The 60,948-nt window shown below is 40.2% G+C and overlaps 1 protein-coding gene and 1 long non-coding RNA gene across 3 annotated transcripts; one reads left to right on the top strand and one right to left on the bottom strand.

The window, feature by feature from the left end:
• Nucleotides 1-5,353: 5,353 nt before the first annotated feature.
• trmt1l (tRNA methyltransferase 1 like) lies at nt 5,354-29,816 on the bottom strand. Of its 2 annotated transcripts, none has more exons than XM_004913784.4 (17): nt 29,503-29,816; nt 28,047-28,157; nt 27,631-27,723; nt 25,301-25,363; nt 24,178-24,291; nt 23,072-23,136; nt 22,059-22,188; nt 20,423-20,534; nt 19,829-19,908; nt 18,793-19,036; nt 18,489-18,701; nt 17,769-17,959; nt 14,800-14,878; nt 14,383-14,543; nt 11,152-11,223; nt 9,813-9,939; nt 5,354-7,043 (listed from the first exon to the last, which is right to left on the bottom strand). In XM_004913784.4, exons 2-17 carry the CDS (start codon nt 28,138-28,140, stop codon nt 6,809-6,811), a joined length of 2,073 nt encoding a protein of 690 aa, XP_004913841.1. In that variant the 5' UTR covers nt 28,141-28,157; nt 29,503-29,816; the 3' UTR covers nt 5,354-6,808. The 2 variants fall into 2 exon arrangements, with proteins under 2 accessions (XP_004913841.1, XP_031756912.1); XM_031901052.1 differs by lacking the exon at nt 29,503-29,816 and adding an exon at nt 29,018-29,087.
• An 801-nt stretch (nt 29,817-30,617) lies between these two features.
• LOC105946973 lies at nt 30,618-31,345 on the top strand. Its single transcript, XR_004222412.1, has 2 exons — nt 30,618-30,814; nt 31,278-31,345. It is a non-coding gene; the product is annotated as an uncharacterized LOC105946973 (long non-coding RNA).
• Nucleotides 31,346-60,948: the final 29,603 nt, after the last annotated feature.

Raw genomic sequence — 60,948 nt, 5'->3', positions numbered from 1 at the left:
TAGGTGCTTACTTTTCAAATTCCTGCCTTGGAGGCAAGTTTTGGTTGCATAAAATCAATTTGGTAGCCCACATATAGCCAATTATAGCTATTTTTAGTATCCCCTGAATATTTTTTCATGCTTTTGTTGCTCCCTAACACTGTTTTCTATTTGAATGTGTCTATAAAATGTTGGGGTCCCCCAGACTAGCTTTCAGCTGTGGCTGAACGTTACAGGGAGTAATTTCACATTCTGTCCCCCAACTGGGGAGCTACAAAATGTCTGCATGGCAACACTTGCAATTGCCCTTGTGTACTTTGGATCCTTTCAGCACCTGTTTGTTTGTTTTTTTATTTTTTAATCTTTTATTGAAAATTGCAGAATTGTACAGTGTAGTTTCAGATGTTGTTTTTTCACTCCAGATGAAGGTTCCTGTATGATACCGAAACGTTGAGTAATAAACCTTTCTATTTTTGCATTTACTTTTTTTCACAGTTCTTTTCAATCCCCAGGACTGCTGTCCTTGTTCCAGTGTTTATGAAGTTATATATTAAAAGGTACATGTAACCGGCTGTGTCTTTTTTTTTTTTTTTAATGCAGTGTATAGGTAGAATACTATGCTGTAACTAGACTGTAAGGGTATAAGGGGGAGGCTATGAAGTGATTCTGCATTAGTTTACATCTTCAAGCTCTATCCACTGTCTCCAAATTTTTTCAAATTTCTGTGGGCATCCTTTTCTCATATAGTTTAGTTTGTATAGTGGAGTAGCATTATGTATCAAGTTCCCCCAGACCGCAAGTGTGGAGCTGGGGTTCAGGAACTTTATTAAGATGTGGGAGTTTGGGGTTTCCCCACACTGGGGTGTATTTGGAGCAAAAAGTTCGAGTATTGGGAAAGAGATTACATACCAACTGCCAGGCCTGCACTGTAGCCCTCACTGGGGGGGATGATTTATCAGTGTATTTGGTTCCTCTGTATAGGAGATTTTTAAGCTTTTATAGAGAACCAACAGTTTGAGCCTCTAGTACTGTGAGCATCAAGCACCTCAGTTTTTGTAGCTATAAACACAAAAGTAGCCCTCATAGAAGTATGATGTAAATTTCTTGTCTTACTACTTCTCAGGCAATAAAAATTTTCAATAGTGTTAAATGCATTCCAGGGTCTTATCACCTGGCACTGATGGAACTTTGCAGATGATTTATATTCTTGTCTATGGTGCTTTGGTGCTGCATTTTCTGGCTAAAACATGTTGCCAATGCCCTAAGAGGTTTATCAGCCTTATACAAACATGAGGAAGGCTGCTGGGGCAAGACACAGAACAGTGGGTCAAACCCAGGGAACTAGGCAAGCAAAGGCAGTAAAGTCTTCAAAAACAAAGGCAAGACACGTACAGTAGCTCTTTTACCACACCCCAACATTAAAATCATTAGCATTGTCGTTAAAGGGGACCTGCCACCCTAAGAAATCTTTCCAAATTATTTTCTGTTGTGTTTGTCAAGCAAAAGAAAAATTCACTTACACTATACTATATAAATAATATAAACTTTGTTTCCTTCAATCTTGGAATTACACAATCACAACAAGCAGGTGCCATTTTGCAGACACGATTAATTAAGGCAAGCACTGTATCACCCCAAAGTGATGTGCTAGAATGGGGGACCTGATGCTCATGCCCAGGCTACACATTTAGTTGGAGAGGAGGCAGGGGGAAGTGAGTGCTGAATGGAAAGTAAAAGTAATTGTCTGCCCCGTCTCTATACCTAAGGCATAGAAGTGGAGCAGGTATATGATTGACAGGTGGGATTTTTAAATGCCTTTGTAATGGGTATGGATGTGTTAATAAAAAAATGAATTTGAGTTTCATGTTTAATTTGAAAGGGACTTTTATTTTACAGCTTTTATGTGTGGGTGACAGGTCCCCTTTAAGTGGCTATCATCACATACCGGACACCTTTAATGCAGTGTGAGTGATTAGTGGCACATTCCCATATGCTGTGAAATGCAGACACTCCCTGACACTGGGCAGCTCATTAACTCCACTGTTTTATACTCCAAGCACATTACTTGGTAAATATTAGTGCTTGTTTCTGCTGATGGAGACAATGCCACATGTAACATTGCCAGCACACTATGCCAGCCAGAGCCCCCAGAGCTTCCAAGGTCCTCCTGTGTGACCTTAAATACATAGTAACATAGTAAGTTGGGTTGAAAAAAGACATACGTCCATCAAGTTCAACCATAATGCCTATATATAACCTGCCTAACTACTAGTTGATCCAGAGGAAGGCAAAAAACCCCCATCTGAAGCCTCTCTAATTTGCCGCAGAGGGGAAAAAATTCCTTCCTGACTCCAAGATGGCAATCGGACCAGTCCCTGGATCAACTAGTACTAAGAGCTATCTCCCATAACCCTGTATTCCCTCACTTTGCTAAGAATCCATCCAGCCCCTTCTTAAAGTTATATAATGTATCAGCCAGCACTACTGATTTGGGGAGGGAATTCCAGAACTTCACAGCTCTCACTGTAAAAAATCCTTTCCGAATGTTTAAATGGAACCTCCCTTCTTCTAAACGGAGTGGGTGCCCTCGTGTCCGTTGGAAGGACCTACTGGTAAATAAAACATTAGAAAGGTTATTATATGATCCCTTTATATATTTATACATAGTTATCATGTCACCTCTTAAGCGCCTCTTCTCCAGTGTAAACAGCCCCAACTTGGCCAGTCTTTCTTCATAACTGAAACTTTCCATACCCTTTACCAGCTTAGTTGCCCTTCTCTGGACCCTCTCTAACTCAGTAATGTCCCGTTTGAGCACTGGAGACCAAAACTGAACAGCATATTCTAGATGGGGCCTTACCAGTGCTCTGTAAAGGGGAAGAATAACCCCCTCCTCCCGTGAATCTATACCCCTTTTAATACAGCTCAAAACCTTGTTTGCCCTTGCAGCTGCTGCCTGGCATTGCTTGCTACAGCCAAGTTTATTATCTACAAGGACTCCAAGGTCCTTCTCCATTATGGATTTGCCTAGTGCAGTCCCATTAAGGGTATACGGGGCTTGCATGTTTTTACATCCCAGGTGCATGACCTTACATTTATCCACATTAAATCTCATCTGCCACTTAGCTGCCCAGATTGCCAGTTGGTCAAGATCCTGCTGCAGGGATGTCACATCCTGGATAGAATTGACTGGTCTGCAGAGTTTTGTGTCATCTGCAAACACTGATACATTACTCATAATACCCTCCCCTAAGTCATTTATGAACAAATTAAACAAAAGTGGACCCAGTACAGAACCCTGAGGGACCCCACTGAGGACCTTATTCCAAGTAGAGAATGTACCATTAACAACCACCCTCTGTACCCGATCCTGTAGCCAGTTTTCTATCCATGTGCAAACGGCTTCACTAAGACCAATAGACCTTAGCTTAGAAAGCAGTCGTTTGTGGGGAACGGTATCAAATGCTTTGGCAAAATCCAAATAGATGATATCTACTGCATCCCCACTGTCCAGCTTCTTACTTACCTCATCATAAAAAGCAATTAAATTGGTCTGACATGACCTGTCCTTCATAAAGCCATGCTGATTACTGCTCATAATGCCATTCTCCACTACATAATTTTGAATGTGATCCCTTAACAAGCCTTCAAATAACTTGCCCACCACGGATGTCAAACTTACAGTCCTATAATTGCCAGGCTGAGATCTTACTCCCTTTTTAAATATGGGAATACATCCTGGACAATGTGCTCACCCAGGGTACAGGGTACCAAATGCACCTTCACAGTTACCTTTATACTGGGCAACGCACTATGCACATTCTCTGGACAAGTACAGAAAAAATGGGGCCATGCCAATGGAACCTAGAAGGTAAGTTGCTCCTCTCACGGGAGAGTATTCCAGTATAAAAAGCCCAGGGCCCATTCACTGGGTCCAGCGCTGCACAGCACTTTGAACTGAAGGTTGCCAGTTGTCAACTAGCAGCAGGGCAGCCAGAATCTAGGCAATCCAATAAACTCCGCAAGTGATCAATTTAGTCAATGGAAACAGATTCAGAATGCTGCAGCAATCCCTTTGGATGTTTGCTAATAAGTAGAATTGGGGGTGCCTAACAATTGACACACTGTGCCCCCCCCCCCAGTTATAGGTTCTGGGAGGGTGCCCGCGTGTCTGGTACCAGGACAGGGAATACAGCAGAATTTATAGGCAAACACACCAGATGATTGCAAAACACACAGATTAGGCAAGCAGGGATATAATACTTGGAAGGGGTAGGGTACAGTCCCACACAGGCTGTAGTTCTCACCCAGAAATAAGCCAATCCACCCAGCGGCAGAGGAGAACCACAAATAGCTGCTTTTACTCTTACGCTTTACAATTAGCCGATAGGTGTCCCACACAGGGTACACTCCTCTTTGGATATAGTCTCAGTCAGCATCAATAGCAGGCCAGGGTTCCCTCCGTAAAGGCCTGGAGGTGAGGAAATGTTTCCACAGTTGGAACCAAAGCTCTAGTCCAGTGCAGGAAAGAATCTAATCTTTTGTCCCCCAGGGCAGTGTAGAAGAACGCTGGAGGTGGGAATGAACAGAGTCCATGCTGATTGGCTCAGTTATCCGAAACCTGTTCCCCTCTCAGGCGCACAGAGGAGCTAGGGTGTGAGCCTTTTGTTCAGCTCACGTGCACAGCTCCAGGAACACGTTGCCTGTCCTGGGCAATACTGCTAACATACCACCTGTGATTATGCCTTCCCTTCTCCTTTAATAAAGCCATATATCCCCTTGTTCAATGCAATGAATAGGGCGTGGGCTGAATTTACTGTTGGCCTACTTTATAAATTAACAAATATCTATGGTTTTTGTTATTTCTTGAGCTAAACGGGGAAAACTGATGCTCCTTCAAAGTTGGTCCTTGCAAGGCAGATAAGATTCCTAGTGAACAGATAATCTTCCTGGACTCCTGATACTGTTCTGCTATTATTGTGGCTAACAGGTTAAGTTTTGACTTATGTAACTTACACAATTTATGTAACTTTCGCTATGCGCCCAGACTCCCCTATGGATCAAGGTTTCACTGGGCCCAGGACAACAGTCCCATCCCCCATGGCACCCCTATACTTATAGATATATAACATATTTATAAATGACCTACAGAAACCTATAAAGAAACACTACCTCTTATTTAAATAACCAATTCCTTATATTCTGAACAAAAAAAACCCCAAAAGGATTATTACCAAGTAATAAGCTGAACTTTCTACCATTTCCATATTTCAAAAAACCCAACGAGATTAATTACTAATCAAAAGAACCAGAAGTGCAGCTCCCACTCCTGTTAGTTGATAAACATGAATAAATTACACTCTGCAGAAAAACGTAAACTCTTATATTTATTTATATTTACATCTTTTTAAAGTGTTTTTTTTTTTTTTTAATAAAAGGAAATGTTGCTTGTTTTATACAGAGAGTGAAATGGGGGTGCAGCATTATCATCGCAGTGTGATATGTTCCTTAGAATCTTCCTGCTGTTTTTCTTCCGCCTGTTTTTTTTTTTAGGAAGTTCACTCATATATCAAACATGAATATATAAGCTGTGCAGAGAGTACATGGACAGATGCTGCTTCCAGTAGCAATAACATTTACAAATAACTGAACCTTTTTACATTAAAGGGGCAGTATCCCCCCTTATTCAACGTGAGTGCAATAAACATGCTCCTTGTTAAATGTTTTAATCAGGCAAGATCTATGGTTTTAGTTATTTCTTGCAAGGTAGGACATTAAATTACCAGTGTACAACCGCTCCCCCTTTAACCTCTTACTTATGTTAGCAGGGGGGTGATCTGTGTTTGCCACATTTAGCTTAAGAAATAACAAAAACCATAGATTTTTTCATGATTAAAACAGGCAGAAAGTATGCCCAACCCAAGTCCTATTCATTGCACTCATGTTGAAAAAGGGTGCATTCTACACAAGCTTTGGCATGGTAATTGTGTTGCACTGCTCTTGGCCATACCAATGTTCCAAGTACCATTTTCTGAAGATATGGCCAGGGTCGGACTGGGCCGCTGGGACACCGGGAAAATAACCTGTGGGCCCCAGCGGCCCAGACCCGACCCTGTTGCTGCTGCCCCTGGCCAGCGATGTCCTCCCCTGATGCGTTTCACATACGCGCATTCAGGGGAGGACGTCTCCGTTACAGTAAAAAAAAAAAAAACTACTTAAAAAAAATCAGTGCTGAGTTGGGTGACTTACACTATGCCTGTTGATAAGAGCATTTGTATCCAGCTTTTTTTTGGAGGTTGTCTGTCTCCCTGCTTGCCTACCTCATAAATAAAAGCTTCCGTAATTAGAAGGGAAAGTGAGGCAGGCAGAAGACGCGTAAGGTTTAGAGGCCGGTAAAGAGGTGACGTCACAAATCTCCGTTCTCCTTTGAATGCAGACATTCCTATACGGGCTAAGCACCCTTTGGAGTTCACAGAAAGGAATATCTGTGGGCTGCTGGTTTACGTCCCCCTATGTATGGCCTCTTTTAGCCTCTTGAAACAATAAATTCACCCTTCACCTATGGGGGGGTGAATTAGGGGTGCGTGGTGGGGGCCATTGCAGGGGATGCGTCAATGGAGGTACATTGGGGGGTGCATGGCCCCCGGGGCGGTAGCCTTCACCCCCAATATCCTGGATATGGCTACTGGCTAAAAAGTCTTAAAATAACACAATCTACAAAACTACTGCAGACAAGCTTTCATTAATCAGTTTCCCAGTAGGGGCCACTTGGGCACAGAGGCTTTACTTACAGCCTGTTAGCATACACTGGTACATTCCAGACAAATAACTAGTAGTTATTTTGTCTCTCAGTCATAGCTTTCTCTGTCAGCAGATCCTGCCCTCTGTTCTCGGCCGTCGCCACAACGTCACTTGCCTGAGAAGTATTTGCGATTGTGCTGTTCTTTTGAAGAATGGATTTAAATGTTGCCAGGGAAGCGTTGGTGCGAATCCCTGTGGGATCAAAATGGGTCCGACTTACTTTGAAACCCGCCTCTGCTAAATACTGCAAAAATTTGTTCAATCTGAAAAACAATCATAAAACCAATGAGAATGATTATTTCCTGCTTGCCCAAAGAGTGTTAGAAACCACACTAATTGGCTCAGTGCACCCCCCCCCCTTTTTTTTTTTTTTTTTTTTTTACATAAGAGAATGGCAGGCTGACAGTAATGAATGGGATCCCATGTATCTTAAAAAATACCCTGCTCTATCCTAGGTTTTTCTTTCATGGAGTAGTTTTCCATATTCCAGAGAATCCTCTTGCTTCCCCCGCCCCACCACTGGCACCCCCTCACCGACCTCATCCACCCCCTGCTGTTGCCACCATCACCCCACACTGGGCGGCAGGAGATTCAAACAGCTGTCAAAGCCTCCCACCCAGTCCCCAGTGCAGATGCGGCCAGCTGTTGGTATGCTGCCCCCAAATCTCTGCCACCCTAGGTTGGGCCTTTGTGGCCTGTCCACAAATCCAGGCCTGATTTTAATCCATGCAAAACTGTCAAAAAGCTGTATAATGTAGTCCTATAAATTAGAAATTACCCGTGTTTTATAATTTATTTTTTTTTTACAATAAAGTTTATTGTTTTTCATTTTAAATATAATATCTGAAATCCATCAAATGAACATAGACAACGACAGTATCGATGGCAAGTTGAATTGGTATTCAAATCCGGAATGAAATATTATGCTGGTAATATAACATATTATTTCTGTAATCACAAAGCACTGATTCTTACTGTCTACTGTAGTGTAACAACTTTAGAATAAAATAACTTCCCAATCCCATTTTCTTAGTGTTTTGTCTCTAGGGTTCCCTTCTATTTACGGCTAGGGAGTGTCTCATGACAGCCTCTTTGTAGGTATGTTAGTCTATATAATGGGATGTTGGCGTTCACTGCGTTTTTCCATTGTATAGTAGGTGGGGGTGAGTTTGATTTCCAGACCATTGCTATTAGGCACTTAGCTGCAATGAATAGAAATACAAGGAGTGCTTGTTCTGCTTTTGTAGGGGCTGTGTCTGAGACCTGGTTTAACTTTAAATTCCAAGTCAGTTGCCCATCTTTGTAATGTGGTTGTGACCTGGGGTCTTGGTTTCATGCTATCTAGGGGTTCTTGCATAACTGCATTGAAATCTCCAATGATAAGAGTTGGGGCCAGGGGTAGCGTGGCTATTTTGTCTGCTATGTGGAACAGCAGGGATTCAGTAAGGGGGAGGTATATACACATTAATAATATTATACAGTTTACCATTAAATGAACAGTGGAGTGCCAGAAACCTTCCTTCTGGGTTAGCGATCACTGGTTTAAATACAAAGGAGCGTGGTTTTTAAACAAGAATGTAGAGAAAGTAGAGCGGTAGGATGTAGATATCCATGCCTTAGTTCGTTTGATATATTTGAAAACTAGTCCCTGTTTTATGGGGCAGATAAACCCTCTTACATTCCAGGAGAGCACTGTGAGTTCGGTGTCACGACGATCTTGGTGGTGAGATGTGATTGTGGATCTGTCCATCTTGGTGTGGTGAGGGCTTTGTGTGGTGGGTAGTTGCTTTGTAGCATAGGGAAATGCTCTTTTGTTGCTGAGATAATAAGGAGGGGGGTATTAAGGGTGGCCATGCAAGGGGTGACCCAGTGGGTTGAGAACCTGAGCTGTAACGGGATTTCGTCCCTCCCTACCTGTCCAACCCCAACTTGGGCAGGTGTGGTTCCCCTAACTTTGTAAGCTTAACAGGGGAGGATAGAACCATCTGGTCTGTCGTATCAGTTCCTTGGTTCTAAACCTGGTATTGTGCGAGGTTGTGACATGGTGGGGTGGGTAATTTGCAGGTGGGCTCTGGTGATTTTGTGGTGTATCCGGCAGTCGAGCCTTACTGATGTTGGTACGTAATAGTCCTCTTCCTTTATGTCATTTGTTCTTTGACGTCTTGGCAATCTGGGGGGAAGTGGATGGTTTAGGCTGGTCACTGGATGGTGTCCTCAAGAGTGTTGAAAAAGTGGGTTTTACCTTCTCTGATGACTCTTAGGCAAGCTGGGAATGCCATGGAGTATGAGAGTTGAAGTTTTGCTTTCACTGCATTGAACTTTTGCCTTTGATTGCAAATTTCAATTAAGAAGTCAAGGAAGACTGAGACACAGCGATTTTCATAACGTATTTGGTCAACTTTGCTGCTGGAGACGCGCCACCACCATCTGGCGTAGCCGCGTGCCCTGGATCCGGCATTTTAGAATGTGGTGTGGTGCGCCTTTATTTTTCCCCATCTGTCTGAGGTAAGGAGCTAGGGGAAAGCACTGCCTCTGTGCTTGCCTTTTGGTGCGGTCATAGGCGCTGTTTGCCAGTGATTTAAGGTTTTATCCAGGGTTTTAAACTGGAGCTCCTGGAAGTTGCGTCTTAACCGGATTGCATCAGGCCACGGGCCCTCCCCAAAGATTTATTTAATGATATAATAAAGAGATCCTGCTGGTAGACTCTGGACTCTACTGTATGTACCATTAACCAACAAGGAATTTACATGCAATATGTACACAGAGAGCTGCCAAGACAGAGTAAGGGTAAGGCACAACATACGATAAAGGAAGATAAGATGGATCAGTTTCTGGCAAGTAGCTTCCTGTCACTGTTAGTGTGAAGATGGATCAAGCATTTTCCATACTCTGGAAACCAGCAACAGGCAATTTCTAAAAATACTACAAAAGTTCTGCCAGATTTTTGAATTATGATAATGCTGTAAACACCAAAACATTTTAATTCTGTTATTCATTTAACAAATAAAGTCAATTGAGAAGCTTGAACTTACTTTGGAATGTTCAGCCCTCGGATGCTGTGTCTGTGGATGCTGTAATAAAATGGAGGGTGCTCTACAAGGGCCTCATTTCTGAGACGTTTAGAAATGTTTTTACTCATGTCACAGCGTTTCCTTTTTCCTGAAATTAAATTATTATTAATTATTATTTTATTCTAAACTGAAAAAAAATGACAAATTAAGATGAAAAAGAAATTCGAGTACAGCCTACCAGAGAGATTATTTATAATCAGGACACGAGCCACCTATTAAATGGATCAGATTGATCTGTGCCTAAGCACTGGAATTAATAAGCAGGTGCTGGGGGTAAATCAGGGTGTGCATGTATATGTTACACAATAGTTTAACAGTCTATCCGCCTGAAAATGTTACATCACAGCTCATGGAAGGGACTCCTTATTTCAGCTGTTGATCCCGAAAAAATGAAACCGCACTATATGGCCCTCCCGGAATTGTGACATATCCCTCTCTTCGGCCCCCTGGCTGATCAAATTGCCTTTTGTTGGTATTATAAAAAGGCACTAGCTTCACTACTGCAATGCCTTCACTATTGCAATCATTGTACAGGCATGGGATCCAAGATACGGAAAACTTTTATCCAGGATGTTCTGAATTACAGTATGGCTGCATTCTATAGGCTCCACTTTAAACAAAATTTAAAAACATATTTTCTTTTTCTCTGTACAGGTATGGGATCCCTTATCCGGAAACCAGTTATCCAGAAAGTTCAGAATTACGGAAAGGCCATCGCCCATAGACTCCATTATAAGCAAATAATTCTAATTTTTATAAATGATTACCTTTTTCTTTGTAAAAATATAACAGTACCTTGTATTTGATCTCAACTAGGATATAATAATCCTTATTGGAGGCAAAACAAGCCTATTGGGTTTATTCAAGATTTAAATGATGTTTAGAAGATTTAAGTTATGGAGATCCCAATTACAGAAAGATCCCTTATCTGGAAAACCCCAGGTCCCGAGCATTCTGGATTAAAAGTTCCCATACCTGTAATAATAAACAGTACCTTATACTTGCTGGTAAAAAAGCTGCATGAATCCATATTGGAGGTAAAACAATCCTATTGGGTTTAATGTTAAAAATATTTTTTTAGAAAATTAGTTGTGAGTTATGGAGATCCATATTACGGAAAGATCTCTCATCTAGAAATCGCCAGGTCCTAAGCATTCTGGATAAAAGTTCCCATTCCTGTACTTTCACTTTTTCCAGTATCCTCTTCTATCTCCTCTCAGTTATGTTTAAAAATTATTCACTGTTGTATTTACAGCTTTTTGCATAAATAAATATTTTAATATGCACAGGATATTCCTACCTGGGTCTGTAGAACAGTCCGATGGGTCAGAAAACTTGATTACCACCCCACTTTCTTCTGTAGACAAAAAAGCTGAAGGGCACAAAGAGAGAATTTTATGATACTCAGCGTAAAATCCCTTTTTCTTCAGACGTCTGGGGGACACTGGGACCATGGGTATAGTATCCACCACTAGGAGGCAGGACACTAGAGAAGAAGATGATTCCTCCCCTGGTACAATACTCCTCTACCCTAGCCTGATCTAGCCAGTTTGGTCTAGCAAAGAAAAGTAACACAAAAACAAAAACAGAACTATGTACATAATGTAGGACCCTGAACTAAGCCTGATGGCCTGCTCCGCTTCCAGGAAAGGAGGCCCTGTGTCCCACAGATGTCTGAAGAGAAAGGGATTTTACGGGGAGTATCACAAAATCCTCTTTTCTCTTGCAGAGTTCTGTGGGGCACAGGGACCATGGGGACATACCAAAGCTGTCCCCATACCACCACCCAATGGGCCATCCGGAACCAGGCTTCTGCAGAACGAGTTTGCAGGGCTGCTACTTGGTCATCCTTACATTCCCTCATGAAATTCTACCATTCACCTTTGCAGCATCTGATTTTGGCAGGAAGGTACTGCAGGCCGTGTTGTTATAACAGGCCTCGCTTCCTCCCTCCTAATCAGTATGGGGACAGCTTTGGTATGTCCCCATGGTCCCTGTGCCCCACAGAACTCTGCAAGAGAAAAGAGGATTTTGTGATACTCACCGTAAAATCCCCGCAGTTTTAGTTTTGGAAAAGTGGGCAGAGCCACCAACAGCCAATCAGATTTCACCCATTAAATTTTATTGGTTTGATGCCAGGGTTTCCAAACTTTGTACAGTTTGTCACTGGGTGACTAACAGCCAATTAGATCAGCGTTTTTCAACCCCTGTTCCGCGGCACACTAGTGTGCCGCGGGATGTTGCCTGTGTGCCGCCTAGCCCTAGACTCCCCCGGTCCCCTCTGGGACACCTTCACTTCCTGGCTCCCCGATGCCCGGAAATCGTCACTGCCTGTGACGTCATCCGGCATCGGGGAGCCAGGAGAGGCAGCATCCAGTGTTAACGCTGCCACATCGCCATCTAGTGGTAAGATTTGGAAAAGCCTTTTTTTTTTTTTTAACATTAAATGGTTGTTAATGCTAACTGAACTGAGACAAAATCGTGGTTTCAAGCTAAGATTTGCTGATCTACCTTTGGACAGTTTTTGGTTGGATACCGCCAAGGAGTGCCCCCTTCTGGCAAATAAAGCTATTTTGACATTGCTCCCATTTTCCACTACATATCTGTGTGAGATTAGCTTTTCAAGCATGATTGCTATAAAAACCAAATACAGAGAGAGACCGAGATCTGTTGACGAAGAGCTACGTGTGTGTCTTTCTTCGATTCCAGCCAGAATATCAGCTTTGTGTTCAGCCAAACAGGCCCAGGTTGCGCACTGAATTTTATAATTTTTCACTATTTTGTTTACTTAATATTTCATAATAAAGTAATTATAAAATACTTTCTTTGTGTTTATTTGATTCCTATTCAAGATAATTACTTTATATATAGTCAATATAGGCACAGAGTTAAATTTTTTAACATTTTCTAATGGTGGTGTGCCTCGTGATTTTTTTCATGAAACAAGTGTGCCTTTGCCCAAAAAGGGTTGAAAAACACTGAATTAGATTTCACCTAGAAACTTCATAAGTTTAAATTTAAACTGCTGGCATTCATTAAATATTAATACTAAGGTCCCCAAACTTTGCAAAGCTAGCCAGCAGGTAACTGCGGTTCAGTGTTAGAAAAAGTGGGTGGAGCCACCAACAGCCAATCAGATTGGTTTTCAATGGGGAAATTCAACCTGCTGCCATTCTCAAAGTATTAACACCAGGGTCACTAGGGGACTGCATTTTAAGGTTTTAAAAAGTAGGTGGAGCCATCAACAGCCAATCAGACTTGACCTATTGATTTTTTTTGGTTTGAATTTAAAATTCTGCCTTTCTCACAATATTTATGTCAGGGTTCCCAAACGTTACACAATCAGTCACTGGCTGACTACATATTCAGGGTTAGAACAAGTGGGCGGAGCCAATCCATCTCCACCCATTAAATTTCATTGGTTTATATTTAAACTGATGCAGTTATTTAAGTATTAATTCCAGGGTTGTTAAACTTTCCAGAGTTAGTCACTGGGTATTTGCCATTCAAAGTTAGAAAAAAGACGGCGGAGCCACCAACAGCCAATCACATTTCTCCTATTTACTTATAATGGTGAAGTGTAAAATGCTGTCAGTCTCACAATTTTTATGCCAGGGTGCCCACTTTTTGGGCACAGTGCTTTGCACAGTGGTTTTTACTATATAACTGTGGTCCAAGGTGGGCAGAGCCAACAAAAGATCAGATTTCATTCAGTGACTTCACGTTTTTCAACCCAACATGAAGTTTGTTCTCAAACTTCCCTTTCTAGTTTTGACTGTTTTGTTCTCCTGTAATATTCAATACAAAATGTTAGAAAAGTAAAAATGTTGTTTAACAAATGACACTGAAGACTGACTTGTTGACGTTGTCAGAGATTAGCCTTGTTAATGACAGATTCATTAACTTTGAAGTTGGCTTCCAGAACAGCAGTTACAGCCAAGAACGATTTTTGCCACCTTAGCCGACATTACAATACTACGTGTCCCCTTATAGCGCAACCCTCAGAGCTCTAAGCTGTGCGGGTGGCCTTAATCAGCCAGCGGATACCTAAGTCTAAAAGAGATCCACTCCTTTGGCAAGGTCGCCAAATGAGGGGATCATCTCCTAATATTGTAAGCTCTTTTGGGCAGGGCCCTCTTCACATCTTGTATCGGTTATTGATTGCTTTATATGTTACTCTGTATGTCCATGTATGTAACCCACTTATTGTACAGCGCTGCGGAATATGTTAGCGCTTTATAAATAAATGTTAATGTAATGTAATATGTCCACCTAAGGTGGGCGATATTGGGCTAAACGGTGGGCATAGGCACAGTCAACCGAGGACCACATCAATAAGCCAAAGCGGTCTAAAGGACTTGAATCAGCAGCTTAAATCTGCCAGTGTATGGCCACCTTTACAAATCTATTGTGGCACGGCAAATTCACAAGGGCCAACACAAAAAGCTAGGATGCTCAGTACAATGTTTGTAGATTCAAAAGGGAAAGCAATTGGGGAAAAATCATTCCGGGTACATTCTGGATGACTTACCATTATCAGTTTGACTGGGCTGAGTGGAAAACTGTTTTTGGAGTGTACATTCAGCTTCACAGAGAAGAGTTTTTAGTAAGGGATGGATATCATCCATTTCATGTTCCACAGCTTCAATCATCATTCTCCTAAGGAATCCCATGTTAAAAAGTGAGCCAGACCTAGTTAAAAAAAAAAAGTAACACAATAAACATGAAAAAAATACAAAATACCCTATAATAAACTAAATGATATTCTAAACAGGAACCTGAGCAAGTGATTGACCACTAAAATGGACAAAAGCCTCAATAACAATAATAAAGTAATTTTATTACATCAGGGAATGGATTAAAAGAAAGAATTTAAGAGACGTGAAAAGGCTTCCTGTGTCTTTGAAGACTTTATTTAGAAACATACCAAAATCCATTAATTACATACCACATGGGGCCCAGGACAACTGCAGAATTTCCTTGCATGCTTTCCTGGCAATCACAGGGAAGATTTTTATAAGGATTTTCTAGAAGCAGAAAAAAAATATATATTTGTAATATGTTATATAGTTGAAGTCTATGGGAAACGTATGTATGTGTGTCCCCACTTTAATAAACATGGATATTGGAGCATGGACCAGATATCTATTGTATGTATTATACCTTTTGGTACTTGGCTCCCAGCTTTTTCACTGCTAGAGGATTTGGGAGGTTTTAAAACTTTTACTGCCAGTTTCATTTACAGGATTTTTAGTTTACCTAGGAAAACTCATTTTTATGTCTTTCTACTCTGAACTACCAAGTTGCAATGCTTTCCTAAAATTATTGGTTTTTATAGAAAGTCTTACATTTTTTAAAAATAACGTAAAAGCTTCCAGTTTACTACTAAACCGCAAAGCTTTCCCAAATTTAGTGGTTTTGATGAAATTTCTAAATCACCTCAAAGCTTCCAATTTACTGAATCTTAACTCCCACATAATATTAGTTACCAAGATAAAATTCCCTAAATATGAATGCCAGGGGTCCAACTGAACAGTTTGTTGCCCAATGTGCATAGGTTTACCTAAGTATGTGGCATGTAGGGGCTCCAAGTGGAAATACCCCCCACATGCTCATGTTATGTGGGGATAAAGTCACAAAAGAAAAATAAATTCACTCCAGAAAGCCATATATAGTACACATTCTCCCAAATCCAAAATGGGTAAATATGTTTTTCTACTCCAAACTACAAAACCACAAAGCTTTTCAAAAACTGGAAAAAAAACTCAAAAAAATAAAAAGTCCAAAAATCCCCTCAAAGCTTTCACTTTGCAGGATCTTATCTCCTAAATATCATTAGGCAATAGATCATTATAAATATGAATGGCAGGGGTCCACTGAACAGTTTGATGCCTAATGTGTGTTTACTTACTAAGTGTGTGGCATGTAGGGCCTCCAAATAAAAATACCCTATATGATCTATCATTGCGGTCATTTCGGCTACTGCAAAATCAAGGCCACAAAAAATGTAAGTTTACCCAAGAAAGCTATAGAGTTTTGGAAAAAAGTTCTGCCAAATCCAAAATGGGTACACATGCCTTTGTACTCCAAATTACCACAAACAAACAAAAAAGCTTTTCTGAAGTTAGTGGTATAGATAACATTTCTAAACTGCCCCAAACCTTCCATATTGCAGCTTCTAATCTCCCACATATCATTAGGTACCAAGATAAAACATCCCAATATGAATGTCACTGAACAGTTTGATGCCCAATGTGCATATGTGTAATGAAGTTCATGGCATGTAGAGATCCCAAAATATGTGCATACTTGTGACTGTATTATGTGGAGTAAAACCTTAAATATATACTAACCCCTGAAAATCTTACATTTTGGAAATCCACAAATCCAAAATTGGTAAAAAAAATTCTATTCCAAGCTACCAAACTGCAAAACTTCCCTAAATGTAGCATTTTTAATCATATTTCTAAAAATCGCTAACAATTAATTAAATTTACTGCATTTGTCTCAGTCTTAAATCACATGTTCTTTTATGCAAAAGTAGGTAAATCTGAATGCCAGAGGTCTGCTGAACGGTTTGGTGTCCAATATGCATGGATTTACCAAAGTGTATGGCCTTTATAGACTCCGAAATGAAATGTAGTGTATATAAATTGTCTCAGCTGCCAAATCAGCTTCTGCAAAAAAGGACCCCTGCCTGTGTATTATGGGGTATATTTATTATAGTGTGTAAGCCAACATCAACGGTGATGTTTCCCATAGCAACCAATCTGGAATTAGATTTGAACAGTCACCTAAAGTTAGATAACAAAATCAAATATCTAATTGGTTGCTATGGGCAACAACACGGGTGATGTAAGCTTACACACTAGAATAAATATGCCCATATGTGTCTTAAGACCCCCTAACAGCATAAAGACCCCTGAAAACCATATATTTTTGAAAAAAGCATATTATGACAAATCCAACATGGGTAAAGATGTCTTTCTATACCAAAATGCAAAGCTATGCCAAAATACATGCAAGAAACAATAATACATGACTAAAATGCAATAAATCCAGAAAAATCAAAAATCAATAAAATAACAAAATAACTGATCCAACAGTGTGATTAGTAGTCGTAATACCTGGTCCGATAGTTAGCTACCCTATAAACAGTTTAAACAGTTTCAGGGGGAAAACATAAGGTAAAATGATAAAATAAAAAGTGAAAAAAAAAAAAAAATGCGTATGCATGTGTGTGCACTTCTAAAAGTGTGTGTAAGCATGTGTGCAGGAATCTGTGTATTACCTTTTAGTTGAGCAGAAAGCCAACTGAAGGACCAAAACATTCCAAGTCTTAATGCCGAATGGGTTGTCATTGTGTCTAACTCTTTGCACTGGTGTCAAAGCAGAGAATACCTCTAACTGCCAAAGAAACTATGTGCTGCATTCTTGGTAGTTAGAGCCGTTGCCTGCAAGCACAGATATATGCTTTACAGACAAACGGTTAAAGCCGGGTTCCAAGAAGAAAGCTGTGCTTCTTTAAAGCCGGATCCACACTCCAATATCTGTGTTTCCTTGAATTATTAGCCTTCCTATTCTGCCCAATTACTGCCTAATATTGTTATTATACTTCTTTGATTTAAATATTTTCATATCTTGTATTAATCTTACATTTTGACTTGACCTGCTGGTCAGCTGCTAGGGCAATCAAACGCTAGCAACCTGAACAAAAATGTAATAATTTTAATAAGCACTAGAAATAAAAATGAAGATTAATTGCGAGTCTTACAATGCTGCTGTGTTTATTGTACTAAAAAGTTAATTTTATGGTCAACTAAAGATGTTATAGTGCTAAGATACAACATTTCATAAGCACCATGACACTAATATACACTCTATCTGTATCTAAAAATCTACATACATACAACATACCTTGCACCATATTCCCTTCCTTCTGGAAGATCCGTTCCTCGCACCACTGACAGTGGATAAGTGAATGTATCTTATGTATGCTTTCATCAGCCTGGGTAGGACCTCTCAAAACCCTGACCACAACCAAGACAAAGTGTTCCACAGCTACGGAAAGCAATACGTCAATTCCTTTATTATAGCGAGCGGCCGCTCTGGCAAATATAAAAGTCAGAAATGTTATTTGAACTCTGCTGCTAAGATAAGCAGTGGAGCTAGCAAGCAGACATTTTTTGGTAACCTGTTTCAAACACTTATTATTGTGGGCACTGTGGTCAATATTTTACTTGCTAAACATGCTAAATACTACATCTGTCTCTGAGGAGACCCACAAGTTGAAGAATATTTAAGAGGCAGGGCCACTATAGGTCTGGTCTGCGCCACTCAGTATAAGGGGCAGATCCTGGGATGCACCACTACAAGCAAGGGACAGATTTTAGGCATTATGGAAGGCACTTCAAGGGGTAGTAACACTGTTAAAATTCCTTGTGAATATGCCAATATGTTGTTTGCCCTTTCTGCATAAGGGACTGGTGCTCTGCTGAATCCAGTGAGGTTTACAAACTGACACAGTGATGCATATCTTGTTTAAAATAAATGTTATGTATGCAATAGCAGGACATACAGTACGAGCTGACGCACATTTAATGACACGCACATTACAGTTTATAAACACCACTTTACCTGGCCAGTGTAGCTAAAATAATGCGAGCCGCTAACTCTCTATAGTACTCAGTCCTTACAATGTGGCATCCATAATGGCGCTTTGTCACATTTGGTGACTTAGCAAACAGTGACCCGGTGTCCGTTGACGTCACGGAGACAATTCCCAGATTCCTAACATTCCGGAAAGCTGCATCCAGGTAGTTTACTGATGTCCCAAAAGGATCCAGGTGTCTAAATAAAAAATATATTCATGTGACACTTTTCATGCAGGATTTTTTTAATGGGACTGAGATGGATACAGGAAGCAAGACTGGATACTCACATGAAATCAAAAGCTCTTAAATGCATTAGAACATTGGCATCTAATTGTGTGACCTCTACGGCATCATCACTAGCTTCTCCCACTTCATTTTCCTCATCTTCATCATCCTTTTTGTTTGTCAATACTTTCAAGTTGTTGAGGAGACAGTTTTCCCGGATCATTGCTACTGAGCCCTCACTTATGTCATTAATAGTTACCTTCACAGACTTTCCAAGATGTTTTGCCCATTGCAATCCCATAATGCCTATGGGAAGAAATACAAAGCAATATTCCTACACATAATCATTCAAAAACTGCAACCAATTGCAAATTCTCAGACTATCACTGGCTACATCATACAATGTAAAACATTATACATATAAGAGTGTGATCAGAATAAAAAGAATCTGTATATTTTCCTTCAATATGTTCTTATATCAAGTATAGGTATCACTTGTATAGGTATTATATATATTTTTTTTTAATGACAGATTTCATTTTAAATATTACTAATAATATTAATATTATTTAAAAAGGTTAAATGGGATGGTCACATGAAAATAAACATAGTATGAAACAGGCACTGTTATAGCTTTTCTAGTTACCATTACAAGCATTTACCTCTTACCTTTTAAAAAAAGGTATATAACTGTAAAATATCCTTGTTGCGCCAGTGAAATCGAGCCTGGGAATGTGACCTGATGCGTGCAATGATTTGAAGCAATTCTGACCGGCTCAGTAGCACAATGACTGTTGCACCTCATAATGAGTCCATTTAATAGTGGCTTAAGCCTTTATAAAGTGCATCTTTCTGACCAGAGCTGTGGCCCTACAGGCAGATGTATTATTATCCACAATAATACAACCAGACCAGAAGGTAACATACTATGAAATAATATATTACCAGTAAAACTATGGGCCAAGGAACATGCACTGACCCCCCCACAAACACACACACTCCTTTCTTGTAATTTTAGGAAAACATGCTTGGAACCCACAAATAACTGAGAATTATTATAACATAATCAGCCATTGCTGTCTTGCCTATTAATTGTACCTGTTGATCCAAAGGCATCCAAACACTCGAGTGCATTTCTCTCTTTAGCCAGTACCGCCAAGGCACAAAATATCAGCTGCCTATGAGGCAAAATGTATAATTACAGTCTTCCAAAATGCATAATTATAGTACACCAGTCTTACCGGAATTTCCATATTGTATATGAGAACAAATGTGCTATACAAATTTATGCCAGATAGACATTACCAATGTGCCCTGAAGTTATTAAGTTAAGAAGTTATTAACTTAAATTGTAAGTTTAGAATTGTTATTCCAACTGAACATTAACATGATGCATGCTGATTACCTACACATAGCAGGTCCTTTCTGGCACAGTAGTGATATGTTAAGAGGAAGTAATAAAGAGGAAATAATAAATGTTTTTTTCATTTCCAGTACAGAAAAAATCCAGCAGCTAATGAGAATGCTTGCTATAAAAGGAGGCAACAATATTCTGTCCTAAATGGCAGCTTGACAGATGCCTACAGGATTTTTTACACTTTAGTATGTTTAGATTATTTTTTCCTTGAAAGTATCTAGCAAAACCAACTGTGCACTAGCCTGCATCTAGCCTATAGAATGATAATCACCTACCTGTTAACTTTCATTTTTGGATTAAAAAAAGTGTCCGTTTTCTGTGGCGTTTTGAAATTGGGAGCAACTTGCACATGTGTGTTCAACTCCTTTAAAGTCTTTTGAAACTGACCTGCAAGAACCAGGAAGGGGGGAATTAACTTTCACTTGTGGCAAAACCCTATTTGATTGGGTTATCATTTCTTATTCTTTGACGGTTTGACTGTTTTCCTGATTTAATTCAGCTAAGGTATATGCTTGCACCCTGGTTTCTTAATTTACAAGAATATTCATCATTATTTACCCCAATGTTTCTGCAACCCAAGTGAAAAAGATTTCTGTATTCCCTTAATTTGTTTTTGTTCACTAAGCTTGACATAACATCACCATGTATAAGTCAGAATACTTGTAGAACAAACTCAATAAAGCTCAAGAATTGCCTTCCAGCCTCTCCAAGATCACTGGTCTAAGCACTAGCTATGCATACCTACCTCAGAAGATATGTTCTTGTATTCTGGATAGGGTCAAGAATATCAATCTATTTAAGGAGTCTGATTCTGGAAGTTAAATTGGCTCCTGACGGAATTAATCTTTGTGTTGTAATACGATAGGGGATTTATATTGGAAGTCCCAGTGATACAGAGATTGGTGCAAATGATAAAGAATGTCTGTAAAGCACTGTCAATATGCTGGCAATATTTAGGGCTCTGGCACACGGGGAGATTAGTCGGCCGCGGCACACGGGGAGATTAGTCGCCCACGGCGCGATTTCACGCAAACCGCCGAAAAAGACGCGCGAGTCTTTTTCGGTGATTTCCCGAAATCGCCCCGCCGCGTCTGCCATCCCACCGGCGACTTACATGTTCGCCGGTGGGATGGCAACTCGGGGAGATTAGTCGCCCGCGAACAGGGAGATTTTCCGCGGGCGACTAATCTCCCCGTGTGCCAGAGCCCTTAAAGTATACGTTTTGCCAAGAAACACACCAGATAAAAGTCAAGTGATCTTATCATGGTATCTGTACCATGTCATAACATTCCTGAAACTTGCAGAGGGGAATAATGACATCAGAAGTTTTAGATCACCCACTGTAGGGATACTGTAAAAATGCCCCATACCCCCTATGTTACTGTCTTCACCTGGTCTCGACTGGGAATACGAGAACTGATGTACACATTATCTGTCTATGCACATACTCCTGTCTCCAGACTGGGAGTTATTCAGAACTGGCCACTAGCAAGGTCCTTCTGTCATACAGAACACGGTGCAGACAGAAGTTCTTGGTGACTAAATTTCCCTACCGAGGAAAGGAAATTGAAGAAGCTCATGTAAAAGAGACCAAATACATGTTTGGCTTAGGTGACACCTCAGATGTCACTGCTTGTTACACACATGCATTTCTTGTGATGGGCCTCTCTACAGGTTGGAAATCCATACTTTCTTATGTATGAAGTCGGTGCTAAAAATACCCATTACCTTAGAATGACTGATTACATTTTTAGGAAAACCCCAAACTGGTCAACAATACTGCAAATCTATAATTTTGTTCTGTTCTTCTGTTTCCATCACCACAGGGCCCTACACCTGTACAATGTATCCACTTACACCCCCACTAAATAAGATGAGCAGAACCTAAAGCAATGGTATCTAGAAGACTACCTGAAGAAAATTTTCCATCTGTCTCCCCTTTGGTGGCATGCCTCTTAACATGACTTAGCATCTCTGTTCTTCTGCAAATGGTTGCTGAACAGATGAAGCAGTGATAGTGACATGTTGTCTTAGCAGGCACCTGGAAGAAACAGCCAAGCACACACCATAAAAAGGCATTTACTATATTTATGGAGAGAATACTTTTCAGCACTGGTCTAACAAAAAAAAAAAAAATTGGTTCAAACCACAGAGGCACCCAAACACACACTCCAAACACTTATCATGTCATTGATGAATAGCTTTCTAAAGGTTTAGACAGTAAACCCAAAATGTAAGGCAGAGATGCAGATCGCAGAAGACCCCCAATTTAACAGCTCCAGTATCAATAACAGAATCAAAGAGTTGCTGCACACTCCAGTAAAAATATAAACATTTTATTAATGAACAAAAAAATATATATATACCAACAACAAAGCCCAATGCATTTTGACCCAGAAGGGGGCTACCTTTACTGGAGTGTGCGGCCACTCATTGAATCTAAAAATTGACAATGATAGAAACCGCTTGATAGGTGGTTTCTATTTATGCCAGTGACAGGAGATCTGCTGAGAAGGAAGGGAAAAAAAAAATGAATGCTTTCTATCAATAGAATTTTTTACAATAGTTTCAAAATAAAATGTGCAAACTTAGACTAAAACCTGGGGTGCTACATATGACACACCTACACATCTACTATGAATGTTTAATAGTTATTTACACTAACTCCATTATAACATATGTATATATACACATAACAAAGGGTTTTCATGATCTATTTGCATGTTGCATTGTACATGACAAATTTACTCAAGGATTTACACTGGCAGTTTAGGGAACCACAGTAATGAAATCACTGCACTTTCTGAGGGAGGAGAGAACCTGGGCACTACATGTTTGTACTGCATTAGGACACTCATTGACAGAAAGACTGGCATTGCAGTAAAGAGCATAACAATAACAATATGACAGGAATGCTTACTTACTCCCGTCTCATTCTGAGATGGCTTCTGTTGCATGCACGGTAAACAGCAAATGCACATTCTGTATTCTAAAAACGTATATTAAAAATAAATTGAAACAAGTATTTAAATGTCATCTGTACTGATATATTCTGATGGTTTTACTTAAATACTCCATATATTTTACTTAATATGCTCATCATCTGCTTCGTTAACATACTGTAAATCCTAAAGCACACATGCTATTATTAAAATAGCCTGTTGAAACATTAAGATGAGCTGTCTTGAGGCCACTGCACACCGGGAATGCGCTAGCAGAGCATGCTCTATGGGTAGGGTTTTGTTAATGGCACAATGGGCTGATTTTCAACCTGCATATAAACACACACTGAGAATTAGCCTCCAGGTCTGAACTGGGGTTCAAAATAGGCCCCGGCATTTTAAGTACAGAGGTCCAAACAGCCCCCACTAACCCATTAAATAGTCACTGTCTATGGCATCTTACAGCAGCCCCTCTGGCATTTTCCACAGATTGCCAGTCTAGGCCTGGGACCCTCTGTTGGCATCATCTTTCTCCTGTGACTGCAGCTGAAGCCACTGTGTCAGCCTGGGAGCAGGTAGAGTGGATTGAAGCACCCCAAAATGCACAAGTGTGCATTTCAGTGCCAAAATCTGCTGTAGGCTAACGTTGTGGCTCTGGGTGCACTCCCAAAAGAAGGCTGATGGCAGTGGAGGGTCTGATTCTCAGCCTGCATTTATCCTCAGGCCAAAAATCAGGCCCTTGTTGCATTACCCTTAGTATAAGGACACATTCACACTAGTGCTTGGCCTGCTAAAGCACAAAAAACATGGCATGTGTATCATGCAATTTTCAAAATGTAGGCTTTAAAATAAAGGGATTTTCCTAGTGTAAATCAGATCTATATAGCACACAGTAAGTGCCAACCAGAACATAGGTGATGTTTTGTGCAACAGATCTAACCAAAACTGCTATATTCTGCACAGCTTCCTAACACAATGCTAAATCACATGGTGTACTTGGACCAATATCTCCTAATGAATGCTGTAGATGATTGGGACAGACAGACTTGCTGTAAAACATAAGGTGACAAAGTAATGTAATCTCAGACCTTCAAATTCAACAGACACTTTCCAGTGCAAATTCTGCAGGTGTTTCAGGAGCTTGTTGATTAGGCAGGGTTTGAAAGTCTCCTCTGGACATAGAGGACAAGGCTTTTTTTCCCCTGATCAGAATAAAACAAAAGTTGCAGTTAATGGCAGTACAGTTTTTCAGATACAGCTGCTATATACTGCTTTGCCTGAAACTAACTGATCTGTTTTCAAGACCCCACAGGATCCTAACAGGATGTATTTATAAAGGCTTGAGCATGGCACTTCCTTTGGCAGGGGGACAGCACACTTCTTGCAATGAAGTAAATGTGTTTTATTAAATAATGGCCTTTAAATATCTTTGCACCCAAGAGACACTAAAGAAAGCCAAATATACACAAAAATACTTTATCTGGATACTTATAGGTACACTGCCACCTGTATGCCACATTAGCCAAATTAGCTTTAAAATAAGTTATTTGAACAACATCATGATGCATTTATTCATTAGATATTTATAGTAAAATAAGCATGTATACCCATCACCCTGTGGAGAAACTGGGGGGTGTGTTCTTAGGGTGAAAACACATGGAGCTACTAGTAGCAGCTACTTGTCGCGACTACTAAAATAGACAATGCTGATCAATTACTGATAACACTACGTGTCTTTTAGCAGAGGCAATTCTCAGTTTTGTCTATGGCAGTGTATTTTCTGGCATTTAGTAGCCGCTACTAGTAGCTCTGTTTGTCTTCATTCATAAGTTGAAATTTGCAAACTCATTAATGAGCAAATATAGCGCATGGGGCTGGCATTTGTCACAGAATAAAAGACAGGTAATTCCTACAGTTCCAAATAGCGACATTTGTCAAATATAGCTTGGGTTTATGGGTTGGATTTAAACATTCAGACACTTTTTCAATAGAATCTAGAATAGGTCTCTGTGTAAGACACAACTATTCTGCTTTTTAGTTCTACCCCTCTTTTGGTGCAAAGTACATTTTTTTTGGAAGTATGAATATTTATTTTTTTCTTTTATATGGCAACCTCTTTTTAATAAGTCGGTGTGGGCCTGTGTTTACATGCATCTAATCACCGAAAATTAATATATATTGCTTTCAGATTCCTCAACACAATATACTCACCTTCACTTTTCTCAGCCAATGACTCTAGGTCTTTTAATGAGTTCTGAATAGAGATGTGTTTTTCTAAAAGAAAGAAACAAACAGCATCTTATAAGGCATAATAAAAAAACAATCAACAATTTCAAGACAAAAGGTTTCAAAATGAACACTCCATATTGTCAGCCAAAAAAAATTATTTATGATCATACCATATTAAATAGAATTATGCTCAAAAATAGTATTTAATGCATAACAATAATGACTATTCAGAAATTTAGAAGAAATTTAGTAGAAATGTTGATTTAATAGTTATTACCAATGCTCAGTATCAATAAAGAATTTCCTAGAAAATACTCATATTGTGATGATTTGTAAATAATATGCATACAACAAGCATGCAATCTAGTTTATGGAAGCCCAGTGTTAAAGCAATAACTAAGTACTGTTAAAGCTCCCATCTGACACTTTTAGGAGCAGTAGATATGAAATCCTCAAGCTGCAATGCTAATTACTAAACTGTACAAGATAAATTGCAGTCTGCAGCTTATAAGTCATGGAACAGTTTTATTAAGGTTATGGGTACACACAGCATTTCCTCTGTGTCTCTCAGCCTGCCTTGCGAGAGGGGGATCCGCTCACTCACGCAACTCCATGTACCTCTACAAATAACACCTTCTCCCTGAGTGCAGGTACACAGAGCAGATGTCGGCTCGACATCTGCGCGGAACCAATTTTTGACACCCTGACCAGCAACCCACAAATTTACTCTCTTTGACCCGCTACCTGAGCCCCAATTGCCTTATCCGCAACCCGCTGACAAGTATTAAACAGGAAATGCTGTTGGGGAAGCTGTACTTTTCAGTGCAGGTAAATGGAGCTGCATAAGAGAGCAGATCCTCTTCTCTCAGCCTGCAGGAAAAATGCAAGCTGAGAGAAGCGGAGGAAATGTTCCATGTGGCTGGGGCCTTATGTGGGAGTAATGCCAATGGTAACAGAGACCAATACTACACACACACAATGCATTTTTATCAAGGAATGATAAATTCATCTATTGTATATGCAAGTTAAAAAATTATTTACCACGAGACTAGAAATACCTGTTGATTCCCTTAAAAAGGGGACACAGAATCCTTATGCTGCATGATAAATTTAGCAGTTAATATTGATGCATACTATATGGCTCAATTAATAGTTAATACGCTATTTAGATGGGTGATGATTTTCATGTTGTATTCAGATGATTTAAATGGTAATTCTTATCCAAAGTAGACTTCTTAAAGACCTCTGCACCATGGGACTATAAAAATAACTCAGATCAGTGGTACAAAAGGCAGCTTACTTTTCCTAAGAAACAAAAAGCTGATGAAGAAGGAAAAACACTAAAATGAGCATAAACTCAACACATTCACCAGATAACCACAGTTATAATAACAGGCCTTGGTAATTCATTTATAATGAATTAAGAAGTACTTTTGTCTAATGATTCTTTACCCTATGCCTTTTATAGAATCTACTAGGGGAAAGGCCTCTTCCTCCATTTTATTAGCAATCAATTGTGCTTTTTCTGTATTTATCTGCAAGATAGCTAATATTAGTGTAAAAAGGATTTTTTAATGTTAAGAAGTTGTCGTAAACAGAAATAAGATACTCCAATAAACAATATATTAGTACAACTAAGAAAAAATAAATAAATCATATGGCGTTATTCAAAAGTATACCAATGCTTAGTGTGAATGTTGCGGTTGCCTTTCTTGCATAATCATGCAGACAAGGGCTTAATAGCACCCAAAGAAAAAAAAAAAAAAAAAGAGTAAAAGCAGGTCTCTTATACAATTAGCTTATTCTGTTTGCATTCCATATATTAAAAGCATTTAACAGAGCAACATTTCAGAGCAGAGGCATTTTATATAAAGGTTTCAACATTAGCAGTCATAATAAAGTGAACAGTCTGTGGTAAAAGCTTCTGCATTGTAGTTCCTTGTCATAAATGTAATTATGCTGACATAGCAGCAATATTATGCTTTAAATATTCTTTTCAATAATCCAGTGTTACTAGTGTTGGGTTCAGGAGCACATGCCCCATACCTACAGTTTATTTTAATTGAAGTAGATTAACAATCATTGGCTGGCACATTAAACTGACCACATCTGTAAAAGACTGCAGCAAAAAAGTGATTAAGTGGCCAGTGGTGGCACAAAACATGTAATATATTTTCTTTTGATATATTTGTTTTACATGGTTTTTTCCCCAAAATAAACCTTTTTTTAATGCTTTTATACTGCTGTGGTAAAATTAATGTGCCAGCTAAAGATTGTTTATCTCCTTCAAAAAGAATTCATAAACTCCCTACCTTTATTCTCAGAAGGTACAGAAATTGTATCGACACTCATGACATTTGCTTCTGTTTCAAGCAATTCTGCTTCTTTGATTGTTGAAGAATTAACTGGAACACACAAAACATAATGAAGTCAAGTTTTGTATTCAAGGTTACTGATAAGTAAAAACATTTTTTACTCCTCCTGAACTTGTCTGTTGCATTTTTTTAACCACTTTATCCAGGGGCCTATGAAACTACTATCTTCCCCAAGGAACAAACAAGTCCCAATAAATCTTGTATAGGTTTCGTAGGAGCAAGCCCACAAGGGTTACGGAGTTTATAAGCGACATTTCTTGACAACAAATCAAACAATATCACTGCATCTGACCAATACAGTAACTCAAATGTAGGGATTAGAACTAAAAATATCTAAATTTCTTTCAACTAACCGCTTTGTTCAGAAGTTAAATGCACATTGAAATCTCCTTCTGAATCATCTTTCTCCAATTTATATTCATCGTCATCTTTCTTTATTTCCTCCATTGTAGCTGTAAAGTCATCTGAGGAGAAATATATATAGATTATATATAAAGAGCTACAATAAAAAGAGCTAAAAATAAAGTGATACTCTCCCCAACACAATTAATGCCCCGTTTTCCCTTTCCGTTTATGTGACAATCATATGAAGTTATTTATAGGCAGTTTGCTCAATCCTGCACATTCTGCTTGTCCAAGTCCATTTCTATCTCCTACCAAACTCAATAAAGTTGTTTGTGAACCAAGGTAGGTGCAATTTACCATTGTTCTGGCTTTACAGGGAAGAATACTCCCTATCATACACTTTTTCTTCTATATAGGTAGGCAGACTTGGCTAAACTAGATGATATGCATACTTTATAAGAATAAAAAGGGAAAGACAAAGTCTATTTCACATAAACACATGCCATCAGGATCACCCTTCAGGTTGGGTCAAGAATGTTTCCTAGTACCTTCAATTCAATCCTTGATGACATCTCCTAAACAATCTGATAATGAGGCAATACAGTCTGGGCTCCGCACCCTACATTGGGCTACTGACAATGCCCTACCAAAGAGTTACCCTGGGCAAAACGTAAAGCTGAACAGTATTCACCCTTAAAGAAATTACTAAACACTATTCCTTTTGTAGCTTTCTCTCCTCTAATCTATTCTAAATGCCACTGCATCTACTGATTAATCCGACTGCTCCAGTATAGCCATCTGCCAACTCTGCATTGTCTGTTCCAAATTTGATGAAAAGCAAAGCTAAATAAAAATGTAATGTGTAGATGATCAGAAGCTCAAGCCCCGTCAGCCTCACAAGGCGGCTCCAGTTACAGAGTTTGTTCGCCTTTTGCCAATATCACACAGAGACCCGATACATGACCCTCAATGCTCTCACCCTTAGTTCTTTTAACCACTTGGTCTTCTGCTAGAGATTCAATAATCAAATTCATTTCTACCCTTCTAAACACATTATCACAGTTTGTACTGTCTCTACATGAGCTTAGGGTAAATACTTCAGCAAGTGGGGGGGGGGGGGCAGTGACCTCTTTAGTGCAACAGGGAAGTGACAGGGTATAGGGATGGACTCTTCATGATTCATTCATAGGCGTATATAATTAAAACAACATAATTAAAGCAAGAATATAACAAAGCAGTCTTTAAAATACACATGCAGACTGAAGCTGCTGCATTTCTGCCCAACCAATCGGCAGCTCCACCGCCCGGGTATGTGCCCATCGCTAGTAACATGGCAGCCTAACACACTGCCAATTAAACGGCAATTAAAGTGACCTCAGGCTGCGATTCCAAACAGCTCATACATTATGCAGTTATGCATTTTTGAAAAAAGCCGATATCGCTACTAGCCCCTCAGAACCTTACCTGCGCGCCCCCGACTTCTCTCCCCCTCACAGGATATCCGGTTGTAACGCGGAAGTGCAGGAGGAATCGTTGCACCGGTTAAGTTCTCCCTCTCCTTCTTTGATTGTTTTATTTTTTTCCCCCTTTCTCAATGGCTGGGGGAGAGACACGCTGAGGTATGAGAAAGGGAGGGAGATTTGGGAGAGACACGCTGGGGGAAGGGCAAGAGCAAGAAACTGATAGAACAACAAGAATATGCTGCTTGAGAGAGACTGTAGGGTGGCTGTGTGGGGAAGGCTGGTTGAGAATAAAGGCTGTGATGGAGAACAGTGTGGGGAAGCCTGACTGAGGGGGGCATTGCAGGGGAAAGGCTGTGTGGGGGGAAGTTTGACTGAGAGGGGCATTGCAGGGGAAAAGCTGTGTGGGGAGGGGGGGAAGCCTGACTGAGGGGGCATTGCAGGGGAAAAGCTGTGTGGGGAGGGGGGGAAGCCTGACTGAGGGGGCATTGGAGGGGAAAGGCTGTGTGTGGGGGGGGGGGGGAAATGCTGTGTGGGGAGGGGGGGGGAAGCCTGACTGAGGGGGCATTGCAGGGGAAAAGCTGTGTGGGGAGGGGGGAAGCCTGACTGAGGGGGCATTGGAGGGGAAAGGCTGTGTGTGGGGGGGGGGGGAAATGCTGTGTGGGGAGGGGGGGGAAGCCTGACTGAGGGGGCATTGCAGGGGAAAGGCTGTGTGGGGGGGGGAAGCCTGACTGAGGGGGCATTGCAGGGGAAAGGCTGTGGGGGGGGGGGGGGGGGGGGGAGCCTGACTGAGGGGGCATTGGAGGGGAAAGGCTGTGTGGGGGGGGAAGCCTGACTGAGGGGGCATTGGAGGGGAAAGGCTGTGTGGGGGGGGGGGAAGCCTGACTGAGGGGGCATTGGAGGGGAAAGGCTGTGTGGGGGGGGGGGGAGCCTGACTGAAGGGGCATTGCAGGGGAAAGGCTGTGTGGGGGGGGGGGCCTGACTGAGGGGAGAATTGCAGGGGAAAGGCTGTGTGGGGAGGGAGCCTGACTGAGGGGGGAATTGCAGGGGAAAGGCTGTGGTGGGGGTAAGCCTGACTGAGGGGGGCATTGCAGGGGAAAGGCTGTGTGAAGGTGAAAAAGTGTGTGTGTGTGGGAAAGGCTGTGTAATATAAAAACTCTAAATCATTATTTGGTATATATACTGTCAGTAAGTGAGTATTGTGCAATGTTTATGTTATTCATATCTTTATATACTCCATTTTTTTTTTAGATTATGGCACCAAAGAAGCTAATTATGTTGAGTGAAAATCACCCGGAATCACAAAGACAAACATGGTCAGTATACTTATACAGTATACTTATCTAAATCTATATATATGCTGATAGTGAAAAATTATTTTCAGCACTGATTCAGGCCACTAGTTCTAACTTGTTCTACAGAAAGCTTCACATATAGTAATGCTCACTATTACCGACACTAGTTTTGCATTCATTCTGGCATTCCTACCTAATATACAGTTCATAAAGTAGATATATTGAACCATTATTATTACACTAGACTACATACACTACACCATATAGTGCTGTTGTATGCAACAGCTCTTTACAGATATTATACTTCATTCCCACCAGTATCTTCTCCAGCACAGTTAGCACATTCACACACCTTGTCAAAACCCACCTTGTGTGCACTTGGTAGTTTAGTGAATAGCAGATCATTTGAAACAGATTCCTCCTTTTTTCACATCTGTATTGGTTCAGGCTAACCTGTGTTTAATTTTTTTTCTACATGGTGTAGATGCAGGAATTGCATGCCAATGAAGACAGAAGAGGAATCCTACTGTTGCATGGAGCTATCAAATGTCATAAAGAAATATCTTCAAGATTGCTGCATGTGCCATAGCAGAAAATGTATGTGAAAATGTCAAACAAAAATGCATCTTGAATATTTACTGGCCTTTTGGAACATGCAAGGCCCCACAGATGAAATTAGCAGCAACAACAGGTAAGCTCAGATAGCTAATATTTAAAAATGGACTGTCGATGGTAATTAGACGAAGGTTACATTTTGGTATAATTTGAGGATTATCACATGGGAAGTCTAAATTCTGGTGTGGTTTCCTTTTGTAAATAAAAGCATTTGGGAAGGGTGTATGTACAAATAATGCCACAGTCATGTTTTTTTCTCACTTTGGGTCTGACAATGCCCATAATTGTTCTAATCAGAACCAAACAAAAAAAAAACACAAAAACCCTCTTTCTGCCTTATAAATACAGTCCTGACTATGTTCCATAGCTCTGTATAAAAAAAATGGCACATGCCACTGTATTTTGTTTTTACTAACGATGATTAGTGCAAAACAAAATCATTTTTAATGCTAATATTTTTCTTTCTTCCACTGAAAACAAAGACAGGCTGCATATCATATCATTATGGCTACTTAAGCTGCCACAATAGGAATCCTAGTCCGACCTGTGTAGACCAAAAAGTTTGCAGCACTTTCCCAGACCCTTAAGGACGTTACAGGGGATTTCTGTGGCCATTTGATTTTAATGCTTTTGATATGGCTTTGGTTTGATCATTGTTTTGTTGGTTTATTTTTTATTGCTGATTGTGTTTGTAAATCTTTTAAAATATTTACTTTTTTTTAAATAAACAAAAAACCACACAAACATCACTTGTCTTTGTTTTTCTTTTATAATGCTGTCACACCACAACAACGGTCTCCTAAGCATAGGTGAACATATTTACATTGAAATATTATTACAGTATCTGTCAAGTATCAATTACACCACCAATTAGGAGCTAACCACAGGTCACGGGTCTACTATTACTACTAGTGCATACAGTGGAGTGGCCAGGGGTCTATTGTTACTACTTGTGCATGTAGAGTGGGGAGGCCCACAGGTCAGGGGTCTACTATTACTACTAGTGCATAGAGTGGGAGGGGGGCCCACAGGTCAGGGGTCTACTATTACTACTAGTGCATTGAGTGGGGGGAGGTCAGGGTTCTATTGTTGTGTCTATTATTACTATTTGTTCACAGAGGTGGGGGGGGCATAGGTCTGGGGTCTACTATAACTATAGTGGGGGGTACATGTGCTTGTGCTTTTGTTTCAGTAATGAAATTTCAAGTTGACTTCAAATTTACTCTGATTTCACAACAGGGTGTGCATTATTTGTTATAATACTCTGTTTTATGAAAGTCCTATGGCACACTTTACATCCCTAAACAACGAAGTACAATACACAAAACAGGTAGCTAAGAGTTACAATCCATGCAAAGTGCAGTATCTTCTTCTCTCAGCCATTTCTTCTTCTTAGTGCCATTTGCCTAAGGTGTCTAAACAACTATATTGTTAGGAGTATTTAATCATAATGTTTACAATACATCAAAGTACAGGAGCACCAACTTGCATGGCTACCATTGGAGATTTTTCCTAAAACCTCAGTTTAAATAAGCTTGGCAGATAGTACTGGGTTTACATGCTCCAGTCTTGAAATCTTGACATATGTTGCAGAACTGTCCAGCTTTTATCTGGTCTCTGTTCTGTGGCAATGTTGTCTGGCATAGTGCTGTTTCTGGGATCCCAACTATGCAACAATTTGCCCTGAAGTAATCAGAGCACATCCACTAACATTGCCATTACATGTGCATTGGTTTCGGGGTCATATAGTGCTTTAGTAACCCTTTTCAGACACGAGATTGCTATCTGTGTACATTTGCATCATGGGCTAGAGCTGCAAGTTTTGTACGGGCCTCCATTCCATCCATTTTGAAATGGATCCTTTTAGGTCTGTACTTTAGGGAAAAACTGTGATACACTTCTAATGCTCCAGTATGGCGAAAATGAGCCATGTGCTCAAGGTCTTTTATCTTGTTCCTTGACAGGATTACTTCTGCCAGGGACAAGTTGGCTTGTGAGTATTTTTCTATCCATGGTCATCAGCTACGCTGATCTGTTATGTACATAACAAAAGATTGCCATCTTTCCCGCAACATACATAAGTCACCTTCACATTTGCTCGAAGACCACCACAGATGTTTTTTTGTAGCTGGTATGCATTCAGCTATAGCAGCGCAGTTACTTTAAACTTTGTTTAACAAGCGTTTCTTTAAACTCTTGGTGGCATAGTGCCACAGATCAAACTTATGTTCTATGCCTTTGGCTTTATACACATCACACATTAATTTTATAATTCCAGGGTGACAGTCAGTTGCTATTGCACTTACCTTATTTGATCCAGCCAAAATTCTTTGCAGGCACTTTGTAAATGCTAGTTTTTCCATAGCTGCTGAAGTCTTACCCTCTGTAACCTGAACAACTTCAAACTCCACAATTCTCTTAGTGTCCACGTCCATAAAACTGTAAATGCAATACTTGGCACTTGGGCTGTCACATTGCCCATCACCTGCAAGGCACAACTCTATGCCACTGAATGCATCATGTAGTCTTTGTTGTTCTTGCTGCCAGCATACATCAATAACTGGAAAAAGAACCTCACCCTGGTAATGGTAAAAAGTGTTATGAGATATGAAGTCCCAACGAGTGGATGCAGTCCCTGATCCAACGGAAAAGTCAAACCTACCCGATTGAAAACACTCCTTTAACCAGCTGCATTTGAGGTATACATTAATATAGAGCAATGCTGTCCAGCTTGCGGCCCACGACCCTACTCTGTGTGGCCCCCCCACCTGTTTGGCTGCTGTGACTGCTTACCTTTTGTGTAAGATTTAATAAATGGTATCCGTACTGAGATTAATTTGCCCCCTGCATGGCTCACACCTCAGATTCAGTCTGTAAACCCCTGTATTGTTTATACATGTAATCCCCAGTACGGTTCACACCTTTTAATCAGGCTCAGACAGTAAGCCCCCACATTGTTCACCTGTTCACACCTCAGACAGACTGTAGGAGCAGTGCCAGCTTTGTGTCACTGTATTTGTACTGCCTTGCCCTATGGCATACACAGGCAGCATAGGGTAGTGTATGGCACACACAGGCAGTGTAGGGCAGGTAGAGTATGGCACACACAGGCAGTACTCTGCCTGCCCTACCCTGCCTATGTGCCATATTCTGCCTGCCCTATGCTGCCTGCATGCCACACTCTGCCTGCCCTATGCTGCCTGTTCACACCTTAGACAGACTGTAGTAGCAATGCCAGCTTTGTGTCACTGTATATGTACTGCCTTGCCCTATGGCACACACAGGCAGCATAAGGCAGTGTATGGCACACACAAGTGGCATAGAGAAGGCAGTGTATGACACATACAGGCAGTATAGGGCAGGCAGAGTATGGCACACATAGGCAGTATAGGGCAGGCAGAGTATGGCACACATAGGCAGTACACACTGCCTGTGTGTGCTATACTCTGCCTGCCCTATGCTGCCTGTGGGAGGTGAACCTGGCAGGGGATATAATTCTTTCACATATAAATGAAGGGTGATATCCCTGCAGTAAGCACCAAACATTTGGGTTTTTGCTGTGCTACCACAATTAATGTAGGTATGGTCTTAAAAGCTCTTGTGATAACATGGGTGTGGTTTTAAAAAGGGGGAGTGGTCAAAACTAGCTTTCGTTATCGGCCCTCCACCATATAGGCCAGAAAAATTCTGGCCCTCGGTACCACAGAATTTGGACAGCACTGATAGAGTATTACAATACAGAGCATTAAATAATAGCTCATACAACCTAAATGCTTGCGAGGACGCAGGGGACACATACAAAATACAGCATGTTACCATTTAAACATTTCTTCTTCCATGAGTGACATCTTGTGGCATCCAGTTATCATCCTTGTTTTAGTATAATTGTGTCTCTGTGTCCATCTTACGTAAAAACTATTTCAGCATCAGCAGGGCCAGATTTCAGAATAGGGCGTCCTGAGGCCGCACCCTTTCACCGCCTGCCCACTTGGAATACCATAGGAATGAATAGAACATAGGTGAGTTTTTATGAATTAAGCTCTAGACTCACAATTTGATAAATCTGCCCCTTAAACTAAGGACAACAGTCGAATGTTCTTTTCTGTACCTAGACATATATATATATATATGTATTTTGTTGCCACTAGAGAGCGCAATAACCTAGCGCAACTTTCTTGCAACTTGGATGTCTAAATACTTGCATTTCGGTGTTAGATTGATAAAAAGTAACTAATGAGGTCATTGTCATCATTGCAACATGTGCTACTTTCATTAAGTATTACTTCCAAGAAAATAACAATATGCAAGATATCAGCACTTAAAGTTATCCCATAAGTTAGCAGCGCTCTTTTTACCTAATGTATCAATTCGTATTTCTATGTAATTTGTATGTTGACGTATAAACCCTGCAGAATATGTTGGTGCTTTATAAATATGTGTTAATAATATTATTATCAGTTAATAATACTGATAAAACCAGGATAATAATTTCAGACCTTTTGAATGTAACTTACTGTAGGTCATTTCACATTCCATTCAGGGGAAAGAGTAACAAGTTGCCGTGCAGAGATGGTTATTGTTCAAAAATGAGTGACAACTGTGGGCTCTGGGTGCGCTCTTTTCTTTCCATACAGGAGGGTAGGTATCAGAGTTTTAATTGCTGTCACATGTAACATTTCATCCCTTTGTTTTTTTTTATATCTTTTCTCTTTTGTTATGAAGTTAATAGAGAAGTTATCCCTAACCAGTGGTTTGTGAGAAACATGTTGCTCCCCACCCCCTTTGATGTTGTCGCAGTGGCTTCAAAGTAGGTGCCCATTTTTAAATGTCTGGCTTGGAGACAAGTTTTGGAAGCACAAAGACACAGTTTTATTCCAAGCAAAGCCCCCTGCAGGCTAGTAGTCCACGGGGCCGGTCTTATAAATGGCGGGGGCACAGGGTTCCAGGGTTGGGTGGGCAAATAGTCCTTGCCTCTCACTCTCTCCATGTGACTGATGATGTAACCCAGGACAGTTTTACGTGCTTATTCCCGCTGGTGCAGGGCCCCCAAATGGCCTATGGTTGGTCCTGGGTGGTGACATGGCTATTTGTGGCTGCAGCACCAAGGGAACTCACTTTATTCCAATATGAGTCCCTCTGTATTTAATTTCTGTGTATTCCACTTCCTATAAAGTCTGTTATGTTCCCACTGATTGGCAGCTCTGCTCCTGTTTGCCTGTCCTACTTCTAAACTATTTAGCAATATGTCTGTCAATATACACATTTAAAAACCAGAAAACGCATGTGATATAATAGCGGCCGACCAGCCTTCTATGGAAATGCTCTCATATAACCCACATAGGGCTTTATTATTTCCAGCTTGGCTAGCCACACAAGCAACTGCCATCAGGTCAAACAGTTTGCAAATAGACACACATTTTTTGGATTTATACTCTCTATTAATTAAACAGTCCCCATAGTTATACAGATTTTGGTGCAAGCAATGGGCTTTAATCATGTAGGTTTGATTTACACAGTTAGGACATGCCATCTGCTCATATGTAACAGACAAGAGACCTAGAAGAACCTCCTAGGTAGGATAAACTAGTGGTCAGGGTGTCAGCCTTCAGTAGGGGAAATCTCCTGCTGGGTCTCAGGTTTGATTACCTCCTGGGTGGCTAGGTTAGGAAAGCTTTGTAGTTTGGTGTAGAAAGACATCTTTAGCTGTTTTAAATTCAGGCCTGTGTCCTTTTCAAAAATGTGTGGTTTTCTGGTGGTCTTTGTACTGTTAGGGGGTCTTACAACCAGGTCTGTGCTGGGATTCAAAATAGGCCCTGGCATTTCTAGGACACAGAGGCCCAAACAACCCCCCCCCCAGCCCACTAAATAAATAATATGATGTAACCTCCCCAGTACTTTGCACTGTACTGTAGGTTTTTGCACTCAAAGACCTTCACTTCCTCCCATGGATACAGCAGTGCCAGTGTCCAGCAGTGCTGTATTCCTGAAGGAGGCATGTAGGCTTCCCCTCCACCTAAATTTCTCATCATTTAGATGGGCAAATGAGGCTTACTGCTGGGCCAGTTTGCCCTGTGGTGGACAGTAGGGTCAGTAATCAGTACCCTGAGATCACAGGATTTTTTTTTAATAACATAGAGAAACTACAATGGCTTTGCTGGAAGTCTAGAGAAAATAGTAAAATTCTCAATTTTTAGCACTAAAAATACAATTTGTAAAAAAAAAACCCAACACAATAAAAGAAAACAATTTCAAGCAACCTTCCAATGTGAATTTATTGAAAGTCATTAGAGCTTTAAAAGTTATGTGTAAATGTAATTGCTATTGAAAGCAGCATTTGCTGAACTGGTTGTTGCATTTTCAAACAATGTTTGATCGGTCTGTCAGTCTTCTGCCTTGTGTTACATTGTTTTAGGGCAGAGAATAGAAAAGAACAAGCAGACACTGCTTTTAATAGCAATTATATTTACAAATGAATCAAAAACCATTACAAATATGTAATGAATATATATAGCAAAGTTATCTAGAATTGTGTTTTCCATTATTAGGCAAAAAATATATTTTGGGTTGACTTTTCCTTTAAAAAATGTTCTTTTTGCTAATTAATAAGGCATAATGAATACACACGTTGCATCCTTTAAAGGAGAAGGAAATGGTACTAAAGAATTAATCCCTATCTAGAGGCTTACCTCCAGTTCTGTCTGTTTTCAAGATCATAAGCATCATAAAAAAAAAAACCAATGGCTTCTTTAAAGGAAATACCCATCATGCCACGCTCCTGCACTAAGACCAAGACCCGTGTACATGCGCACTTGGCAAGACCATTGTAAAGCACATGTGCATTAGAGAATATATATGAGTGCGCTTTCACGTGCTTACGTCTAGGGGGAGGCTGGGAATAAGTGCATGCACGTTTACTAACGTGGCGCCATCTTTATTAAATTTAAATAACTAAGATGGCCGCCGCAATGGAGCTGAAAAAGCAATATCTTTTAAAGTGTACTGTGCGAGATACACACGCTATGGAGGGAAAAAAATAGTGAGCGGTCAGGTAAAGGCAAGGGAGGTCTAATGTTTAGCCCTTTCCTTCTCCTTTAAGGACTCTTAGCCAATTACTTTAATTTGTGACTCTTAAAAATCAACTTTTCTGGATAGACTTTGAAACAATACAAGAATGGATAAGCATTTGCTTAGTGAGCTATCATGCAAAGTTTCAGACACTGAAACACTTAAAAAAAACTTTCTTTTTCGAGTTCAACAGGGATCACAAAAATTAGTTTCCTGAGTGTCTATATGCCCAAAGTGGTGGTTGCTTTTTGCCAATACTTTGTTATCCCATACAGGCAAGTGCCATCTTTTTTTCCTGAAATTTACACTGTATTGATGCTGTCCCCTCAAAAATATAATATACCATATATACTCGAGTATAAGCCGATCCGAATATAAGCCGAGGTACCTAATTTTACCTAAGAAAACTGGAAAAACTTTATGACTCGAGTATAAGCCTAGGGTGGGATATGCAGCCGCTACTGCTAAGTTTTAATAATCAAAATAAATACCAATAAAATTAAATTAATTGAGGCATCAGTGGGGTATATGTTTTTCAATATTTATTTCAAAGAAAAACAGTAAACTAGCTCTGTAAGCGGAGAAGAGGGTCAACAAAAACAATATGAGTACTACCCCACGCTCATTGCACATTGGCAAACTGGCAGTAGACCCAGTCCCGGAGGGAAGTAAGGGGAAATAAGTATTGCTAGTGGGAGCCTAGGCCAGGGCACTGGAGGGTCTGGTTGCAGGTGGCCTAATTTGCACACAAAGGAGAGAGGGTGCTAGTCTAGAGGGACCCATGGCACCCGACTCAAGTATAAACTGAGGGTGACTTTTTTCAGCACATTTTGGGTGCTGAAAAACTAGGCTTATACTCGAATACATACAGTACTATATCTATCATCTTTGCAAGTGTATCATTGGGAATATATATATATATATATATATACTTATATATATACTCACGTATAATTCTGGAGCTAATGTGCCTGGGTGAAGTAGAGCAGATATCACATAGACCATAAAGATAGATTCCGCACTCACGGGACTTAAATAGAAGTGGTAATTTAATTATTTAATTTGACGTGGAACTAACGCCTGGGTATATTTTGGAGGGCTTGATTTTTATGTTGTCGTTTTTGATATATTACATATATATATATATATATATATATATATAAAGACTCGTAGAAAGCACTCCAGGGACATATAAAAATCAAAAAGTTTATTTAGACACAAATGTCTACGCATTTCGATCCATACAGGATCATCATCAGGACGATCATCAGGGTCATCAGGGTCCTGATGACGATCCTGTATGGATCGAAACGCGTAGACATTTGTGTCTAAATAAACTTTTTGATTTTTATATGTCCCTGTAGTGCTTTCTACGAGTCTTTATACAATTTTATGGTTAGCACCCAGCCATTGGCGTTTTTGTTTGGTGAGTGCCGATTTTTTTAACATTATATATATATATATATATATAGTTATAGTTATAGTTATAGTTATAGTTACATAGGGTTGAAAAAAGACCTGTGTCCATCAAGTTCAACCCATCCAAGTAAACCCAGCACACCTAACCCACACCTACCAATCTATACTCACATACATAAACTATAAATACAACCACTAGTACTAACTGTAGATATTAGTATCACAATAGCCTTGGATATTCTGATTGATCAAGAACTCATCCAGGCCCCTCTTAAAGGCATTAACAGAATCTGCCATTACCACATCACTAGGAAGGGCATTCCATAACCTCACTGCCCTCACCGTGAAAAACCACCTACGCTGCTTCAAATGGAAGCTCCGTTCCTCTAATCTAAAGGGGTGACCTCTGGTGCGTTGATTGTTTTTATGGGAAAAAAGAACATCCCCCAACTGCCTATAATCCCCTCTAATGTACTTGTACAGAGTAATCATGTCCCCTCGCAAGCGCCTCTTTTCCAGAGAAAACAACCCCAACCTCGACAGTCTCACCTCATAGTTTAAATCTTCCATCCCCTTAACCAGTTTAGTTGCACGTCTCTGCACTCTCTCCAGCTCATTAATATCCTTCTTAAGGACTGGAGCCCAAAACTGCACTGCATACTCAAGGTGAGGCCTTACCAGGGACCTATAAAGGGGCAAAATTATGTTCTCATCCCTTGAGTCAATGCCCTTTTTTATACAAGACAGCACTTTATTTGCTTTAGTAGCCACAGAATGACACTGCCTGGAATTAGACAACTTGTTATCAACAAAAACCCCTAGATCCTTCTCCATTAAGGATACCCCCAACACACTACCATTCAGTAGATAGTTTGCGTTTATATTATTTCTACCAAAGTGCATAACTTTGCACTTATCAACATTGAACCTCATTTTCCAGTTTGCTGCCCAGTTATCTAATTTTGTCAAATCGCTCTGCAAAGCGGCAGCATCCTGCATGGAACTTATAGTTTTGCACAATTTAGTGTCATCAGCAAAAATAGAAACAATACTGTCTATGCCCACCTCCAGGTCATTAATAAACAAGTTAAACAGCAAAGGCCCAAGGACTGACCCCTGCGGTACTCCACTAACCACACTGGTCCAATTAGAAAATGTTCCATTTACAACCACTCTTTGTACTCTATCCTTCAGCCAGTTCTCTATCCAATTACAAATATTATGTTCTAGGCCAATATTCCTTAATTTGATCATTAACCTTCTGTGAGGTACTGTATCAAACGCTTTAGCAAAGTCCAAGTAGATGACATCAACTGCCATTCCAGCATCAAGGTTCCTACTCACCTCCTCATAAAAGGCAACTAAATTAGTCTGGCAAGATCTGTTACGCATAAAACCATGCTGGCACAAACTAATAGTATTGTGAACTGCAATGTATTCAAGTACCCTATCCCTTATTACCCCTTCCAAAAGTTTTCCTACTACTGATGTCAGACTAACAGGCCTAAAGTTTTCAGGCTGAGAACGGGATCCCTTTTTAAATAACGGCACCACATTAGCAATCCGCCAGTCTCTTGGCACCATGCCAGACCTCAATGAATCCTGAAAAATTAAGTGAAGAGGTTTGGCAATCACAGCGCTCAGCTCATTTAATACCCTGGGATGAATCCCATCCGGTCCTGGACCTTTGTTTACCTTTACATGTTCAAGTCTCTTTTGAATTTCCTCCCGAGTGACCCACGCGTCAGTAGCTAAATTACTAGCACTGGGCATATTACAAGGGAAGCCTTCATTATCTGGCTCCTCAGATGTATAGACAGATGAAAAATAAGAGTTCAAAATTTCAGCTTTTTCCCCGTTTTCATCAACCAACGTACCCCCCCGTGATAATAAAGTTCCCACCCCTTCTTGCTTCATTTTTTTACTATTCACATAATTAAAAAATAATTTTGGATTCTTTTTACTCCTAGCAGCAATATCCCTTTCCATCTCTATTTTAGCTTGCCTGATAGCTTTTTTGCATGCTTTATTTGCTTCCTTGTACCTGATGAAAGTTTCTGCTGTCCCAGCTAACTTGAATGCCCTAAAAGCACGTTTTTTCTTACCAACCTCGACAATAACACTTTTATTCAGCCATAAAGGTTTTGCTTTGCGATGCCTCTCCTTGCTTACTAGGGGGATATACTGTTGCGTATACCTACAAAGCAATGTTTTAAAGATGTTCCATTTTCCTTCTGTGTCTAACCCCATGAAAAGCCTTTCCCAGTTGACACATTGCAGAGATGCCCTTATACTGGCAAAGTCTGCACGTCTAAAATTGAGCGTTTTAGTTACTCCCTTATAGCGCTGTCTCTGCAGCATTATCTCAAAGGAGACCATGTTGTGATCACTGTTCCCCAAATGCTCACCCACACAAATGTTAGAGATAAGTTCATTATTATTAGAAATCACCAGGTCCAAAATAGCGTCATTCCTAGTGGGTTCTTGAACTGCCTGAAATAAAAAGTTGTCATTTAGCATATTTACAAACCTACTAGCTTTTTCTGACTTAGCCACCCCATTACTCCAGTCAATGTCCGGATATATATATGGCTTGTAAACAGGCACTCACGTCAAAGAAAGAGTAGCGATGCCTGGGTGCAGTCCCAATGGATTTAGGAATAATAGCAAGTGAAGATGTCCCGCACTCACAGGTCTTAGGTGAAATAAAAGTGTTTATTCAATCCACATCTTGATGTGGATTGAATAAACACCTTTATTTCACCTAAGACCTGTGAGTGCGGGACATCTTCACTTGCTATATATATATATATATATATATATATATATATATATATATATATAAAACAGCTTATCCTTAATGTGGTCTGTGCTATTATCCTGAAGTAGAGAAGTCATGGAAGCATAGAAACACAGAGCTCCTATCAGTTCAGACAGAATTCATCTCCCATCCGTCAGGAAGAACTATTATCTTGTTACCTGTTCATTGTTCTGTTGATAGGCTGAACAGATTTGCCTCTGTTTGCAGCATATCAGCTATTTAGGTTGAGGTTGGGTATGAATATTTGACATCACTCCTACTTGCAGTGCAGCACTAAAGAGATGCTGAAGTTTATGCACTGGCTGGCCATGGGGGCTTTGCAAAAACAGTGGTGCTTAAATATGACCTAAAACATGGTCTGTTCTCAACACAAGTCCTCAAGCTATACAATGATAACTCAATTAAATAAAGTCAAAAACATTATACCTCATAACTAAATTATTGAGATAAATAATTCCAAGCGACATATTTGTGTGTAGCAAAAATATGTGAACCTCTAGGCTTTTCGGTTAATTTGAAAATTAGAGTCAGATTAGAGTGAGATGATTCAAACAATGGATAATAATTAGGTGTGGGATGTCCTGCCTTATTTATAGAACAGTAAGCTGTGCATTCAGATATTCAGCATTTAAGTCTGATGTACATGTTTGAGAGGTGTATCACGGCTGGAACAAAGAGTACTTCTGAAACATCCTGAAACAACTATTAATGCTAACCAGAGTGTAAAAACTATTTCTAAAAAGTTTGGTCCCACAAGCATATTGTCAAGCAGATTATGTACAAACGGACACAATTTAACACTATTGTTACCCTCCCTAGGAGTGGCAAACCAACCTATATGACATCAAGAGCAGGTGTGCGATAGTTCCGGAGAACTCAAGAACTATAGGTCTCTCTTGCTTTGACAAATGTCGGTGTTGATGAGTCCACTGATTCATTGCAAAACAATGGTGTGAATGGCAGGGTTGCAAGGAGAGAGCCACTGTTATCTAAAAAGAACATTGCTGTCATCATGACTAATTTATAAGATTACTGGAAGATTGTTCTGTGAAAGGATGAGACCAAAAGGGAACTTTCTGGCTTTAATGAAAATTGCATTCCAGCATAAGAACCTTATCACATCTGTGAAATATTTCAGCACTGTGCTGAACTGATTAACCATTACCAGAAGTGTTTATGTGCAGTTATTGCTGCCCAAGGTGGGCACATCAGTTACTGAAAGAAAAGATTCACACACTTTTGCCATACACAAATATAAAACTTTGGATCATTTTCCTCAAAATAAAAGTATAACGTGGTTCTCGCCATCTAGTGTTAGGACTTACTTTAGTTATAGCCAAGCATAATTTCTGGTGACTTAACTTTGTAAAATACTTTATTTGGTTTGTCCACTCATAAGAAACATGTGTCAGACATAAATATTTCTGATCAAAACTCCTGGGTCTTGTTCATCCCATACCATTACCCAAATGTCCCTGGTCACCTATTTTCGTGGGTTTTGTTACAGATGTTTTACTCTGTGACAACTTGATAATAATTCTTGTGGACCATTATACCAAATAGTCCATTTTGTTTCTCAGGGCCTAGACTTCCATCTGCTTCATTTTCATTAAAGAAATTGTCCGCCTTTATGGAATTCTAGATGTCATTATTTCAGGTTTCAATTTACATTAATATCTTAGAAAGTACTTTGTAAGAATTTTCAGAATGATTTGCTTCTTTTTTATTCTGTTTATCAACCACAAACTAAGGGTCAGACATAAAAGTGCAACCAAACACAGCCAGCATCTACAAAGTTGTTTTAGTTTTCTTCAGCCTGCCCTTCTGACAACTGTAGAATTTGCATATAATTACACTTTTCATAATTCTACTAAACAAACTTAATGTTATATGAATGTCAGCTTTTACCGAGCAATGTTGGATGGAATATTGGCCTTCCTCTCTGTTATGTTTTAATATTTCCAAGATTTAAAGAGGAACCAGGTCTTGGACTTAAAGTTGGAGACAAGGTTTGTTGTAAACTCAAAACCTAAAAATGTAATGTCCATCTAAGAAGCTGATGTAGATTAATGCTGTTATTTTTCACTTGCAGTGACCCTAAAAACCTACTCCTTCTTGCTGTTTCTGTTACAGTCTCTGGTCATGAGGAATATGAGACTGAGTTTATTAGTGACAGAAATGGGTCTACATATAACCTGCTGAAGGGAAAGGGCTTTGGTTCTGAAGTAAAATCTTTGGACCTGACCGAGAATCAACATGCTTTAAGGTTTTTTAATTTTTTTTCACCAAAGATTTCCAGGCAATTCATTCCACATTTATATCCAGATGTACTCTGAAGGAAAGACAATGTGAAGAACCTCCTTAGCCAGTTCACTCCTGTGTGTATAAATGCTAGCAGAATCATCATCTTGTTGGTGCATTTATACTTCTGTATGTTCAACTTCTTTGAGTCGACACAGTTGCTCAATCCATTTGTATGGCATGACTGCCATTGCAATGAATCCCATGCCAAACATTTCCAGTTTTTTTCCAGTATCTATCTTAGGATTCCATGGCCTGTATTCTTTGCTTGGACATCATCTTGGCATCCTCAGATTGTAGTTTCTCTTTGTGAACTTGGTTTTGATTCAGAATGCTGCTGACTATACTTCTGACCACAACTTGCTCCTGACTACATTTCTGTCTGCTGCCTGCCCTGACCATGCTTCTGTCTCCTGAATACCCCAATCACAGCCTGTTTCTGACTATATTCTGTGTGCCACCTATTTTGACCACAACCTGTTCCTTACCATACTTACTGTCCACCATCCGTTCTGACCAGCCTGATGCTGACAATTGAAAAACATTTTCAATTGTCAATGGTGCTAAGACTAAATTGCTTATCTGGGAAGGAAGCTTTATTCAACGCACTAAACATAGAATACAACCTCATTCTATATCCCTAAAGTATTGGATTTCTATTTCCCATTGAGTCCAATTTAAGGAAACACCTCTTATGGTATTCTAATGATTTACTTTTTCTCTGTAATAACAAGACAGACCCATAGCATATGAGGCGTATTCCTCACTGGCATTTTTCAGACGTATAGAAGCACTCATGCATAGCCTTTCATTTGTTTAAATGTCATCTACTTGTTACACTTCACAGCTACATTTAGGCACTGCTCCCACAGCTGAAGAACACTGGTGGAGAATACACCCCTTGTGCACTGGGCCTTAGCTAAAACAGATTGTATATATATATATATATATTTTTTAATCTATAGACATAAATAACATCTAATATGTATTGGGAGATATTATACATATAGGGGTCATTTACAAATGCAAGTTCAGTGTGCAAAGTGCAATTATGCATATAAATCACCATGATATTTACTCATAATGCAGTGCTATTTTCCCATAATTGCAGCCGGACTCCAGTTGCGTTTGCCACAGTTGCATTAGATGCATCAAAACGTACATAATTGGACTTATATTTGGCTGAGGATCACATGCAAGTTGCATCAAGCATTTTCAGAGTAGGGGTTGTTTCACTTCCAGAACATGTATCCACAATTCCATCCCATTCAGTTGAAGCAAGTCTTGTGCTTTTACTAATGGAATTTATACAAACTGTCAAGGTACTTCTTTCAATAAAAACAATATTTATTGTTCAAACAAATCACTAAAATATATAATGAATAAAAGCCTCAATTCCCTGCATGAGAGGAGGTTTTGAACAGGCATCAGTAAGGTTTGTGAACCCTTGTCCTAAAGGGTTAAAGTGAGAAAGGCCAAGAGTTGCTAAAAAGTCCTATCACATGCAAAAAATGACATAAAAAGCTTTTAAAGGGTTAAGGTCTGTCATTTCTGGTTTAAAGCAGTGCTATGTATGTAACACAAGGCCCTTTGGGGGGGGTGGTATAGTAGAAACATTTTTAAATGACAATAGCAACATTTTTTTTATAACAATATAATATGTACTAATATGTAATTCTGGGAACTCTTGATCTGATTCTGGATATTCTTTTCTCATCATATCAACTAGGAAATACCATCTACTACTTGCTGTAGGGGCAGGGTGGGTTTTCAGAAGTTGAGGTAAGGTTTCTGAAGTGTACAATAGAGAGGGGATTGACGAATCCACATTTCCTGGTTCTAAAGTAACTTAGTATGTATGCTAAAGCGTGTATTTAAAAATAGGGGGTATTTAGTTACAAAGTTATGATAATAAAAACTAACAAGCCATCATACCACGTCACGCTAAACCCTATATAGCGGCCCTAACTATTTACCTCTGGTCAAATTTTTTCATAGGCTGGCACCATCCTGCATAATAGCATTTCTTGGCCCAAATGTCTCCTGCCCAAGGCACCAATATCATTGGGCTTAAACCCCCCATGCCATTAGCATTTATAGGGGAGAGGTTGCCAAGTTTTTAGTTTTGTTTTTTGAGTATTAACCTTAACATTTATTTTATAGTTTTATTGTTTTAAATGTTTAACAGAAATGCTGATAATATGAATTAATTAATAACATTGATCACATTTTCATGTATTTAATATGTATTAGGCAATTAGCAGAAGTAGAAGTTTTTGTTTTGTATTAAGGAATAAAGGACACTGAAAAAGGACAGAATTTTGATATGGGTGTGTAGTAATGGGAGAACTTATTAAAAATGGTCTTAGATCTCATACTTAGAAATTATACAGACTAGAAACTATGTATATATATATATATATGTTAATTAAAAAATAGCCATGAATATCCTGTAAAAATCGTGCTTAGTGATATCATCAGTTGTAATTGTTGCTCAGTGACTTAATTTGTATCATTTGAGTTTCATGACAAGTATAAAAGCACTCCACCTTGGACTGTGTGCCTTTATATCAAGAAACTCCTCTGTGACTTATAATATCCTTATATTTTACAGTAGGGGGTACATTATTCACTATATAAGCCAATTTTTCTTCAGCAAAACAGTTGAACAGAAAGGACAGTTTAGGACAGTAGGATAACACATATAATACAAAAGATATACACCTCTGGTCCGTTAACAAAGTGTGAACAGGTACATACAGGTACATAGCCTTCTGTACACTTGGTTCACAGACTCTCTTTCTCTCTGTGTCTCTCTTCCACATAGATCCATGCAATCTGGCTTGGGCTTAAAAAATGGATGTGGGGCAGGAGATATGCAATGGCAAGAAATCTAGCATGCACCATTTTATGTGTCTGGGCCATTCAAACACAGATTGCTCCAATTATACCTGTTATATTGGTCATAATACACATGAGATGTTCTGAATAGAATGAACCCCACTATCTTCTCATCCCACCTGCACTGTCAAGGGGAAAGGGATACATTATTTCTAGTGATGAGTATATTTTGGTGCCAGGCATGGATTCGCAGCGAATTTCTGCATTTCGCCATTGGCGAACTGTTTCACGAAACTCCCGTGTAAATTTCAAGCTAAAAAACTTGTCTTGCATCAAAAAAGTTGCGCCAAAAACGGGTGCGGTCACGGCAAATTGGGCTCGGGCGTGTCAAAATGGGCGCAGTCGCACAAAAAAAGACTGGGGCGACAAAAAAAGTTGTGCTGCCCTAGGCCCGGGCCTTTGTGGCCTTTCCACAAATCCGGGCCTGACTGTATCGGAACCTGACAATCCAACACTGCACTGTATTTTGAGGCTGTTGCTGTCCTTGAAAAATATGTATTCATTTTCATGTGATATAAAAACTTTACACGCTGGAGATATTACTTTTAATCTTATTTCTGTGATGTTAGATCAAAGGTGGGAAAAGTCAAACTCTAGAAAATGTTAGAAAAACTACTATTTAAAATATCAGACTTCTAAACTGCCACGTTATATAACCTGCCCAAGATAATTATTAATTCAAAATATCTGAAATATTTTTTTTTATCTCTCTTTATTTATGCTTTTTTTTAACAATAAATATAATGAAAAAAAAGGGAAAATACCAGAGAAAAAAACAATAGGTAGAAATACAGTAACACTGTTATGTAACTTGAATCAAATAGTTTGTATAACATCAATGATTTTTAAATGCTGAGTAATAGATCCATAACAGATAGTACATTACATTAACATTTATTTATAAAGCGCCAACATATTCCGCAGCGCTGTACAATAAGTGGGTTACATACATTGGACATACAGAGTAACATATAAAGCAATCAATAACCGATACAAGAGGTGAAGAGAGCCCTGCCCAAAAGAGCTTACAATCTACAAAAGCTTAATATTTATGAAATATTTTTATCTCTAAAATGTGTTCCATTGCAGCAGTTGGGTCTGATATCAAAGTACATAAGCACTGACCTACTTATGTTGCTTCAACTTTGTCATCAGCTTGCCATGTGACGAGTAATGATTTTGGCATGCAAGGAGTAGAGGCTCCATTCATTAAAGGAACAGTAACACCAAAAAATGAAAATATATTAAAGAAATTAAACTATAATGTAGGGCTACCCTGCACTGGTAAAAGTTGTGTGTTTGCTTCAGAAACCCTACTATAGTTTATATAAAAACACTGCTATGTAGCCATGGGGGCAGCCATTCAAAAGGAGAAAAGGCACAGGTCACATAGCAGCTAACAGATGAACCCTGTAGAATACAATGGTGTCTTATCTGTTATCTGCTATATAACCTGTGCCTTTTCTCCTTTTTTCCAGCTTGAATGGCTGCCGCCCGTGGCTACACAGCAGCTTACTTATATAAACTATAGTAGTTTTACTATAGCAAACACCCCAGCTGTACCAGTGCAGGGCAACAGTACATTTTTTGGTGTTACTGTTCCTTTAAGGCACACACAGCTTTGATGCTCTTTGAATAGTAAGAAAAAGGCTGATGGTTTGCAGCTCATTTTATCATCAATATATTTTATACCCTCCAAGGTTTTCAATGGTTACCAAACTGTAATAACGTTATTGAACTGAAGCTGAACTGAGATTTCCAATTCCCACTTCACTGCAGCTCAAAAAAGTGAGACATGGATAGGGCTTCAGGTGGCTTTCTAATCTTCATGCATAAATGGGGCTTCAGGTGGCTTTCTAATCTTCATGCATAAATGGGGCTTCAGGTGGCTTTCTCATCTTCATGGATAAATGGGGCTTCAGGTGGCTTTCTCATCTTCATGGATAAATGGGGCTTCAGGTGGCTTTCTAATCTTCATGCATAAATGGGGCTTCAGGTAGCTTTCTCATCTTCATGGATAAATGGGGCTTCAGGTGGCTTTCTAATCTTCATGCATAAATGGGGCTTCAGGTGTCTTTCTCATCTTCATGGATAAATGGGGCTCCAGGTGGCTTTCTCATCTTCATGCATAAATGGGGCTTCAGGTGGCTTTCTCATCTTCATGGATAAATGGGGCTCCAGGTGGCTTTCTCATCTTCATGCATGGATAGGGCTTCATGCGGATTTATTATCTTCATTCATGGATAGCACTTCATGTGGCTGTATCATCTGAATACATGGAAAGGGCTTCAATTGGCTTTATTATCTTCATCCATCGAAAGGGCTTCAATTGGCTTTATTATCTTCATCCATCGAAAGGGCTTCAATTGGCTTTATTATCTTCATCCATCGAAAGGGCTTCATGTGGCTTTATCATCTGAATACATGGAAAGGGCTTCAGTTGGCTTTCTCATCTTCATGCATGGATAGGGCTTCATGTGGCTTTATCAACCTCATGCATGGATAGGGCTTCCATTGACATTCTCATCTTTATGCATGGATATGACTTCATGTGGTTTTATCATTGTCATGTGTGGATGCAATTTGTGACTTGTGACTTTCAGACTATTGGAAAGGCCTGTTTATGACTTTTACCATCATCAGACCTGGATAGGGTTTCATGTGTTTTTTATTATTCATGGCAGGTGTAAAGTTAAACAATCCGTTAAATAATAGATTGAGTAAAGTAAAGCATAGTAAGAAACAATATTAATATTTAAGCTAGAGTCTGAAAAAAAACATATGTAGACTTTACACTATTCATTCTATAGACCAAGGGCCAACTGAATGCTAATTCAATCATACGCTCAGTCAGAACTCTGCCTGGACTGTTTGAAGTCAGAGAGACAAGAAGTAAGTACCTTTAGATACTTTCTGCCTGCCTTCCCACTCCTGCCCATTAACCTGCTGTCTAAATAACAGTATTAATTGAGACATTGTTTCAAATGCACATGATTATACATATAAACAAAGAGAATGCTCCTCTCTTATTTTTGACAGTCTCGGCACTTACCAGCAGCAGCTTATAGTAAGAAATTCATCATTTAGGAAGAAATATGAACCTAAATAAAGCATTTTCTAGTATAATGTTGGACCAATTCCAGTAAGTAGTTACAGATACTACATTAAGCTTTAAAGGAGAAGGAAAGGCTAGTAAAGAGTTAATCTCAAAATGCAGGCATACCTTCAGTTGTCTCAATAGTGCCCTTAAGTCTCCCCATATTTCTCCCATTCAGAAGATCTGAAGCCAAACAGTTAGAAAAAACTCTGAGCAGGGTAGAGAAGATTCCCATAATGCCTTGCTCCTTCCCAGACTTGGCGACTTGAGACCTTAGGCGGCGCATGCTCACCCCCCCTAGCGTCCGGTTGCCATGGCAGCGGCAGCAGCAGCGGCACGGCACAGAACGGCAGCAGCACAGAAGACAGCCGGCAAGCAGGTGCTGGTGGGGGGAGAGGCAAGGTGGGGAGAGGCAGGGGGGAGAGGCAAGGTGGGGAGATGCAGGGGGGGAGAGGCAAGCGGCGAGCAGGTGGTGTGTGGCAGCGGCGAGCGATACTGGTGGGGGAAGAGGCAAAGGGGGAGCGGACCGGACAGAGAGATCGGACGGGGGGTAGGGTTCTGACGAAACGAAGCAAGCCGGTGCTGGTTGGGGGGAGAGGAAAGGAGGGAGCGGACCAGAGAGAGAGATCGAGCTGAGGGGGGGGGGGGGTGTGCTGACAAAATGGCGGCGCCGTTCACTGAAACAAGTACCGTATATACTCGAATATAAGCCGAGTTTTTGAGCACTAAAAATGTGCTCAAAAAGTAAGCCTCGGCTTATACTCGAGTATATGGTATGGATGTGCCTGATGTGCTCGATGTGGCGATGTGCCCCCCCCCCACGGGCATGTGTCCATGCGTACCTGCGCGCTTGCGCCCTCGCTCTGCCTATGCCAGCTTCCCAACGGCCATCCTAACTGTGCGCTCTTCTCCTGTGCGCTCTGCTCTTCTCCTGTGCGCGTTTCTGATCTGCTTGGCGCCGCAGTCGCGCCAGTGACGTCACGCGCCCCCTTCAGTTACTCATGGCCTGATCTTAGACCTTGTAAGATCAGGCCATGAGTAACTGAAGGGGGCGCGTGACGTCACTGGCGCGACTGCGGCGCCAAGCAGATCAGAAACGCGCACAGGAGAAGAGCAGAGCGCACAGGAGAAGAGCGCACAGTTAGGATGGCCGTTGGGAAGCTGGCATAGGCAGAGCGAGGGCGCAAGCGCGCAGGTACGCAGGTATGCATTTCCCAAAGTAGAACTTGCTACAGACTGGCGGCTGGGAGGTGAGTTCTCAGAAACAAAACAGCACTTTGAAACTCCTTGGTGACTGCAGCAGCCTCTCCTTAAACCTTTCCGAGCTCACAGTGTTCCTAGGCAATGTCTCAACAAAAATGATGCCTTTTCAGCTTGCTTTTCAAAATTACCAAATCAAACAGACAGAAATGTGGGGCCCCAGATGCACAACTTGCTTATTTTAACCTTATTAGAATTTATTTTTTGAATGTTTTTAAATTATTTGATACCAGAAATCCTTGCAAACAGAATACCTTTGGGGTTAATATTAGTTGTTAGTCGAGCCGAGAAACATCCAGTAGGGGGCCCTTTATCCCCTTTATCCATAAACTGAGTAGGTTATGGGGGTCTTTATGGACTTATGAAGGGTAACAAATTGAATATAACCAGATTCAGACTGGGATTTAAAATAGACCCTCTACTGATCTTTGCCCACTCCACCATGTCTAGTCCCTTTCTAGTACCTTTCTTAAGCCACCACTGTCTAAAACACTCTATACCCTATATATATTTCTTAAGCTAGACATTGGGCAATTTTTGGGATACTCAACTAAACCAAAGTGTGAGCACACTTTGTGTGCTGGCTCGCTCGCACCAGCCCTACTGGTGACACCCTAGGCTTATACTCGAGTCAATAGGTTTTTCCAGTTTTCTTAGGTAAAATTAGGTACCTCGGCTTATATTCGGATCGGCTTATACTCGAGTATATACGGTATGTAAAATGTAGCAGGTGTATCTCTCTAAATCTTTCTCCAGAATTATAGCGTTTTTACACAGCAATAGTAGTACTATTTAATAGTGTGCTTCATAGATTTTGACTTTCCTTGTCCTTTAATTAGTGTAGTCAAAATAAGGGAGTGAATGTAAACTGCACTGGGGCCACTGTACGCTACTCCTGCTTGTGCATTAGGTTCCATTACAGGGAAACTTCGGGAGCAGAAGAAGAGTGTACTTTCCCTAGTCTAACTCTGCACCCAACTAGAACCCACAATGGCCACCCAAATTTGAACCATATCCTCGGTTTTTAGGAGTCATAGGATATGAGGTTCTATTGTGGTTTATTGCCTGAGGCAGGTATCAATGGACACAGGACAGTCATTGTTATAATTGTGCCTATAGCACTCAACCATTAAAGGAGAAGGAAAGGTAAAAACTAAGTAAGCTTTATCCAAAAGGTCTATGTAAATACAGCCATAAGCACTCACAGAAATGTTAAAGAACATTAAAGAAACACAGGATTTCTTGTCTCTTTTTTTGTAAACATGATGTTCCACTGTCTGACTTCCTCTCTCAGAAACAGCCTTAATTCCCAGGGCCAGAGTCTGCGCAGTTCTCTCCTCTCTCCCCTCTCCTGCTACCCCTCCCACCAGAATGCTAAGAACTCCCTCCCCCTCCCTTAGGAATATGTGATCTGAGCAGGAAGCAACTTAAAATGGCAGCTGCTATCTTAAGAAAACGAAGAGAGCTTCTAAAGTTGTTTACTCAGGTATAGTAATGGCTTCTGCAGAATAAATATATTGTTCTAGGTATCACTAATGTGGCTAATCTATTGGCAGTAAAATTCTAAACTGACTTTCCTTCTCCTTTAAGAAAGACTTATTCTATCCAGAGATCTTTGTTGTCTGTGGTGTTTTATTTAACATCACCATGATGATCAGACATTTCCTTGCTGCATACATTGATGATGATCTGCAACTTGAGATTAAGGCATACATCACAAGGCACTGGGATGTCACATGGAAGGAAGGAAAAGTGCTGCCTTGGTTTATCACCTCACACTTCACTTGTACATTGCCAGAACAAATTAGAAAGACAAAGTAAAATCCAAACAAAATACTCTGGGAGAAATATAAAAGTGTAGTTTATGTTTACTATCCAATTATAGGTCTAAGCCACATAGCAGACAGGTGCATGACCAACACAGTCCTGACTGTCAGGAAAGTGTTGCATTAATGAGAAATCATTCAAATTGCTGGGAATAGTTACATAGTTACATAGTTACATAGGGTTGAAAAAAGACAAGTGTCCATCAAGTTCAACCCATCCAAGTTAACCCAGCACACCTAACCCACACCTACCAATATATACACTCACATACATAAACTATAAATACAACCACTAATACTAACTGTAGATATTAGTATCACAATAGCCTTGGATATTCTGATTGTTCAAGAACTCATCTAGGCCCCTCTTAAAGGCATTAACAGAATCTGCCATTACCACATCTCTAGGAAGGGCATTCCATAACCTCACTGCCCTCACCGTGAAAAACCACCTACGCTGCTTCAAATGGAAGCTCTGTTCCTCTAATCTAAAGGGGTGACCTCTGGTGCGCTGATTGTTTTTATGGGAAAAAAGAACATCCCCCATCTGCCTATAATCCCCTCTAATGTACTTGTACAGAGTAATCATGTCCCCTCGCAAGCGCCTCTTTTCCAGAGAAAACAACCTCAACCTCGACAGTCTCACCTCATAGTTTAAATCTTCCATCCCCTTTACCAGTTTAGTTGCAGTCTCTGCACTCTCTCCAGCTCATTAATATCCTTCTTAAGGACTGGAGCCCAAAACTGCACTGCATACTCAAGGTGAGGCCTTACCAGGGACCTATAAAGGGGCAAAATTATGTTCTCATCCCTTGAGTCAATGCCCTTTTTTATTCAAGACAGCACTTTATTTGCTTTAGTAGCCACAGAATGACACTGCCTGGAATTAGACAACTTGTTATCAACAAAAACCCCTAGATCCTTCTCCATTAAGGATACCCCCAACACACTACCATTCAGTAGATATTCGCGTTTATATTATTTCTACCAAAATGCATAACTTTGCACTTATCAACATTGAACCTCATTTTGCAGTTTGCTGCCCAGTTTTCCAATTTTGTCAAATCGCTCTGCAAAGCGGCAGCATCCTGCATGGAACTTATAGTTTTGCACAATTTTGTGTCATCAGCAAAAATAGAAACAGTACTGTCTATGCCCACCTCCAGGTCATTAATAAACAAGTTAAAAAGCAAAGGACCAAGGACTGACCCCTGCGGTACTCCACTAACCACACTGGTCCAATTAGAAAATGTTCCATTTACCACCACTCTTTGTAATCTATCCTTCAGCCAGTTCTCTATCCAATTACAAATATTATGTTCTAGGCCAATATTCCTTAATTTGATCATTAACCTTCTGAGGTACTGTATCAAACGCTTTAGCAAAGTCCAAGTAGATCACATCAACTGCCATTCCAGCATCGAGGTTCCTACTCACCTCCTCATAAAAGGCGACTAAATTAGTCTGGCAAGATCTGTTACGCATAAAACCATGCTGGCACAAACTAATAGTATTGTGAACTGCAATGTATTCAAGTACCCTATCCCTTATTACCCCTTCCAAAATTTTTCCTACTACTGATGTCAGACTAACAGGCCTATAGTTTTCAGGCTGAGAATGGGATCCCTTTTTAAATAACGGCACCACATTAGCAATCCGCCAGTCTCTCAGCACCATGCCAGACCTCAATGAATCCTGAAAAATTAAGTGAAGAGGCTTGGCAATCACAGCGCTCAGCTCATTTAATACCCTGGGATGAATCCCATCCGGTCCTGGATCTTTGTTTACCTTTACATGTTTCTATTTTAGCTTGCTTGATAGCTTTTTTGCATGCTTTATTTGCTTCCTTGTACCTGATGAAAGTTTCCGCTGTCCCAGCTAACTTGAATGCCCTAAAAGCACGTCTTTTCTTACCAACCTCGACAATAACACTTTTATTCAACCATAAAGGTTTTGCTTTGCGATGCCTCTCCTTGCTTACAAGGGGAATATACTGTTGTGTATACTTGCAAAGCAATGTTTTAAAGATGTTCCATTTTCCTTCTGTGTCTAACCCCATGAAAAGCCTTTCCCAGTTGACACATTGCAGAGATGCCCTTATACTGGCAAAGTCTGCACGTCTAAAATTGAGCATTTTAGTTACTCCCTTATAGAGCTGTCTCTGCAGCATTATCTCAAAGGAGACCATGTTGTGATCACTGTTCCCCAGATGCTCACCCACACAAATGTTAGAGATAAGTTCAGTATTATTAGAAATCACCAGGTCCAAAATAGAGTCATTCCTAGTGGGTTCTTGAACTGCCTAAAATAAAAAGTTGTCATTTAGCATATTTACAAACCTACTAGCTTTTTCTGACTTAGCCACCCCATTACTCCAGTCAATGTCCGGATAATTAAAGTCCCCCATAATAACAACTTGACCCAGTTTTGAAGCCTGTGAATCCTGCAGAATAAGCTGGTAAAGGGCCACACTGAATTTCAAATCCTTAACATTTAAGCCTCATTTTTTGGGTACAAATAATGTTTGTATAAGGCCAGATTTCACCTGCTGATTCAGGTCCTTTAGACTGATTGGCAGCTTATCTGCTATGTATGGGCACCCCCAACAGGCCTACCTGACCGATATCTGCCCTAAAATTGGTCAGATCTTGTTGGGGCAGGTTTGATTTTCCTGTCTAATTGAGGACTGCATCGGATTGCTTCTCAAAAACGTTTTTCCTGGAATAACAAAAAACAAACCAGTTTCATCTGTGTTAAAAATATTCTTGAGCTCATATCCCTCAAGATAGCGGGGAATATGGTTTTCTTTCCAGTTGGTGACAATGTCCATATCAACACTTTTGCTTTCTGCACATACAGCCTTGTACACCACATTGTATCTCTTCTTAAATCTGTCTATCCAGCCATTTGATGCAGTAAAGTTGTCAATACCAAGCCTTGTGGCAATGTGAATTGCTTTTTCTCTTAACATGAAGCCACTTATTGGGGCATTTGAAGCATGAAGACCTGCAAACCATTCTTGCAACAAGTTCCCATCTGTTCATACTTGGACTGAGTCACATACTTTCGTATTTTTTTGCCTGTGGGCCACACTTATCTGCACTTCCTTTAATTGATGCTCTCTGCTTTATAATTGTGCTCAGGGTTGAGACAGGAATACCAAGCTCTTTAGCCAAAGAGACTTGGGTCTCGGGTGCTTATACAAAATCCTTATTGTTGCGATATGGCAGCTGCTTTTGTGGACAGGCTGGTAAATTTTCATAGGTGGTCAAGTGATCTCTGATTTGCTCTAGTAGTCAAGAAAAGAGACAATAAGAATGTCTGCTGTTTATGATTATGATTAGACAGTACTGTATGTACACACTTCTGTTGTGCTGAACTTACCTTAGGTCTTGCTTTATGCCAAGTACAATATTGTGCAGTACAACAAGGCTTTAAAAAAGTTGGGGAGCAACACAAACATGAAAAAAGTTCCTGGGGTGCCAATTATGGGCTGTGATTGCCTATTGGTAGCCTCCATTGGTAGCACCATATCCCTGAGAGTATACATTACACAGTACTGACACCAGAAATGCTGCATGATGCTGACACAGAGGCACCCTATAACACCTCCACCCCAAGAGCATACATTACACATACTGTACTGTTCAGCACTGATGCCACATTGCTGCATGACACTGACTCAGAGGCACCCCATCCCCTCCTCCACCCCAAGAGCCTTCAGCACTGACACCACATTACTGCATGGCAGACTCAGAGGCACCCCATCCCCCCCTCCACCCCAAGACCTTTCAACACTGACACCACATTACTGCATGGCAGACTCAGGGGCACCCCATTCCCCCCTCCACCCCAAGAGCATTCAGCCCTGATACCACATTACTGCATGGCAGACTCAGGGGCACCCCATTCCCCCCTCCACCCCAAGAGCATTCAGCCCTGATACCACATTACTGCATGGCAGACTCAGAGGCACCCCATTTCCCCCTCCACCCCAAGAGCATTCAGCCCTGATACCACATTACTGCATGGCAGACTCAGAGGCACCCCATTCCCCCCTCCACCCCAAGAGCATTCAGCCCTGATACCACATTACTGCATGGCAGACTCCCCATAACAATGACTTCAAAATGTACATCCATAACTCAGCACTGTATTGTTCCTAAAACAAAAATCTGTAGCATTTTAAAAAGAATCTGCAGCTTGTACTGGTGCTTCTGTTGCGCAGTTACAGATTCCCCCATGTTTGAGCAACTCTCATGGTACTGTGTAAGCTCCTGGATAGGTGCACATGTGCAGTGTGAAATATTGCAAGACATGGGGAGACTATACTTCCTAAAGTAAGCACCCTTTTCAGCTTAAAATGAAGTGATTTGCTAGGAAGAGGCATGATAAAAACAACGCAAAATGTGGAACAGAGCCCATAGGGATGCATTCAAATTGGTGGGATCACAACAAAATGTTGGAAAAGGCAGAAAAATGTTAAATCCGGGGACATAAATTTGGGGTTCTATTGTATTTGGCCCCAGGGTCAAATGATCAAATTAATCCGATATCACCCACCTTAGGTGGGCATATCAGGAGAAGGTCCGCTCATTTGACGAGGATCTAACTGTGTATGGCCACCTTTAGTTTAAGTTAGAATAAGATTCCGGTGGCAACACCATGGAATTTGGTGACTGTAAGTGCTTGCCAGTTGCAGCAAACACTGCCTCATAGCTTGCTATGTACTCTGCTCTGGAAATTAAATAGTGTATCTATGCACCATTTCCGAAACTGAAAGACTACCACAGCTAAATTTACAAAGTGCACGATTAGGCAGTTCTTAGAGGAAGTAGCCAAAAACACCCACAACTGGCATCATGTTGAACTTTCCTCAAGTTAATGTGGCTGCAGATAATTTACAATTCTTCAGTGTGACTTGGTGAAAACAACTGCATTTCAGTAGGAGCAGCTGAGTTGTGGGTGTAGGTGCAATACTCAAAGGTAACCCTGAAATAAGACTTCTCAAGGGAGGTGTTAATTCCAGATCTTTCTTGTGTATCTGCAACTTGTGTTTGAACCTTGTAACTTATTCACAAAAATGGAGCCCACAGGTTCTTTAATGTAAAATGCAAGTATATAAAGGTGTGAATAGATGTAAGCACAAACAGAATCAAATTATCTGCCCTTTATTAATATAAACATACTACAAGTCATACATGATATAGGGCAATGATTCAACTAGTATTCCTTATTATAACAAGTAGGTGTAGTTTGTAACTGATGACATTAATAAATATTTTATTAGGATATTGTGTCAGTGTGTCTTAAATTCATGTTTGTGATCAGGAAATATAGTGAAATCTGAGGTTTTTTAATGTGTCTATTTATTGTTTTCCTGACCTGCTAGCAACAGAACAGTTTTTTGCTTCAGACCATTACTCAAAACCACGATCATTTTTTTAAGAACACAATTTCTATTCCCTATTTTTCAATACAAGAAACATTTCAGGCACCTCGGGCACGCTCATAGAGGGGACATGATATTGTAAAAATGTACTGTCTGGCATTCGGGGCTTGTCACTATTTCAAGGTTGCAGCTCCAGGGAGTTAAATAGGAACTGGTGACTCTCTCTACACAGGTTTGCTAAGCCCCCGGGGAACAAATAAGAACTAGAGACTTTTTCTATATATCTTTGCTCAAAGTACCTGGCAGCTGGAGTTGTACATTGGATTGATACAGAGGCACCAGGGTATAAACAGGAACTGGTGACTGTTCTTATATATATTTGCCTAACTTATCTGGCAAACGGAGCTATATACTATACCAATACTAAAACTACCGGGGAACAAATAAGAACTAGAGCCTACCTCTATATAAGCTTACTTAAGCAAGGTGGCAACCAAAGCTATATACTGTATCAATACTAACAAATTGGAGAGTAAAGAAATAAATACTAAAGTCTCTTCCTATACATATTCAACTAAACTCTGGTAAACGGACATTTATATTATACCAACATTAAAGCACCTTAGCAAACAGGAAACAGAGACTGTTCCTATACACGTCTACCCAAAAACACTGTCTAAACAGAGAAATTTGGCTAGACACAATAGCTACGGTAAAACTTATATAATAAATAGTCCAAAAGATAGGACCACTTGCTTCTGTATAAGCATAAACTTTTCTTACATCAGCTCTCCGGACGAATTGTAACCTTATATACTATCTTGACACCCTTCTTAACAACATAAGAATGATAAACTATTGTTAACTGGGACAGATACATCCCCTGATATCCTGTATACACGATACTGGAGTACAATATATATCTATACTATAATACCAAGTAGAAATCAAGATTCTATAGGGGGTGACCTCCTACAATATCATACAGACTGTACATCTACTAACTCTGGAATAATCTTTATACCTCCAACTTAAGGAACTCTAATTCCGGAACCCGATTGGAACTCTTACAGAACCTGAACATCAACTAAATGGGTAAACTACCTAAGTCCCAACGTGGGCCACGCCCAAAAACCCCCAAACCAGGAAACCAACTGGATCCTGTCCTTTCTAGGCTTAACAGGCAACCACAAGAGGAAGCAGAGATGACCTCAGATTCTTAACCGATACAACAACACCAACAAGAGGGACCATCACGGGACCCCCCACCTTCGCCAACCCATAAAGACCCGGACTTGATTCACCGTTTCCATACCTTACTTCACTCTGAACTGGAAAAGACCTCAGAGAAAATCATGAGATCCATATCTAGAGAAATACAAGAACTAGGCCAAAGAACAGATACACTGGAAAACAAGATGGACGACGCTATAACCGTCTTAGACGGACATGAAGCAG

The sequence above is a fragment of the Xenopus tropicalis genome, chromosome 4 (genome assembly GCF_000004195.4).
Source record: "Xenopus tropicalis strain Nigerian chromosome 4, UCB_Xtro_10.0, whole genome shotgun sequence".
In the NCBI taxonomy this organism is placed as follows: Eukaryota; Metazoa; Chordata; class Amphibia; order Anura; family Pipidae; genus Xenopus; species Xenopus tropicalis.
This window is presented reverse-complemented; position numbering and strand designations above follow the sequence as displayed.

Coding starts and splice junctions, on each gene's coding strand:
- trmt1l (XM_031901052.1), bottom strand. CDS start 29,072: ATGAATTTGATTATTGAATCTCTAGCAGAAGACCAAGTGGTTAAAAGA. Junction 20,535..22,058: donor AGATGGAAAATTTTCTTCAG/GTAGTCTTCTAG, acceptor TGGTTCTTGCAG/GTCAGTTTCAAAAGACTTTA. Junction 14,879..17,768: donor GGAAGGGAATATGGTGCAAG/GTATGTTGTATG, acceptor TTCTGCTTCTAG/AAAATCCTTATAAAAATCTT.